At 38.4% G+C, this 72,089-nt stretch overlaps 1 protein-coding gene and 1 non-coding gene across 2 annotated transcripts; both read left to right on the top strand.

The window, feature by feature from the left end:
• The first annotated feature begins 20,713 nt into the window (after positions 1-20,713).
• On the top strand, positions 20,714-20,821 carry LOC148573766 (small nucleolar RNA R71). The gene has a single exon (XR_015906866.1). It is a non-coding gene; the product is annotated as a small nucleolar RNA R71 (small nucleolar RNA).
• A 17,699-nt stretch (positions 20,822-38,520) lies between these two features.
• Positions 38,521-42,834, top strand: LOC107625314 (phosphoenolpyruvate carboxykinase (ATP) 2-like). The gene is made up of 8 exons (XM_088505360.1): positions 38,521-39,012; positions 39,325-39,385; positions 39,883-39,992; positions 40,075-40,149; positions 41,234-41,707; positions 41,819-41,919; positions 42,015-42,075; positions 42,471-42,834. The coding sequence occupies exons 6-8, from the start codon at positions 41,858-41,860 to the stop codon at positions 42,612-42,614; spliced, it is 267 nt and encodes an 88-aa protein (XP_088361486.1). The 5' UTR covers positions 38,521-39,012; positions 39,325-39,385; positions 39,883-39,992; positions 40,075-40,149; positions 41,234-41,707; positions 41,819-41,857; the 3' UTR covers positions 42,615-42,834.
• Positions 42,835-72,089: the final 29,255 nt, after the last annotated feature.

The following is a 72,089-nucleotide window of genomic DNA, read 5'->3' on the forward strand; positions in this document are numbered from 1 at the left end:
TTTTGTTGTAGATCTACTTTTGTTCCTTCCTTTCTCTTTCAATTCAATTCAAGGTAAATCATAATAATTGTGTTCATTTGATTTGTTGTTGTTTAATTCCTTGCAAATTGAGTAGTGTAGATTTACTTTTCTTGCAATTTTACTATGCTTTCCTTTTATGCCTTCCAAGTGTTTGATGAAATGCTTGGTTGGATTTTAGAGTAGAGTTTTATGTTCTTGGCTTGGAAAGGTAACTTAGGAACTCTTGAGTTACTAATGTCCAAGTAATTGATGATTGGGATTCATTGACTCTAGTTCTCACTAATTGAATTAGTGGAGAGTTAGGACTTATGGACTAGGATTGATATAGCTCATTTGACTTTCCTTTACTACTAGTTAGAGGATGATTTAATGAGATTAATCCTTGCCAATTCTCATATTGTGGTTAGTGATTAGGATAGAGATCTTTGACCACCAACCCTTGCCAAGACCTTTTTAGCCATTAGTTTACTTTCTTACCATTTATCTTTCATGCTTTATATCAAAACCCCAAATATAACTCACAACCGATAACAAGAAACTTCATTACAATTCCTAGGGAGAACGACCCGAGGTTTGAATACTTCGGTTTATAAATTTTAGGGGTTTGTTTTAGTGACAAACAACTTTTTGTATGAAAGGATTAGTGATTGGTTTAGGAACTATACTTGCAACGAGATTTCATTTGTGAAATTCTAAACCGTCAAAAATCCATTCATCAAAATGGCGCCGTTGCCGGGGAGTTGCAATGGTGTTATGTTATTGGTTATTGTATATATGTGAATATTGTGAATAGCTTGATTTTTGGATTGCTTGTTAGTTTTTGCTTGTTCTAGGATTTTGTTTCATTATTTCTTGTTAGCTTTTGCTTCCTATTTTTACTTTTCACTATGAATTCTCACTTTGGCTATGAGTGTGATTACAACTATGTTGTAGGTGATGGGAGCTACAATGAAGATGTGTATCAAGAATGGGATGACCAAAGGTGGGAGGAGCCATATGCATATGATCAATCCTCATGGCAACAACCTCCACCAATACACTATGAAGAAGAGCCATTCTTTGATGCATATCAATCTAATGGCTATGGTGAACTCCCTTGTGACTTTCAAGAACCACCACCATATGCCCATGAGCCATACCCTCAACATAACCTTCAACCACACTCACAAGCCTATTTTCAACAAACACCTCCATATGACCATGATCCTTACCCGCCATACCAACCTCCTTTTGAACCATATGAGCCATACATGGAATCACAATTTCAAGATTACTACTCCCAAGAACCACCTCAATACACACCACCACCTTACCAAGAAGAACCACCTTCCTATAATGAACCCTTTCTCCAATATGATGAACCCTCCCATCCACCCCAACCTCTAATGGATGAAACCCTCGATGTTCTTCTTCAAGGACAAGAGGAGATGACAAGGGATGTGCAACAATTCATGACCGCCTTGGATGAGGTGGTAAACCGGCTAGCATCCCAACTTTTGGACACTCAAGGAACTCCCATGGCTACATGCGGAGAATCTAAAGAGGAACATAGCATGAAGGAGAGATTGAAAACTCCGGTGGAAAAGGAGGAATGCTACTTTGTGTTAGAACAATTGGAGAAGCCTGTGATTATTGAAGAAGAGGAAGAAGTGGTTGAAGACCTAGGAGATGCGGAACCTCCATGGGAAGCTAAAATCATAGAAAATCCATCCAAGAAGATTGAATTTGATGTCGAGGAGGAAAGTGCACAACCTCCAAAACAATTTTTGAATGAAGACTTGGAAAGAATGAAGCAAGAATTGAGTTCCCTTGGTGATGAAGATCATGCATCCAACCATCTTGGTGGTGAATCCTTTGAATTTGAAGAACCTTCTCCCAATGAGATAGAAAGCAATGTGGAGGTAGATTTCTCTCAACCTCCCATTTATGATTTGAGTGATGAGGAAGAGTTAGATGAAATTGATGAACAAAGGATTGGAAGTGAAGAAAGAAGCTTATGAAGATGTGGAGAGTAATAAGGAAGAACACAAGGGAGTAAAGCTTGCTAGCACATTGGAGATACCTCTCCCCAAGCCACCACCATCCATTCTTTCATTCAAGTGGGTAAATTCCTTATACTCAAGCTTTATTATTCCCCTTGAATATGGTTTGCTTGAGACGGATGGTCAACTTAGACATATTTGTGGCTTTAAAAGCAAAAAGGAAATGGCTAGTGGTTGGAAACATTATTCTAGGCTCATTATGGTTGCATGTTCAAAGCTTAATTGCACGGTTTGGTATAGAGCTAGATTGTTTGGGTCTAGGAGAATATTTGGTCACTTTATTGAGAATTCTAAAGTCATGCCACCCAAATGGAATAATGATAATCAACTTGAAGATGGGTGTGGAAATAAGATATGGGATCCGAGAATATATGAGGATCAATTTTGGGAGCCCATGGTTTGTGAAGAACTCCATCAAGGCTTGAAGATATTAAAATTGAAGAATGGAGCTTATTGGAGATTCAAGCATTGGTGGATGTTCAAGGATAGCTTCAAGCACAAGCCACCTTGAGAGGAGCTCCCCATAAGTCCAACTTAAGGACAATAAACAAAAGTGCTAGGTGGGAGACAACCCACCATGGTAAAATCCTTTCATTTTCTCTTTTGTATATATTGGTAGAATTAGCTTAATTTCATGTTTTGTTTAGTTAGTTGAGTATGTTTGGTAGTTTAAGTATGTTAAATAAGGTTTTATGGTGTTTTGGTAGCTGTTTGGAGGTTTGGAATGCTTGGATTGGTGCAAAAACATAGAAAAAATTTTTTGAAAAACAGAGCACCATCCACGCGTACGCGTACATGGCGCGTACGCGCACTTATAGCATTTCCGACCATCCACGCGCGCGCGCCATGCGTGCCTACGCGTGGATTGAGAAGTTCCAACCTCCATACATTTTCCAGAGAGTTGTGCCTGCGCCGCGCCAACGTTGTGCCTCTGGCACAAACCCCACTTGCGCACACGTGCACATGACGCGTACGCGCCACTCTCGAAATAAGCCAACGACGCGCGCGCGCCATGTGTGCGTACGCGCGGATTTCTTTCTCCCATCCACTTTTCTTTTCTTCTCCTCTTTCCAATTCTTTCCTTCTCCTTTCTTCTTCCCTTCTCCTACCCCTCATCCAACACTTCCAAACACCATGAATAACCATTTATTTTAGTTAGTTAATTAGTTAGTTGGTTAGTTAATTAGTTAGTTTTCGTTTAGCTTTCATTTTATTTTCTCTCTTTTCATTATACGTGTTGGAGTATTGACTTTGTTTACTATACATTGCTATATCCCTTATTGCCTAAATGCTATGTTAGCATGAATGTTTTTAGATAATCTTTGTTGGATTCTATGATTGAGGTTATATTTTGTTACTTGGTTTTGAGTTCTTCATGCTTACCTTTTGAAAAATACCAAGTGATGAGAATTGTCTTCGAGCTTATAACTCTTTTGAATTGCATGTTGTAGCTAGCCATCATGTGATTTGAATCTTTTTCCTCGATTAGGCTACCTCTTGATGGATAATGTTGAGCATTTACCTTAATGCATTGTATTTCATGATTATATCCATCCATATGTTTGACTTGAATGCTTTCATGCTTCTCTAATGCTTGTCTTACCTTACAAGTTCACTTAAAGCATCTCAAGCACACTAGGATAAGTGAAGTGCATGCTTCTTTTGTGACATAGCTTTTATGCTAATGTGTATTCTAAACCGCGCAATTTAGAATTCACACACCTAATATTTCTTAATGTCACACTAATTCACTCACCTCATTCTAGTGATTTACCTCATTCCAACAATGTATGCTTCCTTGCTTTTATATCTTCTCATCTTATGGTGTTGTATTTTTGTTTTTCATAACGAATGCACCACAAGCAACCATGGAAGCGGAAGAAAGAACACATAGCAATCCGGAGAGTCGCCGTACCCCCTTGCTCATCTTTGAGTGCACCGAGGACGGTGCAAACTTTTAAGTGTGGGGAGGTCGTCCGACCGGTCGGCGATTTTGGGTGACAAATTTCTAATCCCAACACTTTTGCATTTCATTTTAGGTTTTTTGGATTTTTGTTGCATTTTCTTATTTTTGCATATATATACACAATAAGCTTAGTCAAAATAATGAAATTTTCCAAGGATTTCTATCTATAGGGCACCAATTGATTTGAGTGGAAAACTTTTCATAGAACTTGCTTGAATTATATATTTTGTGGAACATGATTTATGAGCTAAGAACACAAGCTTGTGAGACTTGAGCCTAACGGCGTGGTTACATCTTATAACCACTTATTTTTCCTTCTTGTGTGCATTATTCTCTTTCTATGATTGTAATCTTTGATTTGTTTGATTCTTTATGTCCATTATTTTGTGTATTCATGCATTTATATGATTGAGGCCATCATTTTATTAGCTCACTTACCCAAATAGCCTTACCTTTTATCTTCCTTTGTTAGCCAAATTTGAGCCTACGCTTAACCCACTTATTCTTATTTTAGCACATTACAAGCCTTAAAGCGAAAAACAATAATTGTCCTTATTTGGATCTTTGATTAGCTTAGGCTAGTGTGTGTGAGTATCATTCAAGTGTGGGAACCTTAGGACATTGGGTGAATAAAAGGGTAGTTTTGTATTGTTATTGAAAATATTGAGAATTGGGTACATACTCATGTATTGATCAAATGTAAAATCTTATGCATTGATGCTCCTGTATATAGAAAGAAAAAAAATGAGAAAAACAAAAGGAAAAAAAAAGAAAAAGAAAAGAAAAATAATATGGAAAAGAAAAAAAAATAGAAAAGAAAAAAAAGAAGAAAAAAAATAATAAAAAGGGGACAAAATGCCCCAAGGCAAGGTCCAATAAAATCAATGCATAAGTGTTGTGAAATGAAAAAGAAAATGCATGAGTATGTGAAAAAGTGAAGAATGGGTAGCTAGATTAGAACTTAATTGTATAGGATGTCATAGGTTAGGTGGGAAGTTTAAGCTTATCAAAGATTCAAATTTCAAGCTCACTTGACCAAATATGCATCCTACCTTGACCCTAGCCCCATTACAACCAATGAAAAGACCTCATGATACTTGTATGCATGCATGAAATAAATGTTGATTGTTAGAAGAAAAACAAATCTTGGAAAGCATGAAATAGAGGAGAATTGAGTGAATCAACCCTAAACACTTGAGCGAATAGAGTGCAAACACATCCGGTGAGGGTTTGATGCTCAATTACATGTTTTCACTTATGATCATAATTTTCATGCAAGTTTGTAAAAATATTTAATGACTCAATTCAATTGTGGATTAGACTTGCTAGTCCTTAGCCCTTGTGCATATATGTTTCTTGGGAATTGGTTTATTTTGACCCAGCACTTGCATTCATTTAGATAGTAGCATATAGGTAGATTGCATTTAGTTAGTTTCCATTGAATAAATGTCATACCCTTACTTCATTCTTGGTTTAAGCATGAGGACATGCTTGGTTTAAGTGTGGGGAGGTTGACAAACCCTAATTTGACGGTTTGTTTTGTATTGATTTTTGGGGATTTTATCACCTTTTACCCATATTTATTCAAGAAATAGCATGGTTTTGTATATTCTCCTTTAATTGTGCTTGAATGTGAAAACATGCTTTTTAGGACTCAAAATAGCTAAATTTAATTCACCTTGATTCTATTAGATGCCTTGATATGTTTGTTAAGTAATTTAAGGTTTAGGAGGCAAAGATTGGATCAAGGGAATGAAGAAAGAAAGCATGAAAAGTTGGAGAACTCATGAAGAAATGGAAGAACCGGAAAGCTGTCAAGCCGACCTCTTCGCACTTAATCGGCCATAACTTGAGCTACAGAGGTACAAATGATGCGGTTCCAGTTGGGTTGGAAAGCTAACATCCGGGGCTTCGAAACCATATAAGATTTGCCATAGTTTCTATACGTATGGTGGCGCGCACGCGCAAAGTACACGCACGCGCCGTTGCTGCCACCTAGTTCACTTAAAGCAAAACGTGGCCAACGAATTCTAAAGCCTTGTGGGCCCAATCCAACTCATTTCTGATGCTATTTAACCCAAGGAGTGAAGAGGAAAACATATGTTAGTTACCAATTAGCTTAGTTTAGTAGTTAGAGTTAGTTTCTAGAGAGAGAAGCTCTCACTTCTCTCTAGAATTAGGATTAGGTTTAGTTCTTAGATCTAGATTTTAATTCATCTTCTTCTACTTCTATCTTCTCAATTCCTTGTTGTTACATTCATTCTTCTTCCATCCTTTAGTTGTAATTTCCTTTATGTTGTTCTTGCATTTTGTTGTAGATCTACTTTTGTTCCTTCCTTTCTCTTTCAATTCAATTCAAGGTAAATCATAATAATTGTGTTCATTTGATTTGTTGTTGTTTAATTCCTTGCAAATTGAGTAGTGTAGATTTACTTTTCTTGCAATTTTACTATGCTTTCCTTTTATGCCTTCCAAGTGTTTGATGAAATGCTTGGTTGGATTTTAGAGTAGAGTTTTATGTTCTTGGCTTGGAAAGGTAACTTAGGAACTCTTGAGTTACTAATGTCCAAGTAATTGATGATTGGGATTCATTGACTCTAGTTCTCACTAATTGAATTAGTGGAGAGTTAGGACTTATGGACTAGGATTGATATAGCTCATTTGACTTTCCTTTACTACTAGTTAGAGGATGATTTAATGAGATTAATCCTTGCCAATTCTCATATTGTGGTTAGTGATTAGGATAGAGATCTTTGACCACCAACCCTTGCCAAGACCTTTTTAGCCATTAGTTTACTTTCTTACCATTTATCTTTCATGCTTTATATCAAAACCCCAAATATAACTCACAACCGATAACAAGACACTTCATTACAATTCCTAGGGAGAACGACCCGAGGTTTGAATACTTCGGTTTATAAATTTTAGGGGTTTGTTTTAGTGACAAACAACTTTTTGCATGAAAGGATTAGTGATTGGTTTAGGAACTATACTTGCAACGAGATTTCATTTGTGAAATTCTAAACCGTCAAAAATCCATTCATCAGTACGCGTCGATGAGTAAAAAGGGCAAAAGGACTCGCACGCGTCAATGACGCATATGCGTGAATGAATGAACACTGCCCTCACTTTGAGAACGCACCGTTCCCCTGGGAGCTGCAACAAATTGCAATTTTGATCCACTTCATACAAGGCCAAAAAGCCCACTACAAGTACGGGAAGCCAGAATTGGAAGGTGTATAAATAGATAGGAATTTGATTTCATTGGGGAGTTCTCTTTTAATTTTCATTTTTAGGATTTTAGAATTGAGATCAGATCTGAATTTTCCTTTTTGTTTTCATTTTCTCTCTTCTGTAACCTTTTACTTTCTGTTTTGGATCTGGAAACATGGATTGAAGAATTCTTCTGAATTTCTTCATCTTGAAGTCCTCTTTTACTTTTCCTTTTGTATTTTTGACGAATTAGAGATCTGATATTAGCTTTCCTTCCACTTTTATTTCATTTGCAATTTCCTGTTTTCTGTTTTGTTAAGAGAGCAATTGAGATCTTAGTTTTCTTTCTGTTTTGCTATTCTTATGCAATTCTTCATTTCTCTTTTAAGATTTAAGAATTGATCTAAGTTTTCATTCCGTTTTACTTTTCTGCTTCCATTTCTGTTTTGGGACTAAAAGCCTAATTTACCTATTTTCTGCATTTCTTCATCTGAGAGTTCTCAGATTTACTGCAATTTACTCTTTCCAGTTCTGTTTTGATTCCCAACACCCAAATCCCTTTATTATTCATGCAATTTAAGTTTCCCAGCAGTTTAGATTCAGCAATTTACATTACTTACACTTTAAGTTTCAGTTATTTACTTTTCTTGCAATTTAAGTTTCAGTTCTTTTAATTACTTGCACTTTAAGTTTCTGCAATTTTACTTATTCTGCATTTACGATTCTGCCAATTTTCATTTTGCACTTTAGATTCACTGCAATTTATATTCTGTTAATCAAATTTCACCAAATTCATCAAATATTTGCTTAACTAAATTCATCACCATACTAAAGTTGCTCAATCCATCAATCCCTGTGGGATCAACCTCACTCCTGTGAGTTATTTCTACTTGATGCGACTCGGTACACTTTCCAGTGAGTTTGTGTGGGATCGTTTTTCCCTCATCATATTACATAGAGGAAACCGAAATCATATCTTGGTCAATTCCTAATATGCACAAAAATCCAAATTGCGTGCAATTCAAGCTTCCAACCACAACCAAGCCAACAATTCAACTCTAAGCTCCAAGTAAAAGCCAATAATCACAACTTCAAGCTATAAATACACATAATTCGTAACCAATCAACATAGGGTTCATCTTACTAAAAATTCCCAAGGGTTCAAGACACTCTTACCTTGCCCAATAGTTTTGGAAGCAAAGTCCAATAGTAATCAAGTGCTAGAGTGTACCTAAACACCCAAAATCACAAAATATCACTCAATATAAAACCCAAAAACTCAAAATTCTTAGGGTAGTAAATTGGGCAGAGATGAGTGAAAATCTGACATTCGAAAAATAAGTTCCGCGCAATAATTAACCGGCAAGTACACCGGGTCGTATCAAGTAATAAAACTCACTAAAGAGTGAGGTCGATCCCACGAGGATTAACGGATTAAGAAATTAATAATTAGTTGATTAGCCTAGTTAGACGACTCAGTTTGGAGTGATAAGCAGCAGGAAGGTAAATTGCATCAAAGTAAATAAAAGCAGTAAAGTGCAGAAAAGTAAATTGACATAAATGTAAAGTGCAGGAAGTAAATGACAAAAAGTAAAAGTAAAAAGGAAAAGAAAGCATTGGGATAGAAAGGTATTGCAATCTCCAGATCAACTGCTTTCATCTCTTCCTCAAACAATGCATTCATTGATTTTCTTGGCAATCTTAAGTGATTGGATCCCAATGTCTTGGCTCACCAATCTCTCTAAGCTTGTACAATTTCCCAATGTCTTGGTTTAATTGTTCATGGGAAGAGATGAAGCTTGGTCACTAATTATACCACACACATTCATAGATCAAAGTATTGGTAGGATTAAATGTCACAATATCCATCCAACCACCAACCTAATCCAATATGAGAAAGCGTTTCTAGCATGATTTCCTCATTCCTCTGTCAAGGTTCCGAGGAAATCCAATTATGAACAACTTCTCCATCGAGACAATTGCTCAATTGAATTAAGATCAAAAGCTTTCTAGTAAAATTAAGAGAAAAGACCGAAGAAGATGAGTGATAAAAGTAAATTAATCCATTGAATTGTAACAGAGTTCTCTAACCCAATGAAAAGAGTTAGTTGTTCATTGCTCTATTCAACAGAGAAGAAAAGAAGTGCAAAAAATAAAGATGAAAATTAAGAACGTAAAACTGGAATTGAAAATTCAAAGTTCATAATTGAAAATTACAAATTAAAACTGAACTACTTCTACAAAGGAAAGAAAAAGAAAATAAAGATGAAAAAGGGTGTGTGTTAGGGGATGTGGTGCATGATTCTGGACTCCCCTCCAATCCAGAATAATTTCTCCAATCCAGCTACTTCCTATATATAGGCTTACAAAAAATGAAAGAGAAAATTATAATTGAATTCAAATTCCTAATCTAGATCCTTCTTGTGCCTTGGATGAGTGATAATTGATGGGCTCAGCTTGCTTGAATGATCCAGGGGTGTATTGGGGCCTTAAGTGATGTTGAAGCGCCAAAATTCTGCTCCCAGACCCTGTCTTCCGCGTTTGCGTCAACGTTGGCAGGCAAACGTCCGCTCCAACGTTTTTCAATCCACGCGTACGCGTCTCCCACGTGTACGCGTACATGCTGCATTTTGCCAATCGATGCGTATGTGATAAACCCCAATTTTGTGGTTTATTTTGTGCTTAATTTAGGGGATTTTATCACCTTTTCCCACATTTATTCAATGAAATAGCATAGTTTTGTAATTCTCCCTTGATTTGTGCTTAAGTGTAAAAACATACTTTTTAGGCCCTTAAATTGGTGATTTTAATTCACTTTAATTCTATTCGATGCCTTGATATGTTTGTTAAGTGATTTTAGGTTCATAAGGCAAGTATTCGATGGAAGAAATGAGGAGAAAAAGATACAAAGTGGAGAATGCATGAGGAAACAAGGATTGGGAATACTTCAATGTGCGTGCACGCGTACAAGGCGCGCGCGCACAGAAATGGCTTCGCATGGCGACGCGTACGCGTACATGGCGCGTACGCGTGGATGAGAAAATGGCCAATCGACGCGCACGCGCACATGGCGCGTATGCGCTGATACTCGCACGTGACCCACTTAAAGGCAAAATGCTGGGGCGATTTCTGAGCTGCCCAGGCCCAAATCCAACTTGTTTCTGAGTGTATTTCATGCAGAATTGAAGCTTGGGCAAGGAGGGAGCAATTGTTTGAAGTGTTAGCATCATGTAGAGTAGTTTATAGAGAGAGAAGCTCCCTTTTCTCTCTAGAATTAGGTTAGGTTAGGTTAATCTCTTCTAGATCTGGGTTCAATCTCATGTTTTCATCTTGCTTCCTTTATGAATTTTTGCTTCTACTCTTTGAATTTCATGGTTAGTGTTAATTTTCCTTTTATGCTCTCTTTTTTGTTCATGGAAGCTCTTGTTGGATTTGGATCCCTTTTAATGCAATTTAATGTTTGATGTTCTTTTATTGTTGATTTGAGTTGTGATCTTACTTTCCTTGCAATTGGTAGTTGGTAGATTTATAATTCTTGCATATTTACCATGCTTTCCATTTATACCCACCAAGTGTTTGACAAAATGCTTAGTTGGGCTTTAGAGTAGATTTTGAGCATTCTTGGCTTGGAAAGAGTAATTAGGTAATCTTGAGTAATGAAAATCCAACTCATGTTGGTGATCTAGAGTTGTTAGCTAGTATTGTTTCCATTAACTCTAATCTCTTGCTAATTCACTTAGTAAGTTGATTAGGACCATTAGATTGAGATTAGCTAGTCATGTTAGACTTTTTTCGAGTGTGAAGATAATATGATACCTTCTTCCACCTTCGGGGATGACGTAATAAGATAAATTCTTGTTTATTATTGTGACATGATTAACTAGTCTTGTTTGACATTCTCCCTATGTGAAGATGACACAATACCTTTTTCCATTTGTTGGAGTTGGCTAAATAAGATAAATTGATCATTGCATGACTAGGATAGAAAGCCTATGTTCTCAACCCTTGCCATGAATGTCTCACCTTATTAATTGCTTTCTTTAATTGCTTGCTTGATTTACCTTTCTTGCACATTTAATTTCTTGCCCTTTATCAATCAAACCCCCCTTGCCCCCTTCATAGCCAATAAGCATACACCTCATTGCAATTCCTTGAGAGACGACCCAGAGTCTAAATACTTCGGTTATTTCTTATTTGGGGTTTGTTCCTTGTGACAACCAAAATTTTTGATGTGAGAATTGTTTGTTGGTTTGGAGCTATGCTTATAATGAAGTAATTCTTTTCTATAAGAAGAAAATCTAGACCATCGAGCAAATCTCAATTATCAAAATGGCGTCATTGCCGGGGAATTGCAATGGTGCTATGTTATTGGCTATTGTATATATTGTGAATAGCTTGATTTTTGGGTTTGTTTGTTAGTTTTTGCTAGTTTTAGGATTTAGTTTTCTTTATTTCTTGTTAGCTTTTGTTTTTATTTTCTCTTATCACCATGAATTCTCATCACTTTGGCTATGAGTTTGGTTCAAACTTTGTTGTAGAAGATGGAATTTACCATGATAACATGCATCAAGGATTTAGAGATCAAAGTTTGGCAAGAGTGATTGGGGACATGACTACTATCCTCACGGAGATGCGCGACAACCAAAGGGCATTTATTGCCACCCGAGCCGTCCAAGTGCCACCCCAATGTGACTACTCTTCGGATTCTTATGGGTATAATCCTAATCCTTATGCATACCAATCTAATGTGTGTGATGACCCTTATTGTGATTGTCAACCACAACCATCACATACATATGAACCCCCTCCTCAATATAGCCCTTCACCATACTCACAAGCCTCATACCACCATCCACCTCCATATGACCCCAACCCATACCCACCATACCAACCACCGTATAAACCACATCTAGAGCCACCACCTTTCCAATACCAATACTCTCATGGACCATAAACTCTACACATACCACCTCAAGGATTTCACCAATATGAACCACCTTCCAATTAAAATAATCTTCCCTCAAACAATGAACCCTTTCTTCCACCATCACCTCCCGATGAAGCCCCCATGCTAGAATTGGGAGATCTTGAATCTCATATCTTAAGGCGACACGAGGAGGATGAAAAGAAGTTTGAAGAGTTAAGAGCGAAAATGGCTATCATGGTAGAAGCTATTGGCAACATAGTCTCATCCCGCCTAAGCCTATGCGATCAAGGCACTCCTATTGTTGAATGTGAAGAAGCAACCAAGGAGTTTAGTGAGGGAGTGAACTTGAAGCTCCAAGGTGAAGAAGAGGAGTTAAAGCAAGAAATGCAACAAGAGGAGGAGGTAGAGATTATTGAACAAGAGAAAGTAGTGGTTGGAGCCTTAGGATATGTTGAGTACATAGATGAATCACAAATTGAAGAGCCTTCTTCTATTGGAGTTCGAAGTTGATGTTGAGGAGGAGAGTGCACACCCTCCAAGGCACAATGTGATTGGAGAAGTGGAAGAAGTGCTCCAAGCAACAAGCTCTCCTATTTATGATGATTTCGAATTAACATGTGATCCTTTTGAGCTTGATGAGTCCTTCCCCGCTATGCTTGGAATTGATGATGAGGTGGACTTCACTCAACTTCCTATTTATGACTTGAGTGATGGGGAAGAGATAGAAGAATTTGGTGAAGAAGAATGTGAACTTGAGGAGGCTTGGCAAGAGGAGGAACTTGAAAAATCTTGCCAAGTAGTGGAAACCCCTAGAAGAGGATGGATGGGAGTGGAGCGTGCCTTGTCAAGACCGTTGGAAACTCCTCCACCTAGGTTGACATCTAATCCTTCACCTGAGTGGGTAAAACTTCTAACTCTTACCTTTATTATGCCACTTGAATATGGTTTGCTTGAGACGGATGGCCAACTTAGAGCGCCTTTGTGGAATTAAGCGAAAGAGGAGGATGTTTAGTGGTTGGCGTTGTAAATCTAGACTCATTATGGTTGGAAGCTCAAAATTAAAGAGCATGGATTGGTGTAGTGCTAAATTGAATGGGTCTAGGAGGGTAGTTTGGTGCTTCCATGAGAATTCATCTCTCTTGCCACCCGGAGGAAATCATCATGATCAACTAAAGGAAGGGTATGAAAACAAGGTGTGGGATCCCAGATCGCACAAGGAGGATCAACTTTGGGAGCCTATGGTTTGTGAAGAACTCCATCAAAGCTTGGAGTTATTAACTTTGAATGATGAAGCACAATGGAAGTTCAAGCATTGGTGGATGTTCAAGGATGGATTCAAGCACAAGCCACCTTGATGACGAGCTCTCCATAAGTCCAACTTAAGGACAATAAACAAAAGTGCTAGGTGGGAGACACCCCACCATGGTAACATCTTTTCATTTTCCTCTTTTGTAAATATTGGTAAAATAGGTTTAATTCCTTGTTTTGATTGCTTAGTTGAGTTTATTTCGGAGTCTAGTAGGTTAAATAAGGTTTTATAATGTTTTGGTAGCTATTTGGAGGTTTCGAATGCTTGGATTAGTGCAAAAACATAGAAAAATTTTAAAAAACAGAGCACCATCCACGCACACACGTGCTTTACGCGTACGCGTGACCGAAGTATTTTCGGCCATCCGTGCGCACGCGTTATGCACGCGTACGCATGGATTGAATTTTTCCACTTCTTAGCCATTTTCCAGAGAATTGTGCCCGCACTGTGCGCGTTGTGTGCTAATGGCCCTCCTGGACTATGTTGGTATAGAATTTTTCAATAAAATCCCGTTGCAAGTATAGCTCTTCCCAACAACAATCCTCGAGTATCAAATTTAGAAGGGAGTTTGGTTGTCACAAGTTCAACCCCAATAAAAATCGAAGTATTCAAATCTCAGATCGTCTCACAAGGAATGGGCAAACATGTGCTTCAACATTAGTTAGAAATCCGGGGTTGTAAGTCATGAGCAAGAAATTAAACTAGGAATCTTAACAAGCAAGTAATCTTGAGATGCAAGAAACTAATTCAAACCACTAGAGAAAAATGTAAATAATTCCAAACTCATAAAATAGCATCCAATGTAATTCTATTCTAAACTAAACAAGTAACTATAACTAAGACAAAGCAATCAAGATTTTTGGGTTTTCAAATATGAATGATAAAAACGACTCTTGGCTAAGCATGGGAATTGGGGTCACCATCTTTGTCTAATAACCATATCTTGACAATTATGAGGAATCAAACTCATTAAGTTTACTTCTATACTTGAAGTATGTTAAATGGTTTGGTCAACATTAACCCATAAGGTCCAACCTAACTACTAATTAACTTAGTAGTAGGCTAGTGTCAATGGCTATCAAATTGACCACTAAGGGTTCCCAAATCATCAAATCCATTAGACCCAATGACTCAAGTTTACCCAATTCCCTTAGCCTAGGCCAAGAGTAAAAAGGACTACTCCATAATCAAGGGAAACATTTCATCAAACACATGGTAAGCATTAATAAAAGACCTATTCAAATTGCAATTAAATTGGAACTAACAAATACCCACTAACAATTACCAACATACAATCACTCAAACAACACAATTAATCATGGAAATCATCAATGCAACAAGAACAAATCAAGATCTACAAGATTCATGAAATGAGTATAAAATGACAAACAACAAGGAAACATAAAACTAACACAAGATCTAAGAAAAATTATACTAGAGAATTCAAATTAAACAATTAAAACTAGTAATTAACAAGATCCAATTCAAAATTCAACAAGGGAAGATCAAATTAAAGCTAGATCTAGAGAGGAACAAAGGTTTCTCTCTCTAGAAGAACAAAAGAACCAAAAACTAACTAAAATTACGTCTAAGTGTAAAATGATTGATCCCCCCTTTCCCCCTAGCATCCCTGGGTCGTTTTCATGCAGAAACAGCTTGAATTTGGGTCTGATGACCCTCAAAAATCGTCAGACACGATTTTCTTTAATGAGGTCACGTGCAGCCTTCTGTGCGTGCGCGCCATGCGTGCGTGCACGCCGATTGCTTTTGTGATCCACGCGTGCGCGCCATGTGTGCGTGTGCGTCGATGGGATTTCTCTGATCCGCGCGGATGCGTCCATCCTTGCGTGCCCCTTTCAGCTATCCTCATTCACGCGTGCGCGTGAAGTGCGCATGCGCGTCCATTCTGAAGTTCCCAAAATCCAAGTCTTCATGTTCCTTCCTCTTGTGCATGCTTTCTTTCTCTCTTCTACGCCATCCTTTCCCTATAAATTCTGAAATCACTGAACAAAAATGTCACGGCATCGAATGGCAATAAAAGAGGATTAAAATATAGCAATTCTAAAACGAAATAAGCATGATTCTCATCATGAAGCAATATTAGGAAGAGAACACAAAACCATGCAATTCTTGTGAATAAATGTGAGAAATATTGACAAAACCCTCCAAATTCTACACAATATAAACCACAAAATTGGGGTTTATCAAATCTTCCCACACTTAAACCAAGCATGTCCTCATGCTTAAAATAAAAAGACCAAAGATCATGGTAAGAAAGGATTTATGAAATGCAAATTTCCTAAATGAATGCATGCAACTAATGTAAAATCGTCTATCTACTTGGTCAAGGGTAAATCTATCCTTCAAGAACACATATGAGTATACGGGGTGAAAATGATATGTAGTTCATAAATCCTACCAATTTGAACATCAACATGAAGTGCATATAACTTGCTAGATGAACGCTTGTGAAAGCTGGGAACAAGGAGTTGAGCATCGAACCCTCACCGGAAGTGTATCCGCTCTATTCGCTCGAGTGTATAGGGTTCGTCATTCAATCCTCTCCTAATCATGCTTTCCAAGATTTGTCTTTCTTCTAACAATCAACAATTACTTAATGCATGCTTACAAGTATCATGAGGTCTTATTCATGGGTTGTAATGGGGCTAGGGTGAAGGTAAGGATGTATATGGTCAAGTGAGCTTAAAATTTGAGTCCTTGATTAACCTAAGATCCCACTAGACACATAGTACAACCTATACAACTATAGTATAATACCTAGCTACCCATGGGTTTCACTTTTCGCATACTCATGCATTCTTTTCAATTCACATCCCATATGCATTGTTATTATTACTTTGTCTTGGGGCATTTTTGTCCCCTTTCATTGCTTTCTCTTTTTCTATTTTTGTTTCTTCTATATATATTTTTCTATTTCCTTTTTTTTTCTTACATTCTCATATATACACATAAAAATTTTTTTCTTTTTGGTCCCCTTTCTCTTGGGGTTTCCTGTACAAAAGTTCCAATGCATATGGCTCAATCATTCAATACATGAGTATGTTCCCATTTCCCAGAATTTTCAATTACAATTACAAATTCACACCTTTATATCTTCCCAAGTTCCCAAGTACACCCTCCCATTTGAATGACACACACCCTAACTTTCCTAAGCTAATCAAGGATCCAAATCTAGGGATATTCATTATTTTTCTCTTGGGGTTGTTGATGTGCTCTTTTTAGAACAAAAAAGGGGTTTATCATGGGCTGAAAATTGGTTAGAAATGGTAGATAAAAGGGTTAAGGCCGTCTGGGAAAAGTGACTATTGAAATGATGGCCTCAATCATGTAAATGCATTCATACACAAAGCAATGGACATATAGAATCAGACAAAGCAAGGATTAAAATCATAGAGAGAGAACAATGCACACAAGAATAGGAATTAATGGTTAGAAGATATAACCACACAATAGGCTCAAAACTTACATGCTTGTGTTCTTAGCTCAATCACTATGTTCCAAAATACATTCTCGAAGCAAGTTTTCTGCAAAATTTTTTTTTCAAAATTGGTAGGGTACCCCAAAACACAGTTTCTTGGGGAAGAAGTCATTATTTTGACCAAGCAACTCTATAGAAATTAACTATCATGCAAGGAGTATTTACAAGCAAAACTAACTACACATGCAATGTACTAACTACTAAGCAAAAGATAAATCCATGGGTGTTGAAAGGAAAAGATTGTTACCCATGGAGATCGGTCGAACAACCTTCCCACACTTAGAATTTAGCACGGTCCTCCGTGCTACCAACAATGCGCAAAGGACGGTCGGGACCGGAATATTCACTATCACCTCCATCAGAGCTTCCATCACTTGGGTTCGAGGTGGATGTGAATATTTCGGGTTCCTCCATGCTAGGGGTAACACAACGCAGAAGCTTCTTGATATAAGTGTATCGGCATTGGTTGTGCCACTCATATCTATCAATCTTCCGGTGTAGATCTTCTATCCTTTGATGTGTGGATCTTTGCCATGGTGGTGACGATGAGGTGGAAGAAATAGTAGATGGAAGGGCTATGTCAAGGCTTGGGTTGTTCATGGGAAGATGTAAGTATTTTCTGCTTGGGACCTGACGTGGCGGAAATTGGCGAGTTAAGAAATTGTTATAAGAGATACGTTGCAAGTACAGTTCTTAACCAACCAAAAATCCACTTATCAATTTAGAAGGGTTATCACAAAATTAAAATTAAAATACTGGGAGTATGAATCCCAGGTCGTCTCCCAACGAGTTGCAGAAAGATGTGCTATTTTATTAATTAGATGTTTTCTAAAAATAGTTGAGTTGATAAACAGGAAATTAAATCAGAGAATTTATGTAAATTAAATAAAAACCTTGACCGGGAGTAGATTAGTTGGAAGCCTAATCCTTGATGGAGTTCTCTCAAGATAAAAGTGATAATTAAAGGTTGCTTGCTCAGTTATCCTTTACCAGGTAAAGGAAAGTTAAGCAAGTTGGAAGTCAATTTCTATTCACAAGTTCTAATCCTCTCCCTTGGGAAGGACAAGTGTTAGTGACTAGAGGGCGACCCAACGCAAAACCCAACTATAATTTTACTCTTGAGCATCCAGCTCAAGGTCCTCCTGTTAATCAACTCCCAATCAAGTTATGGAACTACTCGCTCATTATGATTGTAAAATCCACGAAATAAGAAAGGGAAATATTGAAAGACATGATAAATAATAATCAAAAGGATTAATTAAAAATAAAAATAGTTCTTGTATTAATAAATTCTAAAAATAATCCAAGAGTAACTCTGAGTAAATAAAGGACATGGAAGAGTAAGTGACAAGTAAGGAAACAAACTAGAATGACGAAGTCTTGACGGAAGTAATAACTCTTCTCAATATCCCAGTCCAAAAAGCAATAAAATCAAAATCCTAAGAACTATGAATGTGTAGAGAGAAAACCTAGAGGAGGAGTAAAATCAGATCTAAAACTAAAATTATACGGAATGAATGTTGTTCTCTGGTCTCTGCATGTTCCCTGGCTCTAATATGATTTTATGGGCCAAAAACTAGGTCAAAATAGGGTCCAAAATCGCCCCCAGCGAATTCTGCAGATCGCGCACGTCACGTGATCGCGTCATCCAGGTGTTCGCGTCATCCAGCGTTTTGCCTTGCCATGCGTGCGCATCGTCCACGCCTTCGCGTCACTTGTGCAGTTTCCAATCCACGCGGTCGTGTGAGCCATGCGTCCGCGTCACTGCAATTTCCTCTATGTCGCGCGGTCGCGTAAGCCATGCATCCGCATCACTTCTCGCTGGTCATCTCCTCAATTTCTTGTGTTCCTTCCATTTTTGCAAGCTTCCTTTCTAATCTCCAAGTCATTCATGCCCTATAAAGCCTGAAACACTTAACACATAGATCACGGCATCGAATGGAATAAAGGAGAATTAAAATACAAAATTAAAAGTCTCTAGGAAGCAAGTTTTCAACCATAAAGTATTTTTAGGACGGAATTATAAATGCATGCTAATCATATGAATAAGTGGGTAAAGATTTGATAAAACCGCACAATTAAGCATAATATAAACCATAAAATAGTGGTTTATCAACCTCCCCACACTTAGTCATTAGCATGTTCTCATGCTTAGTTGAAGGAGATAAAATAAATGAGTAGGAACATGTAAAACTCATGCAATGCAATGCAACCTATATATGTGAATGCAACTATATGATTCTTGTCCACTTGGTCAAAAGTAAATAAGCTCTTCAAGACAATCACAGATCGAATTCCACTAATTCAATTCTTATACAGTAAGAACAGATAAAAATACAAGAAGGTAGCTCATGAAAGCAGGAAACATAGAACTTAAGCATTGAACCCTCACTGATGATGTATGTATGCTCTAATCTCTTTAGTGTATAGGGTGATCACTCTATCCTTCTCTAATCATGCCTTCTAATTTTCTGTTCTTTACCTAACCAATCAACAACAATTAATATACCAATGCAAACATCATGAGGTCTTTTCAAGGTTGTAATGGAGCCAAGGTATGGGTAAGGATACATATATGGCTAAGTAAGCTTATAAATTGAATCTTTAATTAACCCAAGCTTTCACCTAACACATATATATATTCTTTATAGCTTAAATTTCACACTTAGCTACCCAAAATTTTCTTTTCACATTCCTTACTCATGTATCAACTTTTATTTTAATTTTATCATATATGCATTGATCTTTGAATTCTTAACTTAACATTGGGGTAACTTTGTCCCCTTATTTAATTATTTTTATTTTTTTATTTTTTATTTTTTTTTGGATTTTTTTTAACATAAATATAAACGTAGCTTATCAATACGCATAGATTTTTTAATTTTTATAGTTTTACATGAGTAGGCACCCAAATTCCCATTATATTATCATGATATATTCCCTTATTATCTTTTGTTCCCACAATTTTTCCATACTTAATTAATACATAATTCTATCCTAAGCTAACCAAAGATTCAATTGGGATATATAATTATTTTTCCGCTTAAGGCTAGTAATGTGGTAAAATAAAGAACAAAATAGGATTTAAAAGCTCAAAGTGGCTAACAAAGGTAACTTAAGGGGTGGGCTTAATTTGGATAAGTGAGCTAAACAAATAATGGTCTTAATCATATGCAAGCATATAGATATATTAAACATTGGACATATAGGATGATGGAAAAGGCTTGCTATTGCTAAACCTATTTCTTCCACCATTATTAAAGCCTTGTTGGGGCTTTTGTTGATCCTTCCATGAGAAATTTGGATGATTTCTCCATGAGGGATTATAGGTATTCCCATAGGGTTCCCCCATGTAATTCACCTCTGCTATTGCAGGGTTCTCAAGATCATAAGCTTCTTCTTCAGAAGATGCCTCTTGAGTACTATTGGATACAGCTTACAATCCATTCAGACTCTGAGAAATCATATTGACTTGCTGAGTCAATATTTTATTATGAGCCAATATGGCATTCAGAGTATCAATTTCAAGAACTCCCTTCCTCTGAGGCGTTCCATTACTCACAGGATTCCTTTTAGAAGTGTACATGAACTGGTTATTTGTAACCATGTCAATGAGTTCTTGAGCTTCTGCAGGGGTTTTCTTTAGGTGAATGGATCCACCTGCAGAATGGTCCAATGACATTTTTGATAATTCAGACAGGCCATCATAGAATATATCCAAGATGGTTCATTCTGAAAGCATGTCAGAAGGACACTTTTTGGTCAGTTGCTTGTATCTCTCCCAAGCTTCATAGAGGGATTCACCTTCTTTCTGTTTGAAGGTTTGAACATCCACTCTAAGCTTGCTAAGCTTTTGAGGAGGAAAGAACTTGGCTAAGAAAGCCGTGACCAGCTTATCCCAAGAGTTCAGGCTATCCTTAGGTTGAGAGTCCAACCATATTCTAGCTCTGTCTCTTACAGCAAACGGGAAAAGCACAAGCCTGTAGACCTCGGGATCAACTCCATTGGTCTTAACAGTATCACAGATCTGCAAGAATTCAGTTATGAACTGAAAAGGATCTTCTGATGGAAGTCCATAAAACTTGCAGTTCTGTTGCATCAGAGAAACTAATTGAGGTTTCAGCTCAAAGTTGTTTGCTCCAATGGCAGGGATTGAGATGCTTCTTCCATGTAAATTAGAATTTGGTGCAGTAAAGTCACCAAGCATCTTCCTTGCATTGTTATTATTTTCGGCCATGTCTCCTTATTTTTTGAAAATTTCTGTCAGATTTTCTCCAGAGAGTTGTGCTTTAGCTTCCCTTAGCTTCCTCTTCAGAGTCCTTTCAGGTTCAAGATCATCTTCAACAAAAATGTTCTTATCCTTGTTCCTGCTCATATGAAAAAGAAGAGAACAGAAAATATGGAATCCTCTATGTCACAGTATAGAGATTCCTTATGTAAGTATAAGAAGAGAATAATGGAGGAAGGAAAATATAAGAATCCAAGCACAAGGGAGAGGAATGAGTTCGAATTCTTGGGTGAAAGAGGGGTGTTAGTAGATGAATAAATAAACAGAAGGGAATAAGAGATGAGAGAATTTGAAAAATTAAATAAATTAAATAAAAAAATATTTTTGTTTTTTTTTTTTTAAATTAGTTAGAATTCGAAAATTTTTAAAAAGAAAAATGAAATTAAATTAAATTAAAATTTTAAAACAATTAGTTAATAAAAAAGGAATTTTGAAAAAAGAGGGAAGGGATTTTCGAAAATTAGAGAGAGAGAGTTAGTTAGGTAGTTTTGAAAAAGATATGAATCAAACAAAAAGATAAGATTAATTGAAAAAGATTTGAAAATCAATTTGAAAAGATAAGAAGTTAGAAAAGAAGTTAGAAAAGATTTTGAAATTGATTTGAAAAAGATGTGATTGAAACTTATTTTGAAAAAAATATTTAAAAAAAAGAAATTTAAAAAGATTTGATTTTGAGAATTAAAGTTGATTACTTGACTAACAAAAAACTAAAAAGATATGATTCTAGAGTTTAAAGATTGAACCTTTCTTACTAGGCAAGTAACAAACTAAAATTTTTTTGAATCAATCACATTAATTGTTAGCATTAATTTCGAAAATATGAAATAGAAATAAGAAAAAGATTTTGAAAATAAATTTTGAAATTTTCGAAAATATTAAGAAGGAAATTGAAAAAGATTTGATTTTTGAAAAAGATTTGAAAAAGGATAGGATTTTTAAATTGAAAATTTTATTTGACTCATAAGAAACAACTAAATTTTAAAAAATTTTGAAAAAGTCAAGTCAAATTTTCGAAAATTATGAGTGAAAAAGGAAAAGATATTTTTTATTTTTGAATTTTAATGATGAGAGAGAAAAACATCAAAAAGACTCAATGCATGAAAATTTTGGATCAAAATAAATGATGCATGCAAGAACACTATGAATGTCAAGATGAACACCAAGAACACTTTGAATGTCAAGATGAACACCAAGAATTTATTTTTGAAAATTTTTAAGAAAAGAAAAATATGCAAGACACCAAACTTAAAAGTTTTTCATGTATGGACACTAACAAATTGAAAATGCATATGAAAAACAAGAAAAGACACAACAAGAAATTTTAAAGATCAAACAAGAAGACTTACCAAGAACAACTTGAAGATCATGAAGAATGCAATGCATGGATTTTCGAAAAATGCAAGAAAGAGATAAACATGCAATTGACACCAAACTTAAAAACTGACACAAGACTTAAACAAGAAACATCAAATTATTTTTGATTTTATGATTTTATTAAAATTTTTGGTATTTTTCAAAAATTAATTGGAATTTGGAAAATAAGGATTTCAAAATTTTTAATAGAAATTCCAGGAATCTTGCAATGTTAGTCTAAAGCTCCAGTCCAGGAATTAGACATGGCTCACTAGCCAGCCAAGCATTCAGTGAAAGCTCCGGTCCAAAACACTAGACATGGCCAATGGCCAGCCAAGCTTCAGCATACATAGTTCAAGCATGTGAAGAAGAAGCCTCAGTCCAAAAGAATTTAGACATGACTTTACAGCCAGTTAGGATTCAACATTTCCCATGAAATTCTAGAATTCCTTCTTAAAAATTCTGAAGAACATAAATTAATTAAAATATTTTTTTTGAAAATTTTTTTTTGAAATTAAAAAGAATAAAAACAAAAACTTAAAATTAAAATAAAATTACCTAATCTGAGCAACAAGATGAACCGTCAGTTGTCCAAACTTGAACAATCCCCGGCAACGGCGCCAAAAACTTGGTGTTGTTGCCGGACCAAACTTGGCACTGTTGTGGACGGAAACAAATGCGAAATTGTTGTTCGTTCCCTTCCCCGGCAACGGCGCCAAAAACTTGGTACACGAAATTGTGATCCTTAACAACGGCGCCAAAAACTTGGTGCTCGGAACATAATTCACACACTTTGCCACAACTTCACACAACTAACCAGCAAGTGCACTAGGTTGTCCAAGTAATAAACCTTACGTGAGTAAAGGTCGATCCCACGGAGATTGTTGGCTTGAAGCAAGCTATGGTCACCTTGTAAATCTCAGTCAGGCGGATTCAAATGGTTATAGAGTTTTAATAATTAAAAGATAAATAAAATGTAAAATGGGATAGAGATACTTATGTAATTCATTGGTGAGAATTTCAGATAAGCGTACAGAGATGCTTTCGTTCCTCCTGAACCTCTGCTTTCCTGCTGTCTTCATCCAATCATTCCCACTCCTTTCAATGGAAAGCTTTGTGTAGGGCATCACCGTTGTCAATGGCTACTTCCCATCCTCTCAGTGAAAATGGTCCAAGATGCGCTGTCACCGTGATGACAAGTCATCTTAGCCTAGTTTCACTAGCCTTTTTCTTTTGTTTTCGATTGATTTATGCACTTTCTTGAGCCATAAGCAAGCCAATTGGGTAGATTTCCATGTTTCCTTTGATTCAATCAACCATGTATGAATTAATGAAATTTCATGAGATTTTATGCTATAATTGTCATATATTATTAAAGAATAACAAACTCATGATTTTAAGCAAAGCTTTGATGTGTTTGGTTGATTGATGATAGGTGAAAAGAGTTTTGAAGAAGGTTGAAGAAAGAAGGAATGGCTAGGAGCAAGAGAGAACAAAAAGTTTGAGCAAAAGTTTGCCTCAAACTTTAGCTCAAACTTTTAAAAGAGTTGAAAACACTCCAGAGGAAAAAAAGCTTGAGCAAAAGTTTGACCTCAAACTTTAGTTCAAACTTTTGGGAGAAAAGCTTGAGCCAACGTTTGCCTCAAACATTTTGGCAAACGTTGGCATCACAAAATCAATACCCTGGAGGAAAAAGCTTGTGCCAACGTTTGAGGTCAAACTTTTGCTCAAACGTTGGCGCCACACTTGCACACCCTGGAGGAAAAAGCTTGCGCCAACGTTTGAGGTCAAACTTTTGCTCAAACGTTGGCGCAACACACATTTACAAGGGGGCCAACGTTTGAGCAAAAGTTTGACCTCAAACTTTGGCTCAAACGTTGGTAGCAGCAAGGTGAAGCCATCTGGTATAAAAAGTTTGAGTAAAAGTTTGACCTCAAACTTTTACTCAAACTTTTACTCAAGCTTTTATGTTTTTCAACCCGGTTCACAATGGATCTTTCTCCAACTCCAAGAGCAATCAACCAAGGCCTTTATCAACCCAATTCCATCAAGAACAAAGGCCCAATTCAAGGCTTGAAGACCATTTGAAGAAAGTGTATAAATAGCTTAGGATTTAAGTTCTCAAGGAGTTTTTTTGGGAACTTTCCGTTTTAGTTTTGCTGAGAGCTTTTGGTTTTGGAATTTTATGAGTTTCTGAGTTTCGGAGAGGAGAATTGAATTCTCTTCTTCTTAGTTTTCTTGTTTTCAATTTCAATTACATTTGTCTTGGATCTTGGGTTGAAGAATTGAGGAAATTCTGTCTCAATTTCACCTTGAGATCTCTTTGTCTCACTTTACTGCACTTTTGGAAATTGAATTTGGTTTTGCTTCTTCTACTGCTTGATCTTTAAATTCTCTTGCAATTGATTTCTAGATTAGATCTAGGAAGGCATTGAGATCTAGACTTGGTTATCTAGTCTCTTGGGTCCTGAGATCTGAAATTCCCTTTTTATTTCTCTGTTGAACGCTTCTTCAATCGATTTACATTTTCTGTTTGAGATCTATTGCAATTAAATCCATCTTTTACTTCCCTGCTTTTTGCAATTTTACTTTTCCTTGTTTAAATTCTGCAAATTCACTTCCCAATTCCCTTTACAATTCAAGCCATTTACATTTCTTGCACTTTAAGATTCTGCAATTTACATTTCTTGCGTTCTAAGTTTCTGCCATTTAATTTCTTGTTCTTTAAAATTCAGCACTTTATTTTCTGTTCTCTTTAATTTCATGCAATTTACCCATTCCCTTTACTTTCCATGCAATTTAAATTCTGTTTATCACAAATCACTCAACCAAATCTTGATTCGCTTGACTAAATCAACCACTAAACTAAAATTGCTCAATCCTTCAATCCCTGTGGGATCGACCTCACTCCCGTGAGTTTTTATTACTTGATGCGACCCGGTGCACTTGCCGGTTAGATTTGTGTGTTTGGAATTCATTTTCTGAAAATACACATCAAGTTTTTGGCGCCGTTGCCGGGGATTGAAATAGATTGACAATGATTAAGTAAAGTGGAGATCTAGATCAAGCACTTTTTCTTTTCTGTTTCTTTAACTTTTGACTAACACGCTAACTATTTGAATTTTTGCCTAAGCTAACTAATATTTCACTTCAGCCATGGATTGAAGTGTTATTGCTTTTCTGGTATTGTGTGATTCTTGTGTTTTGCTTGTATGTCAGATGCAAGAAGAGAGATGCCTACCTTTCATGAAACTGACGAAAGAATCCTTCGAAGGCTAAGAAGAGAAGCAAGAGAAAAAAATGTTGCTGGAGAGGAAGAATCAGATGAAGAATATCATGAATTGGAGGAACACTCAACAAATCCAACAAATCCACCAGTGAGAATGGCCAACAACAATGGTCAACCCCAGAGGAGAGTCTTGGCTTCATATACATTTGCTAATCCAAGGCATTGTGGGAGTAGCATCCTTACCCCAAATGTCGATGTAAATAACTTTGAATTGAAGCCCCAACTCATCACCTTGGTGCAGAACAACTGTTCTTATGGAGGAGGCCCCTTGGAAGATCCAAACCAGCACCTATCCACCTTCCTGAGGATATGTAACACTGTGAAGACCAATGGTGTACATCCTGATAGTTACAAATTGTTGTTGTTTCCATTTTCCCTGAGGGACAAAGCTACTCAATGGTTGGAGTCATTTCCAAGAGAAAGCATCAACAATTGGGAGGATCTAGTGAGCAAGTTCTTAGCAAAGTTTTATCCTCCTCAAAGGATCATCAGGCTCAAAACAGAGGTTCAAACATTTACTCAGATATATGGAGAGTCATTGTATGAAGCATGGGAGAGATACAAAGCTTTACTCAGGAAGTGTCCACCAGAGATGTTTAATGAATGGGATAAACTCCAAAATTTCTATGAAGGACTGACAATGAAAGCTCAAGAGGCACTTGACTATTCAGCAGGAGGCTCAATGCAACTCATGAAGACAGCTGAAGAGGCCCAAAACCTCATTGATATGGTGGCAAACAATCAATATTTCTTTGCTCATCAGAGAAAACGCCAGCCATCATAAAGGAAAGGAGTGTTAGAAATGGAAGGGGTTGACACCCTCCTAGCTCAAAACAAGATAATGCAGGAGCAGATTCAACAACAATTTGAGCAGATGGCTAAAAAGATTGATAGCTTGCAAGTTGCAGCAGTGAATACAAGCCAACCATCAACCAAATGGGGGCAAAATGAAGAAAACCAAGAAGATCAGCAGCAGGAACAACCTCAATATGTGCATAACCAAAGCTCTGGCCAAAATGAAGTCTATGGTGACACCTACAATCTATCCTGGAAGAACCATCCAAATCTCAGATGGGGAGATAACCACACCCACAGCCAGCAACCGTGGCAGAAAAATTCAAACCAAAACAACTCAAGAAACACAACTTACTCAAACCACGACCAGCAAAACACTAATAATGATCAATACAAGAAACCACAAAATACATATCAACCACCCCACCACAATCCACAAACTCATCAAAATAGCATTTCCACACCAACATCTAACCCCCAAAACTACCACACTACCCCTACAAATAACTTCCAGCAACCACATTCCACCCCCATCATACCACCAATAGACCATCATGAAAGTAGAATTTCAAGTCTTGAGGCAGCCATACAAGCAATTGCTCAGTCCACTCAAAGCTTGGTCAAAGTGCAAGAGAGAAATGAAGCTACCGTGAAGAGCCTTGAACGACAAGTGGGACAATTGGCCAAACAAGCTGAACGGCCAACCAATGTTCTCCCAAGTGATACAATCTCCAATCCAAAGGACAAAGGAAAAGCTACAAAGTGGGAGGAGTGCAAAGCAATCATAGTGGGAAGTGAAAAGACTAGGGAGAAGGAAGCCATCAATCAAGAAGAACACAACAGAGAAGTTCCACAAGAAGAGACAGAAGAGAGAAGTGAAGAGGAGAGAAAGACCAAGAATGCAAAAAGCTCAAAGAAAGATGAGGACATCCTTGAAACACAGCTATAAGAGAAGAAGGAAGGGGTGAAGCCAGATGTCCCCAAACTTCCGTACCCTCAAAGGTTCAAAAAAGAAAACGAGGATAAGTAATACTCAAAATTCCTGGATATATTCAAGACCCTCAGCATCAATATTCCTTTCTTAGAAGCACTTGAACAGATGCCAGTGTATGCCAAATTTATGAAGGAAGTGCTGACAAAGAAAAAATCCCTAAAAGAAGGACAAATTTTTGAGATGACAATGGAATGTAGTGCTATTCTCCAAAGAGAGTTACCAGAGAAGAAAGATGATCCTGGGAGTTTTTATATACCTTGCACCATAGGAGACATAACAATTGAAAAGTCATTCTGTGACCTTGGTGCAAGCATAAACTTGATGCCTTTGTCTCTAATGAGGAAACTTCGAATTTGTGAGCTGAAATCCACATGAATACTCCTTCAAATGGCTGACAAATCCATCCAGCAAGCAGTTGGAGTTGTAGAGAATGTACTGGTAAAAGTGGGGAAATTCCTTCTCCCAACTGATTTTGTCATTTTGGATATGGAGGAGGACCCTAACACCCCCATCATCCTAGGGAGGCCTTTTCTTGCTACGGGCAGAGCATTGATAGATGTTGAAAAAGGGGAATTGTTGCTGAGAGTGCATGATGAGCACCTAGCATTCCATGTTTTTAAAACCCCACATGAGCCCACTCAAGAAGAAAAGTGTACGGAGGATAAGGCCAGAGATCAAAGTTTGAAGGAGGTAGTCAATGAGTTAGCTCCAAGACTTCCAAATCCATGCTTGAAAGAAGTAGAGATAGTGCAACAGACCAAAGAAATCAAGGAGGAACTAGATCCAAAACCTCCAGATGAGAAATTCAACATCTCAGATAAGGAACCACCAAGGCAGGGAGTATCTTTTGAGAAAAAAAAAGAAGAAGAGTCCAAGAGGGTGGAGAAACAAGAAGATCCCTACTGAAGGCTTTTCACCAGGGGATAAAGTAGTGTTAAACACCCAACCAATGAAGGTGTCCCCACAATCATCTGAATACTACACTGTGAACCGGGTCCTTTCACTTGAACACCTAGAGATCATCAAAAAGGAGACCGAAAGGAAGTTCATAGTAAGAGGAGAAAAGCTGAGCCACTATGCTTTTCAGCCTCCATAATCAAAGAACGAGATGTCAAGCTAGTGACAATAAAGAAGCGCTTGTTGGGAGGCAACCCAACCTGAGGTAGTTTTCTTTTCATAGCTGTTTCAATAAGAAGGTTGAGTAGTTTTGTCTGTATTACAAGGATCTAAGTTTGGTGTTGCACACCAAAATAATTTAAGGGAGAATGAAGGATTCTAAGTTTGGTTTTCCACCAAAATCTCATTTAAAAGCATATTCTCACCTCTTGCATAATGATAGCTCCAAGCAATCAGACAAATTATTCAACCAGTTAATTGCTTCTTAGTTTGGTTCCATAACCTTTAGCAAGGCCAAAAGAATTTATAAATGTACAACCTGTTGCATTAGAGACAGTGGCAAGGAATTAAGTTTGGTGTTCCCACACCAAATTGAATCCAAAAAGCCACACTCAATTTATGCATACTAACCAGTCACCTAAGGGCTTGAGAAGCAAGCAACTTTTGAGAATTGTGCAGGGAACGAACCACCATTTGAAGACATTATGCATCATGACTCAAAAGGGGCACAACAGAAGGAAGAACAAAAGAACTGCAAACCAATAGGTTGTATTTATACTTAACTTTTGCTGTTGAGAAATGCTTTGATTTATGTCTTGCTAAAGTGTTCATCTAGTTCAAGTAGATTCAATTTTCTTTTGCAATAAGTAAGCTAGTCCAAGTGTGTGCTTGTATGTTTACTTTCACTTAGCTAACTGCATGCTTTGTCCCCTGCATCTTTAATTCAATAAAAAGAAATGTTTGAATGTGAAGTGAGATAGTTCTCTGTTAGATAGAAGTACAATAAAAGTAAGTGGTGGTATGTATGTGTGATTGTATGATAGCTCACTTTTAGTGAATAAAAGAACTAGGATGTCTCCTTCTAAGTAGAAAGTGGCCTACTGTCTATGAATCTCAATCAAATAAAAGTTCTTGGTTAAAAAGAAAAACAAAAAGAGAAAAGAAAAAGCCAAAAAGTGGCAACAGAATAAAAGAAAATAAAAAGAAACAAAGCTAGACACCAATAGCTTGAACCTTAGAATATATGCCTGTGGTGTCTTTGTACTAGGATCTGCTTGGATTATTAAGTTCTTTGGAGTGCATCAACACTTGGTGACTTGGGTTAACTAACCCGGGATCATCAGCTGAAAGTCCACTATCAAGAGCAACCTAACTACAAGGCATTTAGTAACCCAAAGAGGTGCTGGGCATCAATGTTTTAAGAAGGAATGTGAGCCAAGTGTCTATAGTGAATAATGTGTCAAGTATAAAGAAAGAAAAGAACTTGTTACACATGACACTGAACTAAAGCTTTTAGAGAAAAAAATAATAGTCAAGGACAAAGGAATAATGAGAGGTCATAGCAGTGTGTTGCTTGATGCTTGAAGGAGACTTTCTAGGCCTAAAAGTCAATAAGAAGTGAGTGTTTACATATCCACAGAAAACCCCATGAACTACCAATAATACTCTGCTAGCATGAACATCCTCTTCCATTTCATTCTTTCTTCCCAATAATTCTTTTCTTGCTTGGGGACAAGCAAGCTTTAAGTTTGGTGTTGTGATGACAAGTCATCTTAGCCTAGTTTCACTAGCCTTTTTCTTTTGTTTTCGATTGATTTATGCACTTTCTTGAGCCATAAGCAAGCCAATTGGGTAGATTTCCATGTTTCCTTTGATTCAATCAACCATGTATGAATTAATGCAATTTCATGAGATTTTATGCTATAATTGTCATATATTATGAAAGAATAACAAACTCATGATTTTAAGCAAAGCTTTGATGTGTTTGGTTGATTGATGATAGGTGAAAAGAGTTTTGAAGAAGGTTGAAGAAAGAAGGAATGGCTAGGAGCAAGAGAGAACAAAAAGTTTGAGCAAAAGTTTGCCTCAAACTTTAGCTCAAACTTTTAAAAGAGTTGAAAACACTCCAGAGGAAAAAAAGCTTGAGCAAAAGTTTGACCTCAAACTTTAGCTCAAACTTTTGGGAAAAAAGCTTGAGAAAAAGTTTGACCTCAAACTTTAGCTCAAACTTTTGGGAGAAAAGCTTGAGCCAACGTTTGCCTCAAACTTTTTGGCAAACGTTGGCATCACAAAATCAATACCCTGGAGGAAAAAGCTTGCGCCAACGTTTGAGGTCAAACTTTTGCTCAAACGTTGGCGCGACACTTGCACACCCTGGAGGAAAAAGCTTGCGCCAACGTTTGAGGTCAAACTTTTGCTCAAACGTTGGCGCGACACTTGCACACCCTGGAGGAAAAAGCTTGCGCCAACGTTTGAGGTCAAACATTTGCTCAAACGTTGGCGCAACACACATTTACAAAGGGGCCAACGTTTGAGCAAAAGTTTGACCTCAAACTTTGGCTCAAACGTTGGTAGCAGCAAGGTGAAGCCATCTGGTATAAAAAGTTTGAGTAAAAGTTTGACCTCAAACTTTTACTCAAACTTTTACTCAAGCTTTTATGTTTTTCAACCCGGTTCACAATGGATCTTTCTCCAACTCCAAGAGCAATCAACCAAGGCCTTTATCAACCCAATTCCATCAAGAACAAAGGCCCAATTCAAGGCTTGAAGACCATTTGAAGAAAGTGTATAAATAGCTTAGGATTTAAGTTCTCAAGGAGTTTTTTTGGGAACTTTCCGTTTTAGTTTTGCTGAGAGCTTTTGGTTTTGGAATTTTATGAGTTTCTGAGTTTCGGAGAGGAGAATTGAATTCTCTTCTTCTTAGTTTTCTTGTTTTCAATTTCAATTACATTTGTCTTGGATCTTGGGTTGAAGAATTGAGGAAATTATGTCTCAATTTCACCTTGAGATCTCTCTGTCTCACTTTGCTGCACTTTTGGAAATTGAATTTGGTTTTGCTTCTTCTACTGCTTGATCTTTAAATTCTCTTGCAATTGATTTCTGGATTAGATCTAGGAAGGCATTGAGGTCTAGACTTGGTTATCTAGTCTCTTGGGTCCTGAGATCTGAAATTCCCATTTTATTTCTCTGTTGAACGCTTCTTCAAGCGATTTACATTTTCTGTTTGAGATCTATTGCAATTAAATCCATCTTTTACTTCCCTGCTTGTTGCAATTTTACTTTTCCTTGTTTAAATTCTGCAAATCCACTTCCCAATTCCCTTTACAATTCAAGCCATTTACATTTCTTGCACTTTAAGATTCTGCAATTTACATTTCTTGCGTTCTAAGTTTCTGCCATTTAATTTCTTGTTCTTTAAAATTCAGCACTTTATTTTCTGTTCTCTTTAATTTCATGCAATTTACCCATTCCCTTTACTTTCCATGCAATTTAAATTCTGTTTATCACAAATCACTCAACCAAATCTTGATTCGCTTGACTAAATCAACCACTAAACTAAAATTGCTCAATCCTTCAATCCCTGTGGGATCGACCTCACTCCCGTGAGTTTTTATTACTTGATGCGACCCGGTGCACTTGCCGGTTAGATTTGTGTGTTTGGAATTCATTTTCCAAAAATATACATCACACCGCACGGCTATTCATCTGTCGGTTCTCGATCATACTGGAATAGGATTCAGTAATCCTTTTGAGTCTGTCACTACGCCCAGCACTCGCGAGTTTGAAGCTCGTCACAGCCATCCCTTTCCAGATCCTACTCAGAATACCACAGACAAGGTTTAGACTTTCCGGATCTCAAGAATGGCCACCAATAGTTCTAGCCTATACCACGAAGACTCTGATTAAGGAATCCCAGAGATACTCATTCAATCTAAGGTAGAACAGAAGTGGTTGTCAGGCACGCGTTCATAGGTTGAGAATGATGATGAGTGTCATGATCATCACATTCATATTGAGGTGCGAATGAATATCTTAGAATCGGAATAAGCTTGAATTGAGTAGAAAAACAATAGTACTTTGTATTAATTCATGAGGAACAGCAGAGCTCCACACCTTAATCTATAGTGTGTAGAAACTCTACCGTTGAAAATACATAAGTGATAGAGGTCCAGGCATGGCCTAGTGGCCAGCCTCTATGATCTAAGAACTAAACGTCCAGAGATGATCAAAAGATCTCCCTGATACAATAGTAAAAAGTTCTATTTATAATAAACTAGTTACTAGGGTTACAGAAATAGGTAAATGATGCAGAAATCCACTTTCGGGGTCCACTTGGTGTGTGCTTGGGTTGAGCATTGAGCTTTACACCTGTAGAGACTTCTCTTGGAGTTGAACGCTAGTTTGTAACCTGTTTCTGGCGTTTAACTCCACTTTGCAACCTGTTTCTGGCGTTTAACTCCAGAATAAGGCAGAAAGCTGGCGTTGAACGCTAGTTTACGTTGTCTAAACTCGGACAAAGTATGGACTATTATATATTTCTGGAAAGCCCTGGATGTATAATTTCCAACGCAATTGAGAGCGCGCCATTTGAAGTTATGTAACTCCAGAAAATCCACTTTGAGTGCAGGGAGGTCAGAATCCAACAGCATCTGCAGTCCTTCTTCAACCTCTGAATTTGATTTTTGCTCAAGTCCCTCAATTTCAGCCAGAAAATACCTGAAATCACAGAAAAACACACAAACTCATAGTAAAGTCCAAAAATGTGATTTTTATTTAAAAGCTAATAAAAATATACTGAAAACTAACTAAATCATACTGAAAACTATGTAAAAACAATGCTAAAAAGCGTATAAATTATCCGCTCATCAACGCGGTCGCGTGGTTGACGCGATTGCGTGGGTGGCCAATATTGGGAGATGACGCGGATGCGTGGGGCACGCGTTCGCGTGGTAGGGACTGTGCGTCCAGCGCCAATCCAGCACCACTCTAGCACAACTTTCTGCCATGTACCCTCTTTTACGTCGATTTTCAGGTCACGCGTCCGCGTGGGTGACGCGGACGCATGGAAGGCAATTCTCCCACATGACGCGGACGCGTTAGCGACGTGGTCGCGTGGGGCAATTTATGCCAAAGGCACGCCTCCAACCACACTCTCGCGTGACTTTCTGTTCGATTTCTTATTCTTTCTGAGCCACCTGTGACGCGGACGCGTTGGCGACGCTGTCGCGTCGCGTGCTCTCCCTCTTTTTTTTTTTAAGAAAAATATGCAAATGCAGATGCAAGCTAAATGTGCTAATAAAGTGAGTTATTGAAAAAAAACTAAGAATAAAGAAAGGAACGATCATACCATGGTGGGTTATCTCCCACCTAGCACTTTGCTTTAACATCCTTAAGTTGGACGCTCCACTAGCTCAGTCTTTTGCTGTGGGTGGATCCTCCAAGAGGAAGATCTCTAGCTCCCTGGGTTTCGCCTTCGCCCCATGATATAGCTTCAGGCGATGTCCATTAACTTTGATGAATTCAGAGCTTGAAGGATGACTCAGGTGGAAAACTTCGTATGGATCAACCTTCTCCACTCTATATGGACCTTCCCATCTTGATCTTAACTTGCTTGGCATGAGTCTCAGTCTAGAGTTGTAAAGGAGGACAAAGTCCCCAGGTTGGAACTCTCTCCTTTTGATGTACTTATCATGCACAGCCTTCATCTTTTCCTTGTACAGTCTTGAGTTCTCATAAGCTTCTAGGTGTAGGCTCTCTAATTCTAGCAGTTGCAACTTTCTCTCAGTTCCAACCTTCTCAAATTCTATATTGCACTCCTTTACTACCCAAAAGGCTTTGTGCTCTACCTCTACTGGGAGGTGACAGGCCTTTCCATAAACTAAGCGGACGGGACTCATCCCAATGGGTGTCTTGTATGCAGTTCTGTATGCCCAGAGTGCATCTTGTAGCCTGGTGCTCCAGTCTCTTCTATTAGGTTTGACTATCTTCTGCAATATACTCTTTATCTCTCTGTTAGACACCTCAGCTTACCTATTAGTCTGGGGATAGTAGGTTGTTGCCACTTTATGAACTATCCCATGCTTCTTCAGTAATCCTGTTAGTCTCCTGTTACAGAAATGGGTGCCTTGATCGCTCATGATTGCTCGTGGTGATCCAAAGCGACAAATAATGTGGTTTCTAACAAAGGAAACAACAGTGTTAGCATCATCAGTGTGGGTAGGAATTGCTTCCACCCATTTAGAAACGTAATCTACTGCTAACAGTATATAAAAATAACCATTAGAATTCGAAAATGGACCCATAAAGTCAATGCCCCAAACATAAAAAATTTCACAGAAAAGCATAGTCTGTTGAGGCAACTCATCCCTCTTGGATATATTACCAAACCTTTGGCATGGGGAACAAGATTTACAAAATTCAGCAGCGTCTTTAAAAAGGGTAGGCCACCAGAATCTACAGTCTAAAATTTTTCTGGCTGTTCTTTGAGGGCCAAAATGTCCTCCACTCTCAGATGAGTGACAGGCCTCTAAAATGGACTGGAATTCTGATTGAGGCACACATCGCCTAATTACTTGGTGAGCGCCATATCTCCATAAATATGGGTCATCCCATATATAATATTTGGACTCACTTTTCAGCTTCTCTCTTTGATGCTTAGTAAAGTTTGGAGGAAAGGTGCGGCTAACTAGATAATTAGCTACAGGTGCATACCAAGGGATTACTTCAGATACTGCTTGTAAGTCATCAAACGGGAAATTATCATTTATAGGAGTGGCGGTATCCTTAATGTGCTCAAGGCGACTCAAGTGGTCTGCCACTAGATTCTGGTAACCACTCCTATCCTTAATTTCTAAATCAAATTCTTGTAGTAGCAGTATCCAACGTATAAGCCTTGGTTTGGACTCCTTTTTAGCTAATAAATACTTTAGAGTTGCATGGTCTGAGTACACTACTACTTTAGTACCAAGTAAATAGGCTCGGAATTCATCCAGAGCAAAAACAATAGCAAGAAGCTCTTTCTCAGTAGTAGTGTAGTTAGACTGAGCAGTGTCTAAAGTCTTAGACGCATAAGCAATTACAAAAGGATCCTTACCTTCACGCTGAGCCAGCGCTGCTCCTACTGCATGTTTGGAAGCATCGCACATGATTTCAAATGGCTGGCTCCAGTCAGGTCCTCTCACAATTGGAGCTTGAGTCAGGGCATTCTTCAGCTTATCAAACACTTGTTTGCAATCCTCACTGAACTCGAACTCAATATCTTTCTGCAGTAGTCTGGATAAGGGTAGTGCTACCTTACTAAAGTCCTTAATGAATCTCTGGTAAAAACCTGCATGGCCAAGGAACGAACGAATTTCCCTCACAGAGGAGGGGTAAGGTAAACTAGAAATAACATCCACCTTTGCTGGATCTACGGAAATGCCAGTATTAGATACAACATGTCCATGTACAATCCCTTGTTTTACCATAAAGTGACATTTTTCAAAATTCAATACAAGGTTCGTACTGACACATCTATCTAATACTCGAGATAAACTATCCAAGCAAAGGCTAAATGAATCACCATAAACGTTAAAATCATCCATAAAAACCTCCATACAGTCCTCAATAAGGTCAGAGAAAAGACTCATCATGCACCTTTGGAAAGTAGCTGGTGCATTGCACAAACCAAAGGGCATTCTCTTATAAGCATAAGGGCCAAAAGGACAGGTGAAAGTAGTCTTTTCTTGATCTTCAGGGGCTATATGGATTTTAAAATAGCCTGTATAATCATCTAAAAAGCAATAATGGGATTTACCTGACAGGCAATCAAGCATCTGATCAATGAATGGCAAGGGGTAATGATCCTTGCGAGTGGCTTGGTTAAGACGCCTATAGTCAATGCAAACTCTCCATGAATTCTGCACTCTAGTTGTCAGAAGCTCTCCATGCTCATTTCTTACTGTTGTGATTCCAGACTTCTTGGGCACCACTTGTACTGGACTGACCCATTCGCTATCTGAGATGGGGTAAATAATATCTGCTTCAAGTAGCCTGGTCACTTCTTTCTTGACAACTTCTAAGATGGTGGGATTTAGTCTTCTCTGAGGTTGACGGACAGGCTTTTCTCCCTCTTCTAGGAATATTCTGTGCTCACAAATTTGAGGGCTGATGCCTACTATATCTGCTAGGCTCCATCCAATTGCTTTCTTGTGTTTTCTCAGTATATTGAGTAGCTGTTCTTCTTGTTGGGGAGTGAGTTCCCTTGCAATAATTACTGGAAATCTCTGCTTGTCCTCAAGGTAAGCATACTTGAGGTGTGGAGGGAGGGGCTTTAATTCCAATTTCTGCTCATGGTCAGGCTCTGGATTATCTGGGGCAGGTGATAATGGCAAAGTGCCCTCATTGTCCTCCAAGAGTGTCCCCACACTTGGACCTTGTCCTGTGTACTTCTCTTCTAACTCCTCCTGGTGAACTTCAGCCACAGTTTCATCTATGATGTCACACTGGGAGATAGAAAGGTCATCCGGAGGGTGCTTCATGGCCCTATTTAAACTGAATTTCACTATTCTGCCATCTATTTCAAAAGAATAAGTTCCAGAAAATGCGTCCAGCTTGAACTTTGAAGTCTTCAGGAATGGTCTTCCAAGCAGGATTGATGATGGTCGTCTTAAGTCATTAGGGGGCATTTCCAGAATATAGAAGTCAATGGGAAACGTAAGTCCCTTAATACTCATAAATACATCTTCAGCAACTCCAACCACTGTAATAATGCTTTTATCTGCTAACACAAAACGAGCTGCCGACCTTTTTAAGGGAGGGAGCCTCAAAGTATCATATATAGACAAAGGCATTATACTAACGCATGCTCCTAAATCAACACATGTAGTAAGAAAATATCACACCACCAATAGTACAATTAACCATACATGGACCTGGATCACTACACTTTTCAGGTATACCTCCAATTAAGGCAGATATAGAACTACCTAAAGGAATAGTTTCTAATTCATTAATTTTGTCTTTATGTATGCATAAATCTTTTAGAAATTTTGCGTATTTAGGTACCTGCTGAATAACATCAAAAAGGGGAACAGTTACCTCAACCTTTTTGAATATTTCTACCATTTTAGGATCAAGTTCCATCTGCTTCCTGGGCTTCCTTGCAATTTGTGGAAATGGAATAGGGAGGGAGTTTTCTATAGGGTCTGCCTCCTTGGGTGCTTCTTTCTATGGTTGAGCCTCTACTTCTTCACCCATGTCTTGTATTGCCTCTTCCTCTTCAGCATCCTCTACTTCTACCACCTCTTCAGCTGAGGCGTGTTCTGATGGGATTGGCTCCTCCTGATTCCTCTCTTGTAGTGTGGTTCCGGACCTTAGGGTGATGGCATTGATGCCACCCTTTGGATTAGGTAAGGGTTGAGAAGGAATTCCACTGGAGCTTGCATGTTGAGTGTTTGAAGTGTTGGGTGATGCCAGCTGAGAGATAAGAGCTTGTATAGCGAATGCTAGGCCATTAAGTGAACTTTCACTACAAGAAAAAAGGCCTGTCGGCACCCTTTTTTCTTGCCACGCTTTTAAAGCGTGCCCAAAAGTGGTCTATGGGCACGGTTTTGCGAGGGTGGCCATTGATTTGTTATTTGGCCACGTTTTTTTGCCACGCTTGAAAAGCGTGGCCATAGAGAGAAATCGGCACGCTTTTATGAGGGTGGCCACTTATTTAAAATTTGGCCACGGTTTTTTATCGCTACGCTTGAAAAGCGTGGCCATAGAGGGAAATTGGCACGCTTTTGAAGCGTGGCAAAATGGTTTTGTTATCGTTACATTTTTAAAGCGTGGCCTTTCCTCTAAATCTTTCAGCTCGCTTTATAAGCATGGCCACAGAGTTCCAAAAAAAAAATTCCACCCCTGTCTTAATTCGAAGCAAACAGTTTACACAACAACCCCCTAACAACACTTCTTCCTTTCTTCGAAACACACCCTCCTCTTCTTTGAAACAATGCCTTAAAAGCGAAAACCCTAACACAGAGCTCATCACCCTAACGGCGGCGACGCTCTTCACCTAACATAGAGCTCATCGCCAGTGCTCTCACTCTCTCCCCCAATAACACTCTTTGGTCAACATCGTTCCAACCCTCTCTAGCAACCCCTCCCTAGGTGCCACCTCTGCCGGTGTCGGCGCTCCTTCCGTCTCTCCTGTAAACACCTATCCCTCCTTCGGCGGTGACTCACTCTGGTAAGGCCTCCCTCGGCACTCACTCTCTATCGCAAACCCTCTATCGACGCTCACTCTCTCTCGCAAACCCTCAATCGTCACTCCTCCCTCCATGGTTCAGCACCCGCCACGTTGCCGTCTCCCTCTCTGAAGTCATCGCGCCGCCGTCTCCATCTTCTTCACTCGTCGCACCTCCGTCAGCCACGTTCAGCGTTCGCAGCACTGTGGTAAATTATCTGTTCAAAATTTTTCTTGATCTGATTATTTGTTTTTGAATTTGATTTTTTGTTTTGATTTTGTTGGTTCTTCATTTTTTTTCTGATTTTTCTAAATTTCTATTTTTTGTTCTAATCTGATATTTGGTTTAGGGTTTTTTGCTATAGAGTAACTTTAGTTGGGTAGGTTATAGGCTATTATTTTTGCTATAGAGTAACTTGGTAAGGGTACCTTTCCCTGCTTGATTTGTTACGAAGACTATTTAATATATTTCAATACTTAAATATATTTAATATTCAATTAGGATTTTATCCAAATTGCAGGACATTTAAGAGGCACATGCAGGGCAAATAGTTGCTGTATTTGGTGTTGATTGTGCATCAGGTTCGTCTTTTGTCCTTGCCCTAACCTATTGATGTCTGGAATCCTATATTGTACCTTTATTTATTCAAGATTTAATTAAGGGTCTTGTTAACAAGTGTTAAGGCACTTGCTAAGAATACTATAAGAACAAGTAAATGTTAATTTTTTTAATTTTTCTGTGCACTTAATGCAAACCAAAACTTTTCTATTTTCTCTCTTAACCAATTCCCATAGGAAACTCTTAAGTTAAATCTTTTAAATTAATTTGTAAGGCTCTAATTGTATAGTTTGATGAAATTTTTAAGGTTTAATTACGTCACTCCTTCTCAACAGCTGTTAAACATTCTGAATTTCTGATAATTGAGTCTTTGTTGTTAGCAGTCTCTGCCTATTGATGTAGAGAATGAATTACACTCTATTTTGAACTTAATATTGTAGTAATATGTTGCCTAAGTTAGTTTTATATTTGCCTTAATACATGTTACTTGTCTAACTTTTTTCCATCCATTGGTTATTAGGAGATACGTTTACTGATGGATCAGTTAAATACACAATGACTTCCATGAATGTTCCTAAACCTGTAATGTCATTAGCTGTATAGCCAGTTTCAAAAGATTCTGGAGGGCAAGTAAGTAGTTTCTTTATGTAACACACTGACCACCCTGTCCCAGCTTATCAAGTATTTGATTTTCTTGGTATATCACTTGTAGTTTTCAAAATCTTTGAATCGCTTCCAAAAAGAGGATCCTACATTCCGTGTTGGTTTAGACCCAGAGAGTGGGCAGGTAATGTTCTATTCTATTTATCTAGATCATAAAAGTGGCAAATTTGTTATACTTGCAATGACATAGTTTACCTTTATCCAATTACAATAATTACAACTTTAGGAGAAATACTTAATGACAAACTGCTAGCATCAAAGATATAACTCCAAAAAATGTTTAATTGCAATTACAATTTTCAATACCCTATGGTTGGAGCATAGAAATCATGTGAATCAACCTTGCAAGAAATATAATGACTGTGACTCACTCTTGATTAACTTTCTCTCAAACAATCGCATGTTTAAATATGCATAGACCTTGCATGCAAGGCAAGATTAGGGAGTAGGCACTGTTTGAAGAACTGTTTGATCATTACGAGATTCCTTAATTATTTTTCTCCAAGTTTTAATTTACTGAATATTACAAGATAAATATGACGTTGTAGTGTGTAATTATATATTTTTTGTATTAGGCTGGATAAGTACTTTCTAAAAGATAAAAAAAAAGTGACTTATATTAATCTTTCAGCAAATTGTTTATTCATAAATTACTTTTTGAGAAGTTCCTTTTAATATAAGCGCTTGACAAAAGAGGCATTTTTGTCCATGTTAGTTTTTAAACAAATGTATTTCATTTTATATTCTTTTCTGTGTAGTTAGAAATAAAATTAAGTTGATGCATTACTAAAAAATTTTAAAGTTAGTCAAGAAAGTTTTGTTAAATAAAAGGTGTTGTGAATTAATAAACGAAGAAAGTATACATCGTGATTTTCAAACAATGTCATCCAATCTAAATGCATGTCTCTTAGGAACAGAAAATTGCTGGTATTCAAGGGCAATCAAATTTTAGATAGGGATTTTCATTTACTTCCAGACTTCTCCTTGTGTATAAATATCCTTTTTCTTTTCTCAATAAAAGTGTAATAATCCTGAGATTTAAAACAAATTGGTTAAAGCCTGCTTCTCTTTGCTGTGGTTCTGGGCTAACGGCTTCCATATGAAGTATCTTACTTTATGATAGCAGCTGATTGTGAATTTGTGATGATCCAACTTATCCCTAATCACCTTTTGTTTCTTGATTCTTAGTGAGTTCACTGTGTTTGCAGGTATATTGAACCACTTCTGGCAGGATCACCAACTAAATTCGAATTTGTAAATCTCCTTGTTGGGCAAGCTATTCCATCAGGTTTTATCCCTGCAATTGAAAAAGGTTTTAAGGAAGCCACCAACTCGTGAGTGAAATTTTCATCATTCACCATGAATGTACTAAAAACCACCGATAAATATAATGATGGAATAAGTGAGCATTCAAAAGTAATTTATGGGGACTAAGAATGTAATATTGAGGAAGCCAAAGTTCATTCATTGGCATATTTACGAAATATCAATTTTATTATGCGATTCAGCCATGATAGTATTACAATACTCATTTTATGGTAACGTAATGTTGCTTTCATACAGGGGGCTTTAATGGACATCCTGTCGAAAATCTTAGAGTTGTCTTGATAGATGGTGCTGCTCATACTGTTGATTCTAATGAACTTGCATTTAAGTTGGCTTCTATCTATGCTTTCAGACAGGTTCTTTACAATTCTGACATCCATATTTTATAACATTGCACATATCATCCTGATAATAGTCCATGGTTTTGTTTTCATAGTAATGACCATATTCTTTGATATTTGTATCAGTGCTATACAGCTTCCAGGCCAGTTATATTAGAACCTGTTATGCTTGTTGAGCTGAAAGTACCAACAGAATTCCAAGGAGCCGTTGCTGGTGACATTAACAAGTGGGGTTCTTATTTTATTCTATCCTTATTTCTCTTTCAAATGGATATTTCGATAAATTTTAACAATTACTGATATTTTTTTACCTCGTTAACAGAAGAAAAGGTGTTATTGTTGGCAATGATCAGGAAGGAGATGACTCTATCATCACTGCCCATGTAAGTGATTAACAAATCCGTGCTAATATTTTTATTGGAAGGTGTTCAAGTATTTTTGTTAGTGTTAATGGGAAGGTTAGCATGCTTATGTCTTTTGGGCATCTAAAATCTGTGCATACTTAACAAAACTAGAATGCTTTTGATGCTTGTTCTATAAACTTGAGAGCATGCTCTAGGGTTTAACCTTAATGGCTTAACTGGGAATATCTAATGCAGTTTGTCAATTTCAATTCTTATTCCTTTCCTCTCGTGCTATGGTTGTTGATTCAATACAAACTCTTGATCCTATTAACACTGTTAGTAGTTTTCCTTCAAATCTATTAACACTTTTCTTTTTCTATGATTTGCTAATGTCTTTAAATTTAACATTTTGTTTTGATTTATGTATTCTCCAGTGGCCAGACAAAAAGGCCTATAATGAGACACTATTGAAGCTTGCTGGGTTATTTCAGAGGAATCTTGAGACATTCACCAATCACAAGATTGGCAAGGACAACAAACTCACTGAAGAGATTTTGGCAGCTAGACCAGTGTTTTAAAAATGGAGAATGCATGCTGTGTTAAAGTGGGGTTGGATGGGATTCAAGATTATTATTATTAAGAAATATATATATGGCTGAATAGACATATTATATATATATATATTGCATTTCTAATAATAATTTTGATTTCATTGGTTTGGTTTTAGGCATATGTAAAGTTGGAGTATTGTTATATTTCTAAATTTTTCACATGAATAGAATTCACTGCTTCTCATTCTACTGTCTCTATTTCTTCTATTCTTCTCTTTAATTAGGCAGATCATATAAAATTATGTAGTAGAATAGTAGATTTGTTACTCCTACTAAAACGTGGCCATATCCCACAAATGTGGCACGCTTCAAAAGTGTGGCCATTGTTTCAGCTATAGGCACGCTTAAAAAGTATAGCCATATGTTTACCCTATTGCCACGTTTAAAAAGTGTAGCCATAACTTCCCCTATTGGCACGCTTTTAAAGAGTACTCAAAGCATACATTCTAGGACGTTTTAAAAGCGTGGTGATATGTGCACTTTTCGGTACGCTTTTTAAGCGTACCTATAGGTTAAGACCTATGGCCACGCTTAAAAAGCGTGGCAAGAGATGAAAGCGTGCCAACAAAAAAAAACGTGCCGATAGATCCACAAAAGCATGGCGATAGAGCAACTGGCACGCTGGCAGATGTGACCCTTTCAAAAGCGTGTCGATAACTCAAAAAGCGTGGCAAAAAGCTATCGGCACGGTTTTTTGCACTTTTCGGTACCCTTTTAAAGCGTGGCAGAAAGCTTATTTTCTTCTAGTGTTTCCATGTTCCTTTGTCCTTGTGCAATGGATTGAAGAGCTTCGTCACTCGGAGAGGAATTAGATTGAGTGATCTGCAGAACTTGTTGTTGGTTGTGCTGTGGTCCTTAGGACTGCCTCAGGTGAGGTGCTCTGTAAGGCTGGTTCTGGTTCTGCTGCCTGTTGCTATTATTATTCTACTTCTGATATCCTTGATTGTCTCTGCCTCCTCTGTTATTGTTGTCCCTCCAATTCTGGTTAGAATTATCTCTCCAACCTTGGTTAGAACTGTCCTGCCATCCATGGTTGTAACTGCCACCTTGATTTTACCCTTGGTTGGGGCGGTCATAGAAGTTATGAGTGGCTACCACAGTGATGTCTTCCTGCTGGAGTTGCAGACATTCATCAGTAAAATGGCTGTAATCAGCACATATCCTACACACTCTCTGTGGGACTAACTGTTGGCTTTGCTGTGCTTGTTGTTGACTCAACTGTATCTGCTTCAGTAAGTTGGTCATTTCACATATACTCTGAGTCAGAGCAGTAGTTTCTTTGCTAGAAGATACCTCTGCAACAGCCTTTGACCGGCCTTGTTTCTACCTGTGATTCCTTGTAGACTCAGCCAAGTCGCTGATCAATTTCCATGCCCCATCAGTGGTCTTGTACTTTTTCATAGACCCATTGCTAGCACTTTCCAATGTGGTATTATCTTGGGGCCTCATGCCCTGTGTGCTGTAGCCGAGCAACACTATCTTGTCAATCATATGGTGGGGACATGCTTCCAGAAGGTTGTTGAAGCGCTTCCAGTATTCATAGAGAGTCTCGGATTCGTCCTGAACAATAATGGAAATGTCCTTCCTCAGTTTATCAGTAACTTCAGCTGGGAAGAATTTTTCCAAAAATTCTCTTCTAAGCGTATCCCAGTCAAAAACAGTTGCTGCGGGTTGAGTGTAGTACCACTCTCTCGCCTTTCCCTCAAGAGAGAATGGGAAAGCTTTTAACAAAATAGAAGTTTCATCTGCACCGTCACGCCTGACAGTAGAACAGGCTGCTTGGAAATCCCTCAGGTGCTTGATAGGCTCTTGAGCAGGTAAGCCATGAAACTTAGGCATCAAGTTGAGTAGTGCAGTCTTTATTTCAAAGTCTGTAGCCACTGCTGGGTGATGCGCTTGAAACGGTTACATTGTAAAGTCAGGGGCCCTAGCCTCCTGGATAGTAACTCTCCTAGGTGCTGCCATGTCACCTGCACATGAATCAACCGAATCAGTAGAACGGGGGCTTGTTTCTTCTTCAAGTGACGTTTTAGATCCGCTCTCAGAGAGGAATAACCGACGCCGAGCTTGCCTTATACGTAAAATAGTTCTTTCAATCTTAGGATCAAATACTGGCAAGCTTGGATCAGGAAGTGAATGCGTCATTTAACGAAAGAAACATGCAGCTCATAGTAACAAAAATAAAATAAAATGAAAATAAATAAATAAATTCCAATCAATAACTTAGCACTCTATTGCAACTCCCCGGCAACGGCGCCAAAAATTGACGTGGCGGAAATTGGCGAGTTAAGAAATTGTTATAAGAGATACGTTGCAAGTACAGTTCTTAACCAACTAAAAATCCACTTATCAATTTAGAAGGGTTGTCACAAAATTAAAATTAAAATACTGGGAGTATGAATTATCCCAGGTCGTCTCCCAACGAGTTGCAGAAAGATGTGCTATTTTATTAATCAGATGTTTTCTAAAAATGGTTGAGTTGATAAACAGGAAATTAAATCAGAGAATTTATGTAAATTAAATAAAAACCTTAACCGGGAGTAGATTAGTTGGAAGCCCTATCCTTGATGGAGTTCTCTCAAGATAAAAGTGATAATTAAAGGTTGCCTGCTCAGTTATCCTTTACCAGGTAAAGGAAAGTTAAGCAAGTTGGAAGTCAATTTCTATTCACAAGTTCTAATCCTCTCCCTTGGGAAGGATGATACAAGGATTTATACCGGTTCAGAATTCCACAAAATAGTTCCGTTGTTAGTATAGTCCAAACCAATAGTCAATCCTCAAATCAAACTAAATTTGGTTGTCACATGTACAAATCCCAAATAAGAATTAACCGGAGTATTTAGACTCCGGGTCGTCTCACGAGGAATTGCAATGAAGTAAATGATTATTGGCTATGAAGGGGTAAGGGGGTTTTTTGATTAATAAGAGGGCAAGAAATTAAATGACAATAAAAGTAAATTAAGCAAGTAATTAAAGAGGACAAGTAAATAAGAGAAAGCACGTAATAAAGAGAGACATTCATGGCAAGGGTTGAGAACATAGGCTTTCTATCCTAGTCATGCAATGATTAATTCATCTTATCTAGTCAACTCCAACAAATGGAAGAAGGTATCATGTCATCTTCACATAGGGAGAAAGTCAAACAAGACTAATTAATCATGTTACAAATATAAACAAGAATTTATCTTATTATGTCATCTCCAACATTGGAAGAAGGTATCATATTATCTTCCATGAGAGAAAGTCTAAAATGACTAGCTAATCTCAATCCAAAAGTCCTAATCAACTTACTAATTAAATTATCAAAAGATTAGCGTCAATGGAAACAATATTAGCTAACAACTCTAGATCACCAACATGAGTTGGGTTTTCATGACTCAAGATTGCCTAATTACTCTCTCCAAGCCAAGAATGCTCAAAATCTACTCTAAGATCCAACCAAGCATTTTGTCAAACACTTGGTGGGTACTAAAGGAAAGCATGGTAAATATGCAAGAATGATAAAATCTAACAACTACCAATTGCAAGAAAAGTAAATTCATAACTTAAATCAACATCAAAAGAACATCAAACATCAAATCTCATTAAAGAAAAATCCAAATCCAACAAGTGTTCATCAATCACAAAAAGATGCTCAAAAGAGAAATTAACAAGAGAATCAAGAAGATTACATCACTAGAGCATGGAAATGTAGAAGAAACAAGATGAAAGCAAGAAATTAAACATGGATCTATGATAATCTAACCTAAACCTAACCTAATTCTAGAGAGAAGAGGGAGCTTCTCTCTCTAGAAACTAACCTACATGTTGCTAATGCTACAAAACAATTGCTCCTCATTTGCCCAAGCTTGAATTCTGCATGAAATAGCATTATAAATAAGTTGGGTTGGGCCCAAAGTGCTTTAGAAATCGCTGGGGGCGATTTCACATTAGTGGGCCACGTGCTCAATTGGTGCGCACGCGTACATGGCGCGTGAACGCCCCTTAACGCAAAGAAACATATGACAAATTTTATATCCTTTCGAAGCCCCAGATGTTAGCTTTCCAACGCAACTAGAACCGCCTCATTTGGACCTCTGTAGCTCAAGTTATGGTCAATTGAATGCGAAGAGGTCGGACTTGACAGCTTTACAGTTCCTTCATTTCTTCATAAGTTCTCCCACTTTGCATGCTTTTCTCCTCACTTCTTCCATCCAATACTTGCCATATGAATTTAAAGGCATCGAATGGAATTAAAGTGGATTGAATTTAGCTATTTTAAGGCCTAAAAAGCATGTTTTCACATTTAAGCACAAATCAAGGGAGAATTGCAAAACCATGCTATTTCATTGAATAAATGTGAGAAAAGGTGATAAAATCCCCCAAAATAAGCATAAGATAAATCACGAAATCAGGGTTTATCAAAGGACTAGTGTCAGTGATTAGAGGGCGACCCAACGCGAAACCCAACTATAATTTTACTCTTGAGCATCCAGCTCAATGTCCTCCTGTCAATCAACTCCCAATCAAGTTATGGAACTACTCGCTCATTATGATTGTAAAATCCACGAAATAAGAAAGGGAAATATTGAAAGACATGATAAATAATAATCAAAAGGATTAATTAAAAATAAAAATAGTTCTTGTATTAATAAATTCTAAAAATAATCCAAGAGTAACTTTGAGTAAATAAAGGACATGGAAGAGTAAGTGACAAGTAAGGAAACAAACTAGAATGACGAAGTCTTGACGGAAGTAATAACTCTTCTCAATATCCCAGTCCAAAAAGCAATAAAATCAAAATCCTAAGAACTATGAATGTGTAGAGAGAAAACCTAGAGGAGGAGTAAAATAAGATCTAAAACTAAAATTATACGGAATGAATGTTGTTCTCTGGTCTCTGCATGTTCCCTGGCTCTAATCTGCTTTTCTAGGCCGAAAACTAAGTCAAAACAAGGCTCAAAATCACCCCAACAAATTCTGCAGATCGCGCATGTCACGCGATCGCGTCATCCAGGCGTTCGCGTCATCCAGCGTTTTGCCTTGCCACGCGTGCGCATCGTCCACGCCTTCGCGTCACTTGTGCAGTTTCCAATCCGCGCGGTCGCGTGAGCCATGCGTCCGCGTCACTTCTCGCTGGTCATCTCCTCAATTTCTTGTGTTCCTTCCATTTTTGCAAGCTTTCTTTCTATTCTCTAAGTCATTCATGCCCTATAAAGCCAAGACACTTAACACACAGATCATGACATCGAATGGAATAAAGGAGAATTAAAATACAAAATTAAAAGTCTCTAGGAAGCAAGTTTTCAACCATGAAGTATTTTTAGGACGGAATTATAAATGCATGCTAATCATATGAATAAATGGGTAAAGATTTGATAAAACCGCACAATTAAGCACAATATAAACCATAAAATAGTGGTTTATCAGGACCACATTGCCCTTAGCCGGAATTATAGCCTTCGTATCCATGTCCTCCCAAGGAATACTCGCAGTAGCAACTAAATCGGATACCAATGCTAGAAATGGCAAATTGCCCCGGGCGTGGACTTGTCCCATCGCTTGCTTGAGAAGAAGTGGAATATTCTCCGGTCTCTCCGTGAGAATACACCAAACAAGCAAAGCGAGATCCGCCGTGAAGGACGACTTATGAGTGCTAGGCAGCACATAGTGGGAAAGGATCTGGGCCCAAGCTCTGGCTTCTACAATGAGGAAGCGAGCGTCAATGCACTTGGGCCTTATCCTGAATCGACCTTGGGTCTAAAATGTCTCTGGTTCAGCAATGACTCGGAGGATCGAGTCCCAATCAAATCCAAACTTTTCACGCTGACATAAGACCTCTTGGTAGCCATCCATGTCACTTGCTACTGGTAAGACATTAGGCACATGCTGAATAGCCTCTTCTGAAACTGAGACTTGCTTCCGGCGCACGTATACCGATTGAAGAGAGGGAAGATGGTAGTCAGTGTAGAATTCTACCACCCATGAGAGGTTGACCTCTTGTGGTTTTCTTAGAAGAAACTCCCATCCTCGCCGTTCAATGCGGGGTAGAATACAAGGAGCAACCGTGTCCGACGGAGTGAATAGATGTTCAGCATGATAGTTCCTCTCAACCATGGCGGGGAACACAAGTTCACAAAAGCGGTTGGGGAGCTTTGAAGAATCCTTTGCCGGTTTGCTCTTCTCGTTCTCATCAATAGGAGCGGGTGCCTTCGCCTTCTTAGATAGGGGTTTGGCTCCTAATGAAGAGTGCGCCTTAGAGTTTGACCTTTGGGGTGCCCTTTTTGCAGCCGGTTTCCTTGAAGCTTTCTCCTTGCCTTTCTTGGTGGCCATCCTGAAAAAGAAAGGGAAAAAGGAAAGCATTAAACCCAAAGAATAATCTCAACAAAAATATGCAAGTGAAAGATGGTGCCCAAAAAAAATATTGCGACAAAGTAAACCTAGAGACATGAGTCACAACACTTGGCATGGGATGCAAGAGAAAGTAAAGCATGCAAAACGGCATGAGAAGAATAATCTCAAGCATCCATAACAAAGAGCAAGTCATGTTCAATGAGTATCTAATTAGCAAGCAATAAGCAAAGTGGACTCAATGCATTTAGAAGACAACAAGTAAGTGAGGGGGAAGTACTAAATTGAAGATACATGATTAAAATAAACCAAAATGGCATATGTGCATTTCCTCAAACACTTGGTGTGCGATTATCAAGCAATGAGCAATTATGAGATACTCAACCAATTTGAATCCCAAAATGAAATATCAATCATCACACAACATCACTTACATGACAAAAATAATGAGAGACAACAAGAAAATCTATTAAAGCAAATTAAAACTCAAATTCAACATTCATGCAAAAACAAGAAAAAGGAAAAGTAAGCAAACAAAATGCAAGTAGTATAATCATGTAACTAAACGAGAAAATAAGTAAATCAACAAGAAAAATCTAACTAGAAGAAGAGATTATGCAAAGAAAGTAATAGATGAGATATGGAAGAAGTAGAACCTTGAGAGGTGTAAAAGAATAAAGTGAAGTTCTCTCTTTGGGAAAATGAGAAGGAGAGAAGAGGTGTAGGGCCACCGGAAGTGGTGATGGTTGCCGGTAAGTAACCGGAGACGGTGGTGAAGTATGGAAGAAGAAAGAAGAGAAGAGAGATCATGGAGAAGGGAGAAGAAAGAAATAAGAAGGAAGGTGGGAGAAGGGTAGAAGCAGGGCGCGCAGCTTTAAAACTGGTTCGTGCGACCGGCGCGCGCGTGCACGGTGCGCTGGCGCGTCGGTGAAGGTGGAGCAAGGGACGCGTATGCGTCATTGGCACGTACGCGTGAGTACAGCTGTGCCCCTGGCACAAGATTGGCACAAAGTTGGCCTAAGTCTCGGGTAATTTGTACCAGAGTAGGAATGCAGCACAGGCGCGCGGACGCGCACAGTGCGCGGACGCGTGCCTGAGGGAACTGGTGACCAGCGCAGACGCGCGCAGTGTGCGGACGCATTGATGCGGGCACAGACTAGGCACAAGTATGGCACAACTCTTTGATTTTTGTACCAGGGAGTTCTTATAGCACCATCGGCGCGCAGGAGGCACGTACGCTGGCGTGTGGGTGCCTAGCGCGAAATGGGCACAAAGTGGGCATGAGTCTCGGGTTTTTGGCCCAAGAGTAAGAAATGCACCACCGGCGCACGCACACACGGTGCGCTGGCGCGTGGATGCCCTTTTTCCTTTTTTTCTTTTACAACATAGGGAAAAGCTATTCTAACACATCTTTGGCAGGTGTTCAAGCTAGGAGTCAAGAAAACACTCATAAATTCATGCACCATTCAAGACAAAGCATTTTCTCTAATTTCAATAATTCATCCATACCAAAATGATGAAAATTATATGAACATCCTATCTACCTAACAAGATCAACAAAACTAGCAATCCTATGCAATCAACAACATCAAGAAGTCACAAAATTCACAAGAATCTAAAGCTAAAAACAAGAAGGTATACACAAGGAAGATCTTACCACTGTGGGGTACCTCCCACCAAGCACTTTTCTTTAACATCCTTAAGTTGGACGCTTAGTCGCTTAAGCTTCTTCTCCTCTAGGTGCATCTGTTAGCAGGAACACCTCTAGCTCTTTTGGGAGCTTATAGCCTTGGTACTTCTTCACTCTATGTCCATTCACCTTGAAAGTTGCTTCACTCTTAGGATCAAACAATTCCACCACTCCATAGGGCTTTATCTCTTTCACCTTGAAGGGTCCTTCCCATCTAGAACGGAGCTTGCCAGGCATGAATCTAAGCCTCGAGTTGTAGAGGAGAACCTCATCACCTTCTTGGAAATCCTTCTTCCGGGTGTGATGGTCATGAAATGCCTTAGTCTTTTCCTTGTAAATCCGGGCATTCTCATACGCTTCGCTCCTCAAATACTCGAGCTCCTCTAGCTGTAATTTCCTGGTCACTCCCGCCTTGGTTGGATCCATGTTGCACTGCTTTACCTCCCAATAGGCTCTATGCTCAATTTCCACCGGAAGGTGGCATGCCTTACCATAGACGATCCGGAAGGGACTCATTCCTAACGGAGTCTTGTAGGCTGTCCTATATGCCCACAGTGCATCTCCTAACTGGAGGCTCCAATCCTTCCTTTATGGATTGACCACTTTCTCAAAGATTCTCTTGATCTCCTGGTTGGACACTTCCGCTTGTCCATTGGTTTGCGGATGATAAGCAGTGGCAACATTATGCAACACCCCATAGCACTTGAGTAGTGCCTCTACTTTTCTGTTACAAAAGTAGGATCTTTGGTTGCTCAAGATTGCTCGTGGGGACCCATAACGGCATACAATGTGATTTCTAATAAAAGAAACAATGGTATTGGCGTCGTCAAGGAGGGTAGGTGATAAACCCATATTTTATGATATATTTTGTGCCTAATTTAAGTGATTTATTCAATCCTTCACTCACTTATTCATAAAAATTGCATGGTTTTACTTTTCCTTCCTTATTATATGATGTATGTGAAAAACATGTTTCCTATGCTTTAAAAATAATTATTTTAATTACCCTTTACTTCCATTCGATGCCGTGATTCATGTGTTGAGTAGTTCCAGATCTTCTAAGGCAGGAATGACTTAAAGGATGGAAAGGAAACATACAAAAATAGAAGGAAAGCACAAAATGGAGTTTTTGAAGAAACTGGCAGTGACGCGATCGCATGGACAACGCGGCCGCATGCTAGTGCGAAATGGCAGTGACGCGACCGCGTGATTGACGCGATCGCGCGCCTTAAGCGAAACGCATATGACGCGGACGCATGACTGAAGTGACCGCGTGACAAGGAAAACTTCAAATGACGCGACCGCGTGACCCACGCGGACGCGTGACAGAGGCCACGCACCAGAAATTACAGAAAATGCTCCCAGCGATTTCTGAAGCCCTTTTTGGCCCAAATCCAAGTCCAGAAGGCACAGATCAGAGGTTATGAAGTGGGAGAATGCATCCATTCAGAGGAGAGTCTCTAATTAGTTATTTTTCATGATTTAGATTTAGTTTTGAGAGAGGTTCTCTCCTCTCTCTTTAGGATTAGGATTTAGATTTAGGATTTTATTTGCTTTCAGGATTATCTCTTTTTATCAGGTTCAAAATTCCTTTTTAATTACTTGTTTTCTCAATTTAATTTATGAATTCTTCTATGTTATAGATTACTCTTTAAATTAATGTTATTTGAGGTATTTCAGTTTATGATTGCTTTCTTTTATTTATATTACTGTTGCTTCCAATCTGAAGACATTTTTATTCCAGTAGATTTACTTTTTCCCTTTTGGTCTTGGTTAAGAAATCAGTAACTCAGGAGTTATCAAACTCAACATGATTGATAATTGTTATCTTTGCTAATTGAATTGAACTTCAATAATCCCAATCTTTCCTTAGGGATTAACTAGGATTTGAAGATCAAACTAATTAGTCACTTGACCTTTCTTTGCTTTAAGTAAAGGCTAACTAAGTGGAATTAAGATTCAATCTTCATCATCATTGATAAGGATAACTAGGATAGGACTTCTAATTTCTCATACCTTGCCAAAAGTTTATTTTACAGTCTTTTACTTATTTTAATAGCAATTCAAATCACTTGTTCCCCATCTTCAAAACCCCGATTTATAATCTTCATAACCAATAATAAGAACATACTTCCCTGCAGTTCCTTGAGAAGACGACCCGAGGTTAAATACTTCGGTTATCAATTTATTTAAGGGTTTGTTACTTGTGACAACCAAAACGTTTGTACGAAGGGATTTCTGTTGGTTTAGAAACTATATCTACAACGTGACTATTTTTATAAAATTCTTTACTGGCAAAAATCCTAATGTCAAAATGGCGCCGTTGCCGGGGAACTGCAATTGTGTACCTTATTATTGGTTATTGTAAATACTTTTCTTTTACTTGTTTATTTGTCTTTATTTTCCCCTTTTATTTTTATTAGCTACTATGAATTCTCACCCCTCTCGCTTTGAGTTTGGTTCTAATATTGTTGAAAGGAGTAAAAGTTATAATAGGAACATGCATCAAGGTCAGAGCAATCAACGATGGATGGAGCCAAGAGGATCTGATCAACCCTTTAGGCAACAACACCCTCCAAGATATCATGGGCAGAGACCATTCTACAATGCATACCAAGCCAATACACATGGTGGACAACCTTGTAGTTACCAACAAGCCCCACCCTGTGCTTATAGGCCATCCTCTCAACGTAACTTCGCACCACCACACTCACAAGCTCCTTTTCTCCATTCACTACCATATGATCCTCATTTACCCAAATTCCAATCCAATTACTCCTAAATACCACCACTTCCCCATATACCACGTCCAAATCTATCACCCCAAAAATCAGAGGTTTGCCTCAAGGAAACAGTAGATCAACTTCAAATAACCCTTCATCAACTAGAGCAGGCAGTGAGTTTATTATCTTCTAGACGTTCGAACATTCAAGGACCTCCCACAGCCCCATGTGGACAATCTAAAGAAGAACGTAGCATGAAGGAGATACTAGAAACTCCAGTGAACAGAACAGGGCATGACTTCGTACTGGAACGGGTAGAGGAAGCTGTCATTGTAAACGAAGAAAAGTTGGTTGAAGACTTAGGAGACGCTGAACTTCCATGGGAATCCAGAGTTATGGTGAATTCTGTCAAAAACGTTACAATTGATGCTAAGGAGGATAGTGCACAACTCCCAAAGCAAGTCTTTTATGAAGAACTAGACGGAATAATCCAAGAAGCAAGTTTCCTTGATGATGATAATCTCAAGTCAAGTTCTCCCAGTAGTGAACTTGCATCAGCAAGTGAATTCTCTGATATCGAAGAATCTTCCCCAAGTGATACGAAGATGATGCGGAGGTAGATTTCTCTCAACCTCCCGTTTATGACTTAAGTGACGAGGAAGACATAGAAAGCTTTGATCAGGACATGGATGCAATTGAAGAAGTCTGCAAGGAAGTGAAGAAATTCACAAAAGAGCACAAGGGAGTAGAACTCACAGAACCATTGGAAACACCTACCCCAAGGCCATTACCACCCAATACAAGCTTCAAGTGGGTACAATCCTTAACCTTTAGCTTTATTTTCCCACTTGAATATGGTTTGCTTGAAACAGATGGCCAGCTTAGAGCTCTCTGCGGCTTTAAGAGTAAGAGGGAAATGGCTCGTACTCAGAGCTGGTGCACAAGGTTCAATAAGGTTCCACGCTTCAATTCGAAGTACACGGATTGGCATCATGATCAATCGAATAGATCTCAGAAAACGTTTGGTCATCGTGGTGAGAATCTAATTTTTAAACCGCCCGGATCGAAAAATATAGATAAAGACGGAGGCGGATTTAAAAGCAAAGTTTGGGATCCTGGAATTTATTCTGACATTTGTCACCCCGGGAGCCTGAGAATCTGTTCGAAGCTGCTTAGAAGCTTTACATGCCTAGTTTGGGACCCCGGAGGCTATTGACATTCCAAGCATTGGTGGAGATTTCTGGATGAATTTAAGCACAAGCCGCCATAACAGAAAGCTCATCCAATGTCCAACTTAAGGACTTTAACTAAAAGTGCTAGGTGGGAGACAACCCACCATGGTATGGTCGTTTCTTTTTCAGTTTTATTTCGTATTATTTAATTTTTTTTGTTTTCCTTTTCAATTGAACCTGAATATTCTTCATTCGCATTGCATACTGCATAACTGCATACCTGCATAAAAAAAAGAGAGTAGGCGTGCGACGCGACAGCATCACTCATGCGATCGCGTCAGTTGCGAAAAACACTTCCCATGCGTCCGCGTCATTCACGCGGCCGCGTGACCTGGAAATCGGCGTAAGGATCCAATGCCCAGAAAGTTGGGCTGGAATCGTGCGGCTGTTGTGCGTTTCGCACAAAACGACCCACACGGTCGCATCCCTGACGCGATCGCATCACTTGCACAACACCCATCCCACGTGAAAGCGTGAGCGACGCGATCGCGTATTGTGGATTGCCCACCACCCCAGAGGAGACAGAAAGTTGCGCTGAAACGACGCTGAAATTGTGCGTTTCGCACGATTTCCAGCGACGCGATCGCCTGCCTCACGCGATTGCGTCATTCATTATTTACCCATTCCATGCGATCGCATCACTCACGCGATCGCGTCGACCCCCATTTCACCCCAGCCACGCGACCGCGTGCCCTATGCGATCGCGTGGATTCAAATTCCATAACCCCCTGTCACGTGAACCCTACCCATTCGCGCCCCCCTCCAGCCCCTTCTCCTTCCTCTCTTCTCTCTAACCAACCACCACCAACTTCCAGCCACCACCACTGACCACCGCCACCCCCGTCGACCACCCAGAACCCACCGCCACGCCACGCCACCCCTTTCCCCCTTCCCCCTCTTTCTTCTTCTTGTTTCCTCTTCTTCCTTCCACCACCACTGCCCCCTTCACGACCGCCATGCCACCGCGCCGCTGTCACCGCCGCGCCTCCAACCGCCACCAACGCCCCCTTCCCTTCCTTCCCCCTACCCACATTACACCCACCACCCACGCCCCCCTTTCCTTCCTTCCCCCCTAACCCCTACCCCCATTAACCTACCCGAAACCCCCTGCCTCCGAACAACTACCGCCGCGCCAACCACCCGCAACCGCCGCGTCAGCCGCCACCACTACCACCCCCCAGCCATCTCTCTGCCCCACTTTCATTCATACGCCTACCAGGTTCCGCCGAACGCCACCCTTCTTTCAATTCCCAGTTAATTACATATTTTTCTGTTTATATTCATATTTAGGCTAGTTAGATATGCATGTTGTAGTGGATTCTAGGTGGTTAGGTAGCCTAGGATGTGGTTAGTGGATTTAGGCCTGTTTAAATGCGCTGTTCTTGCTACCTGTTTTATTAATTTCGCAATTCTGCTGTTACTGTTAGTATTGTTCATATGCTGTAATTTCTTATTTCCTGCTGCTCTTTACACTGCTTTTCCTTGTTCATATTTCTTATATGTAATTGCAGCTATATTTTTGTTTCATATGAACTGTCCTTCTTACTGTTTATTTTCCGAAAACATCCAATTTTAGCTTGAATGATGTCCAATTTTCTGTAAACTGTTTTGTTTCCATTCATATATTGGTTTTGGCACTTTGAACTCTACTTTACTCTGCTTTTACCAGACCACTTCATGAATACCAGGGCAAGCTTTCTTATTCTTTTTGATTTCCTGGTTCATAATCTGCATTTTCTATGTTTCGCTTCCAATTTTTGATTCATCATCAACCTAATTCCCTTGTTTGGATATGAGTTAACTGTAGCTTCTAATTGAGAATGCTTGTTACTTAGAAAAGGATCATCATGCCACTCACTCTAACCTACTTTTTCCTAATTCACTAATTTTAACCTCCTACACTCTTTTTTTTTTCATTCCTAACCTACTTACCTTTCAAAATATCTTTATTGGTTTTTCACTATTCTCTTTAACCTTCTAACCAAGGCATGATGATACTTTTTCCTAATTCACATGAATTCTATGGATCTTATATTGTGGATTGTGAACTTTTCTTCTCAGTTTTCTAATTCCTATACAATCCTTAATGCCCATTTACTTAACTCATTTTCATTACTCCACTGCTCCTTTGCCACTATATGCTTATTTTGTGATTTGCCTACTTGTTTTCATGTTTTTATTATATCCTGGTTTTCTATTTTTCAGGATGTCTGACACCCAAAGAAAAGGAAAGGGAAAGGCAACAACTGGCAAACGGAAAAGAGGAGAATCCTCTATGTCCATCCTGGACATCATGCATGATGACTCCTGGCGGGAGAAACACTTTACCCCACAGGAGAAGGCTGACGAGCTACTCCCTGCTACTGATCCCATTAAGTTTGCAAACTGATACTGTGAGATGAAGTATCCGGTGTTTGCAACTTTCAGGAACCTGTACCTGGAGAGGACTCTGAAGATCCCAGAAGAACTCCAGCAATACACCTCTGACCAGATCAAACAAAGAGGCTGGTTCTTCCTGGAGAGAAACCTGACTGAGGTCAATGCATCTTGGGTAAGGGAATTTTACTACAATTACTTCAAAACTTCTCTAGATGCAGTAAACCTAAGAGGAAAGCAGATACTGGTCACTGAAGAGGCCATATAGGATGTTCTGAAGCTCCTGCCTAAATCTGATCAGCCAGATGGTTATCAAAAGGCTGAGGAGGACATGCGCTTCATGAAGTTTGACTAGGATGCCGTCAAGGCAAGGATAGCCCTTGACCCGACTGTTCCATGGGTCATGGGTCAGAACAGCACCATGCCTAAGGGAATCAAGCGGGCATACTTGAACGATGAGGCTCGGCTATGGCATCAGATCCTGAGCAACTTTGTTATGCCGAGCACCCATAAGACGGAGCTACCTGCCGCTATGATTACCCTCATATGGTGTGTGATGGAGGGTAAGGACCTGTACCTGCCACGCTTTATTCGGTACTACATGGCCAGGGTCCACGTCCGAGGCACTCTCCCCTTTCCATATCTGATTACACAGCATGGCCGTCGAGCTGACGTGCCTTGGGAGGATGCTGATGAGAAGCCACCTGCTGCAGAATGCAAGAAAATTATCCCTCATAGCAGGAATTTTCTGGCTTTGGGCTACAGACCTCCATTTCTCACTCCTACAATGAGACATCCACACCATCTGCCGGCCCCTCTTCCTCTACAGCTACCCCTGCTACCACCACTACACCTCCACTTGCCTCAGAGCCAGTTTATCACTTAGTTCACCGCCTGTTTCGGCAACTAGACCAGATGGAGCGCCGCAACCGGCGGCGATACGAGAGATCTGAGCATCGTAGCAAGTGACGCTATGAGCACCTGAAGCTGATGATCCGTTCTGGCAGCGACATCCCCTCCGAGCCTGACACCCCATCAGAGCCATCTGAGGAGGAGGCGGATGATCACGAGGCAGAGACCCATCCCTAGGGAAAGGCTGAGCAGGCAGGCACAGAGCAGGCTGCATCACATCAGCAGGCCCCGCATCAGATTCAGGCTACAGACCCAGAGGTTCCTATTCAGTCAGCACCTCCTCTGCAGCAGGCAGATCCTCAGACCACCACCACAGAGACTCCGGCTACCCATCCTTCCAGTGATGACACCCCTTCACACCCTGCTTGAGTGAGGATCAGGGACGATGCTTCATTTTAAGTGTGGAGAGGTCGCCATCTCTGGCGTATTTTTTTTGGTGAACCACTGATAAACCATTATTTTATGGTTTATCTTGTGCTCATTTGAGTGGTTTTTATATACTCTTTACCCACTTATTCATACTATTTGCATGGTTTTACATTTTCCTTCCTAATTATGTGCTTTGATTGAAAACATGCTTCTTTGGCCTTTATATTGCTAATATTAATCCTCTCTTATCACCATTAGATGCCTTGATATGTGTGTTAAGTGATTTCAGAGATTACAGGGCAGGAATGGCTCAGAGGATGGAAAGGAAGCATGCAAAAGTGGAAGGAATACAAGAAATTGGAAAAATTGCTAAGCTGTCCAGCCTGACCTCTTCGCACTCAAACGGCTATAACTTTAGCTACAGAAGTCCAAACGATGCGGTTCTAGTTGCATTGGAAAGCTAACATCTGGGGCTTCAATTTGATATATAATATACTATAGTTGCTCTGACACAAGGTGACGCGACCGCGTGACTCATGCGGCTGCGTCGCAGTGACGGAAATCAGCGTGTTTGAATTCTTCTCCAGCGAATTCTGGGCTGTTTCTGACCCAGTTTGCGACCCAGAAAATACAGATTAGAGGTTATAAAGTGGGGGAATGTATCCATACATAGGAAGCTCTCACATTCACAATTTTAGGAGTAGATGTAGTTTTTAGAGAGAGAGGTTCTCTCCTTTCTCTTAGGATTAGGATTTAGGACTTCTCTTAGTTTTAGGAGTGACTCTCAATCCCAGGTTCAATGTTCTTTTTATTTATTTCTCCAATTTAATTTGTATGTCAGATTTTAGTTCTTTTGTGAATGCAATTCGAGGTATTTTCAGACTTAATTTTGCTTTGCTTTATTTATATGAATGTTTTTAATTTAATTTAGATATTTTCCCTTTTGGTCTTGGTTAAGAAATTAGTAACTCAGGAATTATCCAACTCAATAGCATAATTGATAATTGTTATCCTTGCTAATTGAATTGATCTTCAATAATCCCAATCTTTTCTTAGGAATTAACTAGGATTCAAAGATCTAACTAATTAGTCTCTTGACCTTCCCTTATTATAGCAAAGGTTAACTAAGTGGAATTAAGATTCAGTTTTTATCATCATTGATAAGGATAACTAGACTGGACTTCCAATTTCTCATACCTTGCCAAAAGTTTATTTTACAGTTATTTATTTATTTTATTTTTCATTTAAATATATCTGTGCCCATTGCCCAAACTCAACATCCCCCAGTTTACAAACTCATAACCAATAATAAGAACATACCTCCCTGCAATTCCTTGAGAAGACAACCCGAGGTTTAAATACTCGGTTAACAATTTTAAAAGGGGTTTGTTACTTGTGATAACTAAAACGTTTGTATGAAAGGACTTTTGAAGGTTTAGAAACTATACTTGCAATGAGGATTTATCCGCAAATTTCTAGACCACGCAAAAGTCCTAACGTCAAAATGGCGCCGTTGCCGGGGAATTGCAAACGTGTGCCATATTATTGGTTATTGTAAATATTTTATTTTTGCTTGTTTATTTGTTTTTTATTTTTGTTTTTATTTTTGCTTTTTCTTAAACTAAGAGGTTATTGGTTTTTATTTTAAAATTTTTATTTTATCTTATCTTATTTCAAAAATCAAATTTCAAAATTCAAATTTAAAAATTTTCAAAATTCAAATTTAAAAAAAAAAAAAGAAAGAAAATTTTCAAATTTCAAATTTCAAAAATTCAAAATTTAAAATTTAAAATTCAAAATTTCAAAATTTAATTTTCAAATTCAAAATTCAAATAACCTTTTAATTTCAATTTTTATTTTCATTTTTAATTTTTAATTGTTACTATGAACTCTCACCCCTTTGGCTATGAGTCTGGTTACAATAATGTTGCAGGAAGAAGAAATTACAATGAGAACAGGCATCAAGGTTGGAACAATCAAAGATGGGAGGAGCCACAAGGATTTGATCAACCCTCTTGGCAACAACCACCTCCAATGGATTATCAACAACCACCATCATATGCCTATAAACCCTTTCCTCAACATAACTTTGGACCACCAAACTCACAAGCCAACTTCAACCATTCACCTCCATATGACCCTAACCCTCAACCACCATACCAACCACCTTATGAGCCATATGAACCATATATAGAACCACCCCAATTCCAACCCAATTACTCACAAGAACCACCACTTCAATATTCACCATCTCTATATCCATCAATCCAAGAGCACTATGATCCTATTTATGAAAGCCGAGTGCATCAAGAGACAAAGGATCGTTTCAAGGAAACAGTGGATCGATTTCAGGCAACCATTCGTCAATTGGAGCAAGCGATAATTCAATTAGCTTCCCGACATTCGGACACTCAAGGAACCCTCATGACTTCATGTGGACAATCTAATGAAGAACGTAGCATGAAGGAGATACTAGAAACTCCAGTGAACAGTACGGAGCATGACTTTGTACTGGAACAAGTAGAGGAAGCCGGAATTATTGAAGAAGAAGAAGTGGTTGAAGACTTAGGAGATGCAGAACCTCCATGGGAAAGTCCAGTTATAGAACCCCCTTCCAAGACGTTTGAAATTGATGCTAAGGAGGGTGTACAACCATCAAAGCATATCACAGTTAAAGACTTGGAAGAGGTTGATCAAGAGATGGAGATTCAAGAAGAAGAAGCACAACCTCCCATGCCCTTGGAAAGCAATGAAGAGGAGATTGAATTGGAAGAAAGCTACCAAGAAGAAGAGGTTGAAATTGAAGAAGTTTGCAAAGAGGTGGTAATTATCAGAGAAGAGCACAAGGGAGTGGAGCTTGCAATTTCATTAAAAATACCTCCCCCTAAGTTGCCATCATCCTTCACAACATTCAAGTGGGTAAAATTCATATCCCTTAGCTTTCTAATCCCACTTGAATATGGGCTTCTGGAGACGGATGGTCAACTTAGAGCTCTTTGTGGCATTAAGAGTAAGAGGAAGATGGTCAGTAGTAAGAATTGTCCTACAAGGTTCATTATGGTTGGAGGCTTTAAGTTTAAATGCAAAGGTTGGTGTAAAGCTCAATTGAATGGGTCTAGGAAGTTGTTTGGCCGCTTTAGTGAGAATTCAGATTGCTTGCTACCCGGATGGAATCATGATGATCAACACAAAGACGGGTGTAAAAGAAAAGTTTGGGATCCCGGAGGCCATTGGAATTGCAAACATTGGTGGAGATTCCTGGATGAGTTCAAGCACAAGCCACCATAACAGGGACTCACCAAATGCCCAACTTAAGGACTTTAACTAAAAGTGCTAGGTGGGAGACAACCCACCATGGTGTGATCGTTCCTTTTTCATTTTTATTTAGTTTTATTTGTTTTCGAGTTTTATTTTATTTTATTATATTGAACCTGGAGTTTTGCATCACATTCATATTAACACTACATTCTGCATTTTTTTCAGATCTAAAAAAAAAGGGATTTTCGCACGCAACGCGTCCGCGTCATATGTGCATTTGGAAGAAAATGAGGATGAACAGAGAGTCACGCGAAAGCGTGGCTGGAGGCGCGCTAATGGCACAAATTGATCCAGGCGACTGCGTCGCTGACGCGGCCGCGTCATTTAAAAAAATAGCCTCCCACGAGATCGCATCACCCACGCGAACGCGTGGCTTTGAGAAATCGACGTAAATGGGTGTATGGCAGAAAGTTGAGCAGGAGTTGTGCTGGACTCGTGCTGGAAGCCCAAGCCCTACCACGCGAACGCGTGCCCTACGCGTCCGCGTCATTTTTAAAGGAAAGGCCATTCACGCGATCGCGTCGATCACGCGATCGCGTCACCCGGATTTTTGGCAAAAAGAGTTTTGAACAGAGAATTGCACGACCGCGAGGCTGCACTCGCGCCAATCGCAAAAAACAGGCCACGCGATCGCATGACCTATGCGTCTGCGTCACCTGACCTTATCGCACACCACGCGACCGCGTCACTCACGCGCCCGCGTCACAAGCGGCGCACAGAATATCCAGATCAGCCAATTTTCTTATCTTTTCTTCTCTAATCCTTATTTTTCTTATCTTTTCTTATTTCTTTCTTCTTCCTTTCTTATTTTCTTTCACCTCCATTCTATTTTACTTAATTTATTTGAATATTTAATTCCTTGTGTTTTAATTTAGTGCATATTTTTTTTCTAATTTATTATTTTTTTCTTTGGTGCTGAATTTTCTTATTTCACTGTTGCATCTTCTCTTGAAATATTTTGGGTGCTTAGTGACTTGTTTTATTCTGATTGGGTAACATTATTTAAATCAATGCTAATCTTTTATGATACTCATACTTCTCTTGCATTGATATGAACTTATACTATCTTGCATTACCCACATTTCCCTTTGTTGTAAATTCTGCACCACTGGTATGCCATGGCTTCTATTGTTTTCTCACGTACATGTTGAAGCTTCCATGTACTTGAGACCCTTATCATTTGGCATTAACCCAACCATACTTCATTTATTTTCTTATCTCTATTATTGGGTTACCTTTCTTCCCTTTTTCTTTCAGGATGACCACCAAGAAGAGAACCGGAAGACGTTTACATGGGGAGACAGACAAGTCCATCTGCACAATCCTTGAAGAAAAGCATCAGTTGGAACAACCCGTCTACCTGCACATCTCAGCATGCACCGAGGACGGTGTAATCTTTACGTGTGGGGAGGTCGGTACCGATCTCCATGGGTTAGTTATTTCTTAACTCAACACCAAATTTTTTATTTTATTTGTTTGTTCATTGTTGCATTTGTATGTTTGATTGCATATTTGTTTGATTTTTTTGCATATTTTACCACTTGGTTGAAGTAATATTTTCTTTTTCAAGAAACCTTTTAGAGCATTTCACTAATTTGAATAAAACTTAATGTTACACTTGTTTGAAGAGATATTATTTTGGAACATGATTTAGAGCTCGAACACACAAAACCTGTGAGATTTTTGAGCCTATTTGAATTGGTTGCATTTTATCAACCAAAAATTTTGTTTTAGTGTGTATTTTTCTCTCTAAAATTGTGATCTTTGTCTTGCTTAACTCTATATTTCCATTGTTTAATGTATGCATACACTTACATGATTGAGGCCTTTGTTTCACTAAGCTTACATACCCATATGGCCTTACCTTTCATTATCCCTTGCAAACCAATTTTGAGCCTATTTTACCCCTTTGTTCTTTACTTTAGCTCATCACTAACTCTAAGCGAAAAATAATAATGTCCTTAATTTGAATCCTTGGTTAGCTTAGCCTAGTGAAAGTGCTCATGAATTAAGTATGGGGAAATTGGGATTGAAAACATTTGGTTTGAGAATTGAGTATGTTAGAATTTTCTGAAAATGTGAAAGAAATGTTTAGGACATGTTCATGCATTCAATAAATTAATCATATGCATTGAGAAAAACAAAAGAAAAAAAAAAAATATATATATATATATATATATATATATATATATATATATATAAAAGAGAGAAAAAGAAAAAAAAATAGCAAATAATAAAAAGGGGACAAAATGCCCCAAAGTAAGTGGTGAAAGCAATGCATATGTACTGTACTTGAAATTAGAATGCATGAATATGTGGAAAACATGGTTAATGGATAGTTAGATATTATATTATGATTACATGGATTGTCTAAAGTTAGGTGGCAAGTTTAAGTTAATTAAGGATTCAGATTTTAGTCCACTTGGCCAAATACAATCCTACCTTGACCCTAACCCCATTACAACCCTTAAAAGACCTCTTGATTTGTGTATTTGTGCATTAAGTTTATGTTGATTGTTAGATGAAGAGCAAACCTTAGAAAGCAAGGTTAGTAGAGAATTGAGAAAATCGAACTTAAAACAGTTGAGTGATTAGAGTGTATACACTACCAGTGAGGGTTCGATGCTCAATTCCTTGTTCCCTGCTTTCATGAGCTATTTTCTTCTTGCAAGTCTATTTGTACTTCATTTTCATGATTTGAATTAGTGGAATCTGATTTATATTTGTCTTGGAGAATTTATTTATTTTTAACCAAGTAGGTAGAAACATTTTGCATGTAGTTGCATTCATATAGATAGGCTGCATTCCATACATTCTACCATTCCTCTTCATCTTTTTAGCTTCTCTTGAGCTTAGCATGAGGACATGATAATGTTTAAGTGTGGGGAGGTTGATAAACCACTATTTTATGGTTTATCTTGTGCTCATTTGAGTGGTTTTTATCTACTCTTTACCCACTTATTCATACTATTTGCATGGTTTTACATTTGCCTTCCTAATTATGTGCTTTGATTGAAAACATGCTTCTTTGGCCTTTATATTGCTAATATTAATCCTCTCTTATCACCATTAGATACCTTGATATGTGTGTTAAGTGATTTCAGAGATTACAGGACAGGAATTGCTCAGAGGATGGAAAGGAAGCATGCAAAAGTGGAAGGAATACAAGAAGTTGGAGAAATTGCTAAGCTGTCCAGCCTGACCTCTTCGCACTCAAACGGCTATAACTTTAGCTACAGAGGTCCAAACGATGCGGTTCCAGTTGCATTGGAAAGCTAACGTCCGGGGCTTTGATTTGATATATAATATACCATAGTTGCTCTGAAGCTAGGCGACGCGACCGCGTGACCCATGCGGCCGCGTCGCAGTGACGGAAATCAGCGTGTTTTAATTCTTCTCCAGCAAATTCTGGGCTGTTTCTGACCCAGTTTGCGGCCCAGAAAATACAGATTAGAGGCTATAAAGTGGGAGAATGTATCCATACATAGGAAGCTCTCACATTCACAATTTTAGGAGTAGATGTAATTTTTAGAGAGAGAGGTTCTCTCCTCTCTCTTAGGATTAGGATTTAGGACTTCTCTTAGTTTTAGGAGTGACTCTCAATCCCAGGTTCAATGTTCTTTTTATTTATTTCTCCAATTTAATTTATATGTCAGATTTAAGTTCTTTTGTGAATGCAATTTGAGGTATTTTCAGACCTAATTTTGCTTTGCTTTATTTATATGAATGTTTTTAATTTAATTTAGATATTTTCCCTTTTGGTCTTGGTTAAGAAATCAGTAACTCAGGAATTATCCAACTCAATAGCATAATTGATAATTGTTATCCTTGCTAATTGAATTGATCTTCAATAATCCCAATCTTTTCTTAGGAATTAACTTGGATTCAAGGATCTAACTAATTAGTCGCTTGACCTTCCCTTGTTATAGCAAATGTTAACTAAGTAGAATTAAGATTCAGTTTTCATCATCATTGATAAGGATAACTAGACTGGACTTCCAATTTCTCATACCTTGCCAAAAGTTTATTTTACAGTTATTTATTTATTTTATTTGTCATTTAAATATATCTGTGCCCAATGCCCAAACTCAACATCCCCCAGTTTACAAACTCATAACCAATAATAAGAACATACCTCCCTGCAATTCCTTGAGAAGACGACTCGAGGTTTAAATACTCGGTTAACAATTTTAAAAGGGGTTTGTTACTTGTGACAACCAAAACGTTTGTATGAAAGGACTTTTGAAGGTTTAGAAACTATACTTGCAACGAGGATTTATCCGCAAATTTCTAGACCACGCAAAAGTCCTAACGTCAACCACTATAGACTCTTTTACTTTATTTTGTTACTTTTCTGTATTTTTTTCTTTTTATTTTTATTTTCTCAGTATTTATATATTGCTATTTTCATGTATATTTACTATATTTTTGCATGTTACACTTTAGTTCATATTTTAGCCATTTAGTTTAGTTGCAATTCTAACTTATTAGTTATAGAAAATGTCAATTAATTAGTATAGTTTACCCTTTTTAGCATAAGATAACTTAGTTTAAATTAAAAATATAAAAAGAAAGTAAACTAGAGACTTTAACAGAATAAAAACAACCCACACCTTGTATATATAGCATTACATGTTAGTTAGTTAACAACATTTCATTAAGGAGAAACACTAGAACTTTAAATCCACCTTAAGATTTACATTGAGAATAATGGGAACTCTTAATTTTTACTTGCTTGACATATATGACTGATATATGAGTTTTGAGCTAGAGAATACACAGCCTGTGAGTTTTGAGCTTAATTGTATGGTTACATTCAAACCATAATTTTTATTCCTGTGTGTTCTGCCCTTCTTTTTTATTCTGATGTTCTTTACTTTGTTTTAATCTATATGTCCGATTATAGAATATAGATACATACCAAGAAATGATTGAGGCCATTGTTTGATTCTAGCTCACTATTTCCAAATTAGCCTACCTTTTACATCACCCTTGTTAGCCCCCTTGAGCCTTTAATTCCCCTCTTGTTTTATAACCACATTACTAGCCTTAAGCAGAAAAATAAAATAAAAATCCCAAGTTGAATCCTTAGTTAGCTTAAGATAGAAAGTGTGTATTGTTTAAGTGTGGGAAACCTATTGGGAACATGGATGATAAAAACAAATGGTAGAAAATTAAAAAGAATAAAATAATTCAAAATAAAAATTTTGGGAAGCATGCTCATGTGAAATCAAAATAATTGAATTACCATGTGCATTAAAAAAAAAACTTTCAGTATTTGAATAAAGGGGATACAAAAGAATTCCCCAAATGCAAAATAAAGCAAATGCACATAGGACAAAATTAAAACTAATGCATGAGCATGTAACATAAAAAGTGGGAAAAATATGGGAAAATAGGTAAAGAAGCTTTGCTTTACAAAATATGTATGTTAGGTGAGATCTTAGACTAATCAAGGATTCACTTAATTAGCTCACTTAGCCTTATACATATACCCTTACCTTTACCTTGGCCCCATTACAACCTTAATTAAAGACCTCATGATTTTTGTATGCCTATATTCTATAATTGTTGATTGGTTAGATGAAGAATAAAGTTATAGAAAGTAAGGATAAAAAGAAGAATAGAGTGATTAACCCAATAAACATTGAGTGGCTAGAGAGTAAACACAAAATCCAGTGAGGGTTCAATAGCTCATCAACATATATCTCTGCTTAAATTATTAATTGTCTTGCAAAATTGTAAAATGTTTTTCTCTCCCATCTCAATTGTAAAGGTACTTTATCACTATCTAAGGTTTGGCTATATATATAAGATTCCTTGAGAATGTGAATTAATTCAACTACATATAAGCTTTATACACAAGGGAATAACAAATTGGAATTGCATGATTCATTTAGGTAGTTGCATTAGAATATATTGCATTGCATGAGATTCCACCACTTCAACCTTACCTTACTCTTTGTCTTGGATTTAGCATGAGGACATGCTATTGTTTAAGTGTGGGGAGGTTGATAAACCCATATTTTATGATATATTTTGTGCCTAATTTAAGTGATTTATTCAATCCTTCACTCACTTATTCATATAAATTGCATGGTTTTACTTTCCCTTCCTTATTATGTGATGTATGTGAAAAACATGTTTCCTATGCTTTAAAAATAATTATTTTAATTACCCTTTACTTCCATTCGATACTGTGATTCATGTGTTGAGTAGTTTCAGATCTTCTAAGGCAGGAATGACTTAAAGGATGGAAAAGAAACATACAAAAATGGAAGGAAAGCACAAAATGGAGTTTTTGAAGAAACTGGCAGTGACGCGACCGCGTGATTGACACGATCGCGCACCTTAAGCGAAACGCATATGACGCGGACGCATGACTGAAGCGACCGTGTGACAAGGAAAACTCCAAATGACGCGACCGCGTGACCCACGTGGATGCGTGACAGAGGCCACGCACCAGAAATTACAGAAAACGCTCCCAGCGATTTCTGAAGCCCTTTTTGGCCCAAATCCAAGTCCAGAAGGCACAGATCAGAGGTTATGAAGTGGGAGAATGCATCCATTCAGAGGAGAGTCTCCAATTAGTTATTTTTCATGATTTAGATTTAGTTTTGAGAGAGGTTCTCTCCTCTCTCTTTAGGATTAGGATTTAGATTTAGGATTTTATTTGCTTTCAGGATTATCTCTTTTTATCAGGTTCAACATTCCTTTTTAATTACTTGTTTTCTCAATTTAATTTATGAATTCTTCTATGTTATAGATTACCCTTTAAATTAATGTTATTTGAGGTATTTCAGTTTATGATTGCTTTCTTTTATTTATATTACTGTTGCTTCCAATCTGAAGACATTTTTATTCCAGTAGATTTACTTTTTCCCTTTTGGTCTTGGTTAAGAAATCAGTAACTCAGGAGTTATCAAACTCAACATGATTGATAATTGTTATCTTTGCTAATTGAATTGAACTTCAATAATCCCAATCTTTCCTTAGGGATTAACTAGGATTTGAAGATCAAACTAATTAGTCACTTGACCTTTCTTTGCTTTAAGTAAAGGCTAACTAAGTGGAATTAAGATTCAATCTTCATCATCATTGATAAGGATAACTAGGATATGACTTCTAATTTCTCATACCTTGCCAAAAGTTTATTTTACAGTTATTTATTTATTTTACAGTCTTTTACTTATTTTAATTGCAATTCAAATCACTTGTTCCCCATCTTCAAAACTCCGATTTACAATCTTCATAACCAATAATAAGGGCATACTTCCCTGCAGTTCCTTGAGAAGACGACCCGAGGTTAAATACTTCGGTTATCAATTTATTTAGGGGTTTGTTACTTGTGACAACCAAAACGTTTGTACGAAGGGATTTCTGTTGGTTTAGAAACTATATCTACAACGCGACTATTTTTATAAAATTCTTTACTGGCAAAAATCCTAACGTCAGTAGGTATTGCTTCTACCCACTTTGAGACGTAGTCAACCGCTAACAGAATATATAGATACCCACTTAAGTTGGGAAACGGTCCCATAAAGTCAATGCCCCATACATCAAATATCTCACAGAATAACATAGGTTTCTGAAGCATCTCATCCCTTTGGGACGTGTTTCCCCACTTCTGACACTGATGGCAAGACACCCAGAACTGGTTAGCATCCTTGAATAAGGTTGGCCACCAGAATCCACAATCCAACACTTATTTGGCTGTCCTTTGTGTGCCAAAGTGGCCACCACATTCGAACGAATGACAAGCTTCAAAAATAGGTTGAATTTCAGATTCTGGCACACATCTTCGAATTACTTGGTCTACACCTCTCTTCCACAAGTGAGGGTCATCCCAAATGTAGTATTTGGAATCACTCTTCAACTTGTCCCTTTGGTTTTTAGAAAAGTTGGGAGGGAAGATTTTTGCAACCAAGTACTTGGCCATTGGGGCAAACCAAGAAAGCTATCCGACACAGCATGCAAACTATCCAATGGGAATGAGTCATTGATCGGAAATGGGTCAAATTTTAAATTCTCAAGGTGGCTTAAATGATCTACAACTAAGTTTTGAGACCCACTCCGGTCCCTAATCTCAATGTCAAATTCTTGCAAAAGCAAGATCCAACGTATGAGTCTAGGTTTTGACTCATCAATAAGTAATTTAAAGCTGCATGATCCGTGTATACCACTATCTTGGACCCTAGCAAATAAGATCTGAATTTGTCTAAAGCATGATCAATGGCTAGGAGTTCCTTTTCCGTAGTGGTATAGTTAGATTGTGCTGCATCCAGTGTTTTAGAAGAGTAAGCAATGACATAAGGGCGTTTACCATCGTGCTGTACAAGCGCGGCACCCACAGCATGGTTTGACGCATCGCACATTATCTCGAATGGCAATGTCCAGTTGGGACCTCGCACAATCGGTGCCGTGGTGAGAACTCTCCTTAACTCTTCAAACGCTTTCACACATGCACTGTCAAACTCAAAGTCCACATCTTTTTGGAGTAGGCGTGACAATGGCAAAGTAATTTTGCTAAAATCTTTGATAAAGCGCCTGTAAAATCCTACATGTCCCAAAAACGAGCGGACCTCCCTCACAGATGAGGGGTGAGGTAAAGTGGTGATAACATCGACCTTGGCCGGGTCTACAGAAATGCCTTCACTAGATACCACATGTCCTAACACTATAACTTGCCTTACCATAAAGTGACATTTTTCAAAATTCAAGACAAGGTTGGTGTCAACACATCTAGCTAAGACCTTGGCCAAGTTCTCTAAACAACAATCAAACGAAGTTCCATAAACACTAAAGTCATCCATAAAGACTTCCAGAAAATTCTCCATTAGATCGGAAAAGACACTGGTCATACACCGCTGAAAAGTAGCAGTGCATTACATAGTCCAAATGGCATCCTTTTATAGGCAAAGGTGCCAAAAGGGCAAGTGAATGTGGTCTTTTCCTGATCTTCAGGAGCAATGTAAATCTGAAAGTAACCAGTGAATCCATCAAGAAAGCAATAATGGGATTTACCCGCCAAACGGTCCAACATCTGATCTATAAAGGGCAAAGGGTAGTGGTACTTTCCTGTAGCGGCGTTCAATCTTCTATAGTCGATGCACACTCGCCACGCATTTTGTACTCTCTTGGTGACCACTTCACCATCATCCTTTTTAACCGCAGTGATGCCCGATTTTCTTGGGAACAACCTGGACTGGGCTCACCCACTCACTGTCAGAAATTGGGTATATGATACCTGCATCAAGTAGCCTAGTGACCTCCTTCTTTACCACATCGAGGATGGTCGGGTTGAGCCTCCTTTGCGGTTGCCTAACCGGCCTAGCTCCCTCTTGGAGAAATATACGATGCATGCACTTGCGAGGGTCAATTCCCACAATATCAGCTAGGCTCCAACCAATTGCCTTCTTGTACTTTCCTAGAACATCTAGGAGCTTTTCTTCTTCTTCACTAGAAAGCTCACTAGCAATAATGACCAGAAACTTTTGGTTGTCCTCTAAGAAAGCATACTTCAAATGAGATGGAAGAGGCTTCAGTTCACTCTTTGCCTCAAGCTGAGGTTCCTTTTCATCAAGCTCACGGAGTTCATTCTCAACAACTTTCTCATGTTCACCCTCTTGGTCATCCGTCTCTTCAACAATTGGGTAGCATAACTTGTTGTGGTCTTCTTCTCGCACTTCTGCTACCACTTCATCAATTACATCACATCGGAGAACAGAATGCTCTTCGGGAGGATGCTTCATGGCTTCTTCCAAATTGAACTTGATAGTTTTGTCTCCAACCTCAAAGGAATATGTGCCGGTGAAGGCATCTAACTTGAATTTAGAGGTCTTGAGGAAGGGTCTACCAAGTAGAATAGAGGATGAGCTTCTATTTTCTGTTGGAGGCATTTCAAGGATGTAAAAGTCAACCGGAAAGACCAAGTCCTTGATTGCCACAAGTACATCTTCTGCTATTCCCATCACAGAGATCACACTCTTATCGGCTAATACAAACTTCACCACCAACTTCTTTAATAGAGCTAAATTCAACCGCACAAAAATGGATAGTGGCATGATGCTTACACAAGCTCCTAGGTCGCACATACAGTCATGAAAAGTGCGCCTACCAATACAAGAAGACACCAAACAAGGTCCAGGGTCACCACATTTCTTTGGAATAGGTTCCATCAAGGAAGAAATTGAACTACCCAAGGATAATGTTTCTAACTCTCCTATCCTATCCTTGTGTATACACAAGTCTTTCAGAAATTTTGCATACTTCAGAATTTGTTGGATAGCATCAAGAAGCGGTATCATTACCTCAACTTTCTTGAACACTTGAAGTATGTTTAAATTGAATTCTGACGTCTTCTTTGCTTTCTTCACCAAGGAAGGAAATGAGATAGGAATGGACTCATCCACTATAGCTTTCCTCTTGGGTTCCTTAAGGCTTACACCTTCTTCATCTTGCCTTTTGTCTACCTCCTCCTCTTCATGTGGAG

Source organism: Arachis ipaensis, chromosome B2 (assembly GCF_059453495.1).
Source record: "Arachis ipaensis isolate K30076 ecotype BB chromosome B2, ASM5945349v1, whole genome shotgun sequence".
In the NCBI taxonomy this organism is placed as follows: Eukaryota; Viridiplantae; Streptophyta; class Magnoliopsida; order Fabales; family Fabaceae; genus Arachis; species Arachis ipaensis.

Bases quoted from the DNA above. Each gene is read 5' to 3' on its own strand.
- LOC107625314 (XM_088505360.1), top strand. From the start codon at position 41,858: ATGCTTGTTGAGCTGAAAGTACCAACAGAATTCCAAGGAGCCGTTGCT. The intron at 41,920-42,014 runs GTGGGGTTCTTA...CCTCGTTAACAG, and splicing joins GTTGCTGGTGACATTAACAA to AAGAAAAGGTGTTATTGTTG. The intron at 42,076-42,470 runs GTAAGTGATTAA...TGTATTCTCCAG, and splicing joins ACTCTATCATCACTGCCCAT to TGGCCAGACAAAAAGGCCTA.